Genomic DNA, 72,089 nt, shown 5'->3' with positions numbered 1-72,089 from the left:
AACCTGGAAATCAGCAGCCTGCAAGGCCAGCTCCCTCCTAAGGGAAAAGGACCCCACGTGGTGATCCTAACCACCCACCGTGCCCTGAAGTTGCAGGGGTCGCTCCGTGGACACACTGACCTCGAGAGAGGAGGCCCTCCAACTCCAACCTCCAGAGAGACAAACAGGGGCAATGGGACCCCATGACGACTCGTGTGACCATCACTTGACCTGGAGTTTCTCTCAGAAAACAACAACAGTGTGCCCAGAAAGAGCAGACTACTGCTTGCAGGACTTACTGCACCCAGAGGGGAGCTAATAAGCTTGGCGGGGGAACCGTATATCATGCTTTCACCATAGAAAAGCCTACAGACACCGTGGTGACGGAGGCCAATAAGACCGGCTGGACTCCTGGCTACTTCAAAAGGCCGTTGACTCAGTGGCCGTCATGGTCCTGGATCACCACCGACGCTGGACTGTCTGGGAGTTGAGCGGGCAGGGCTCTGACACCTGGTGCTGTTTGTACGTTAATTCAGGGGCCTAATTGAAGTAAGCGCAGACTACTGGTCAGAGCATCTAGGCTGGCAGAAACCGTCAGCCTAAGGTGGCCGAACAAATGTGGGGCGGGGTAAAACCGGCCCCCCGCCAGTGTCTCTGCGCATCTCTTTCCTGCACCCTTAAAGGTCATTAGAATCTGTAACACTTCCAATGCTGGTGCTCAGGCGGCCGAGCAGTGAGGCAGGAGGCCGGGGGCAATCAACCTCACCTGGAGGCTGCTGGGGAGAAGTTCTGCTCCTCCCCCCTCCCCGAGTATGAGGACTCCCCACTCAGCACGAAGCAGTTACAGAAGAGGGGTCTGCACTCTCAGCGCCCCAAGAATGAGGAACGGGACAAAATGCAGAGGAGGGGTTTGTCACCGGCAAAGCCCATGAAAAATTCCTGGGAGATAAAAATAGAATCTGGGCAATAAAATAAAGTCTAACCTTTTTTTCCTTTGTGCTTTGTCTAATTTCACGTGCTCCTAGGGTTCCTCATTCAGAGGTCCCACACCCGGCACTTCAGACCCGATTTCCTAGTGCAGAATGGCTGGGTCGACACCTCAGCTCGCGGGGCCCCGTGCAGACTCCGCGACATAGAGCCTAAGCTCCACCAACACGGCCCTCGAGAGCTCCACCCACTCCCTCCCGCTGATGTTGCCGGGATCCCTACACAGCAGCCCGGCCCACAGCCCGCGGGGGAGCGCAGGCTCTCACCTCTCCATTCTCTGATCAAAATATAAAGTTTTTCTTTGCTTCTGAACCAAACTCAGTCTCGATCTGTTGGCTCCAATGACACTGGGCAGGGGGACCCTTGTTGGGGCCCATTCTGGAGGATCAGTAACAGAATTTGAGAACATTGTAACTTCAGTGAACAGATGTGTGAAGCAAACTGTAATGAACGTAGAGCAGTGTATAAGGCTCGTGTAAAATAAGATGTTTCTAACACTTCCATTTGATATTTCCATCACTTGATTATAAGCAAGTTCAGTGGAGGGTTTTTGTCTTATTTGCCAGGTCAAGTTTAGAGAAATTAAGTGATTGTTTTCCAAGGATGTACATCTAATGATCTTGGCTGAAGCTTCAATCTTCTTTTGAATGCTTTTCCATTGAAAATTATACCATTCTTTCAGCTCCCCCATTTCTGAGGAATATAAAATCTTGTAACATATTGTTACAAAAGGGGAAAGGTGCAGGGAGGGATAATTTAAGATTTTGGGATTAACACATACACAATACTATGTATAAAATGGATAATCAACAAGGACCTACTGTATAGCACAGGGAACTGCACTCAATATTTTGTAATAACCTATAAGGGGAAAGAATCTGAAAAAATAGATATGTATATCTACATCATCTACCAAGGCCAGATAAAATGTAACTTAAGGGAGGCTGATGGTGACTGCTTCTGACCCTCAATCATCTAATGCTTGGACTCTGTGTACTGCCCAAGGCCCTTCATGAACATACATGCATGTACCCGTAGCTTAAAACTTCCCCAGTTTTGGGGTTCTGGGAGACACTGATTTGGAAAGATCCCTGGTGTTCCCCTTACTTGCAGAGGACCCTTCCTACTGCTGAAACACGCCTGTCACACCCAGAGGATGGTACACCATCTGATCGGGAAGAGTTTGGAAAAGGCACCTCATCTCCTCATCTCCAGGTGCTCGGGTTCCCCCCACCAGCCTCTTTCTGAACAATCTCCCCACTTAACGAAGTCAGCACCTTCAACATCCAGTTTCGCACAGTTTGGAATTTGTCCGGAGGATGAAGGGCCAGGGGGAGAACCATGAGAGACAAGCCCTAGGTGTTTGGACAGGAAAATGCCACTTTAATTTCCATTTAGTAAGAGGAATTAACCAAAGGTTCACCTTGCCCCCGGAACCAGAATAGGGCTTGAAGCAATGCTGCTATTTTGTTGCTAGATCTCAAAGAAACAAGTTGAAAAATGGAGGTCAGGAGCACTGAAATTCACAAACTTGCAGGGTTTTAAATAATACCTATCATTGAAAAATGTCTTGAGGTAAGTCATGGAAAATGATTTTAATGAAAGGCAGAATTGCAGGAAAGGAATTTCAAGAGGTAGATTGAACTAGCCATTAAAGCACATGAAAAAGCGGCTGAACTTCACCAATAACGCAGTTGTCCAAAAAGGGCGTGTGCGTTTTTCCTGAATATATTCAGGAAAAACGCACACGCCCTTTTTGGCCAACAAAACAGCCTGGCAATGCAAAACAACACTACAAAGAGGTATCAGTTCGAATCAGTCAGAAGGGCTATCCTCACAAAATGTAAAAACCAGAAATGCAGGACAGAGCTTGGAGAAAATGGAACCCTGCTACGCTGATGGTGGGAATGTAAATTGCCAACGGACAGGCTGCAGAAGTGTACTGTGTTTCCTAAAAATTTTGAAAAACAGAGATACAGAGCATACCACACTTGCACTCATGGGTGTATATCCTGTGAAAACCAAAAATCTGCAGGACAAAAGCACCCCAAAGTTTAGTGCTTCTCTGTTTACAAAAGCCTCAAATTGGATACAACATAAATGTCCTTGGGGGGGAAAAATGGATGAAGAAGATGTGGTACTTACAGACAATGGAATATACCTCAGCCAGGAAATCAATGAAATAAGGCCAGTTGGAGCAACTCGTGTGGATTTAGGTACTATTATTCTAAGTGACATAAGTCAGACAGAAAAAGAGACTTATCATGAGATATCACTTATAGGTGGAATCTAAAAATGGCTACACATGAACTAAATTACAAAACAGAAACAGAGTCACACATTTAGAAACGATACTTATGGCTGCTAAAGGTGAAAGGTGGGGTGGGGTGAGGCATAAACCATGAGGTTGAAATTAGCACAGATACAGTTCCAAACTAAATAGCTAATTGACAAGACCTACTCTATAGCTCAAAGAACTGGACTCACAATACTCTAGTCACCAGAAAAGAATATATACGACTGGTAAGGATCTAAAAAGGAACTTATTGAGGTCTATCTGTAAGTGAATCAAGAAGATGTACAGTAGCAAGAAACACAACATTGAAAACCAGCTGTACCCCAATATAAAAATAAATTACACACACACAAAAAAAGACTGTGAGAGAGAGAGAAATTCCTACAGAATTCCTTCAGGGTCTCTGATGCAACCTGGATTGACCACATGTAGACCCACAGATAGATGGGACTTAAGGATGGACACTCGTGGAGTGAGAAAATTGGTGAGGATGGGCCAGCAAATGCAGCACCTTTAGAATAATACTGCCTGGCCCCATTCCAAGGGTCCCAAATCTCCAGGTGCAGGGGAACCTTCCTAGAGCTAAAATATGCATGGGACACACAGAGGATGGTACACCATCTGATCGGGAAGAGTTTGGAGAAGGCACCTCCTCTCCTAATCTCCTGGTGCTTGGGTCCCACCTCCAGCCTCTTTTCTAAAAATCTACTCACCAGGGGAAGTCGGCACCTTCAACATCCTGTTTCGCACAGTTTGGAATTTGTTTGGAGGATGAAGGGGAAGAGAGAGAACAATGAGAGACGAGCCCGAGGTGCCTGAACAGGGACATGCCACTCTAATTTCCAACCAGGGAGAGGAATTGACTAAAGACTCAGCTCGCCACCGAAACCAGAATACGGTTGGAAGCAATCCTGGAAAAATGTCTTGAGGTAACTCACGAAAAAGGACAAGAAAACAAGGCAGGATTGCAGGAAGGGGTTTTCAAGAGGTAGAGTGGACTCGCTATGAAAGCAAATGTAAAGGGATAGAACTTCTTCAACGATGCCATTGGCCAAAAAGGGCATATGCGTTTTTCCTGAACATATATCAGGAAAAACACCTATGTGCCTTTTCGCCAACCAAAGAGGCACGCAATACAAATCAACACTACAAAGAGATATCACTTCACATCACTCCGAAGGCCATCCTCACAAAGTGCAAAAAACCAGAAATGCAGCATAGGGCATGGAGAAAAGGGAGCCTTTTTACAGTGATTGTGTGAAGGTAAATTGCCAATGGCACTCTGGAGAAGTGTATTGTGTTTCACAAAAAAATCTCAGAAACAAAGCTACAGAGCATACGGCACTTCCACTCATGAGCATATATCTTGGGAAAAGCAACACTCGACAGGACACAGACACCACAACGTTTAGTGCTGGTCTGTTTACAAGAGCCTTGACTTGGATACAACCGAAATCTCCTTGGAAGGAAAACATGGATAAAGAAGATGTGATACTTATGCACAATGGAATATAACTCAGCCATGAAATCAATGAAATAAGGCCAGTTGCAGCAACTTGGGTGTACTTAGGTACGATCATTCTCAGTGACATAAGTCAGACAGAAAAAGAGACTTATCATAAGATATCAGTTATAGGTGGAATATCAACATTGCTACACATGAACTAAATGACAAAAGAGACACAGAATCACACATTTAGAAAACACACTTATGATTGCTAGACTGCAAAGGTCAATTGAGGTGAGGCATAAACCAGGAGTTTGAAATGAGCTGACACTGTCCCATAGACCAAATAGGGAATCAACAAAAATTATTCTAAAGCTCAAAGGACTGGACTCAGCACAATCTACACACCGGAAAAGATTATATACGACTGGTAAGAATCTGAAAAAGAATTTATCGATGTCTCTCTGTAATGAATCAAGTGGATGTACAGCAGCAAGAAACACAGCACTGAAAATCAGCTACACCCCCTTATAAAAAAAAAAGAAAAAGACACTGAGTAAGAGATAAATTCCTACAGAATTCATTCACGGGCTGGGATGCAAGGTGGATTGAGCATATCTAAACACACAGCTGGGTGAGACCTAAGGCTGGACACTCGTGGGTCTGAGAGGTTTGGTGAGCATGAGTTCGATAATGCAGCCCCTTTAGAGTAATACTGCCTGGTCCTGATTCCATGGGTCCCAAATCTCCAGATGCAGGCCACCCTTTGTACAGCTAAAACATGCATGGGACACCAGAGGACGGTACACCTTCAGATAGGGAAGAGTTTGAGAAAACCACCTCATCTCCTCATCTCCTGGTGCTCGGGTTCCCACCTCCACCTTCTTTCCTAGCAATCGCCCCACTTGGGGAAGTCAGCACCTTCAAAACCCTCTTTTGCACACTTTGGAATTTGTCTGGAGGATGAAATGGAAAGGGGGGGACAATGAGAGACAACGCCTAGGTGTTTGGACAGGCACATGCCACTCTAATTTCCAATGAGGAAGAGGAATTGCCCAAAGGCTCAGCTTGCCCTCAGAACCAGAATAGGGCTTGAAGCAATCCTGCTGTTTGGTGGCCAGTTCCCAAAGAAACAAGTTGAAAAGTGGAGCTCAGGGGCACTGCAATTCACAATCCTGCAGCATTGTAAAACATACCTAACGTGGAAAAATGCCTTGAAGTAAGTTACGATAAAGGACTTGAAAGCAAGGCAGAATTGCAGGAACGGGATTTCAAGAGGAAGATTGGTCTCGCCTCGAAAGCACATGGAAAGGGGCAGAACTTCTTCAACGACTTGGATACAACCGAAATCTCCTTGGAAGGAAAACATGGATAAAGAAGATGTAATACTTATGTAAAATGGAATATAACTCAGCCATGAAATCAATGAAATAAGGCCAGTTGCAGCAACTTGGGTGTACTTAGGTACGATCATTCTCAGTGACATAAGTCAGACAGAAAAATGAGACTTATCATCAGATATCAGTTATAGGTGGAATATCAAAACTGTGACACATGAACTAAATGTCAAAAGAGACACAGAATCACACATTTAGAAAACACACTTATGACTGCTAGAGTGCAAAGATCAGTTGAGGTGAGGCATAAATTAGGAGCTTGAAACGAGCACAGATACTGTTCCATAGACCAAATAGGCAATCAACAAGGCTTACACTAAAGCTCAAAGGACGGGACACAGCACACCACACGCCAGAAAAGATTATATACGACTGGTCAGAATCAGAAAAGGAATTTATTGATGTCTCTCTGTAAGTGAATCAAGTGGATGTACAGCAGCAAGAAACATAGCCCTGAAAATCACCTACACCCCATTATAAAAATAAATTCCAAAAAAAAAGACAGTGAATGAGAGATAAATTCTTACAGAATTCGTTCAGGGGCTGTGATGCAACCTCAACTGAACACATCTAGACCCAGATTTGGATGGGACCTAAGGCTGGATACTCGTGGGGCTGAGAGGCTTGGTGAGGATGGGTCAGCAAATGCAGCCCCTTTACTGTAATATGCTTGGTCCCCCTTCCATAGGTCCCAAATCTCCAGGGGCAGGGGACTCGTCCTACAGCTATAAGATGCATTGGACACCCAGAGTGTGGTACACTGTGTGACCGGGAAGAGTTTGGAAAAGACACTTCATATCCTCATCTCTTGGTGGTCGGCTTCCCGCCTCGAGCCTCTTTCCTAACAATCTCCCCACTTGGGGAAATTAGCACCTTCAACATCCAGTTTCACACAGTTTAGAATTTGTCCAGAGAATGAAGCCGAATGGGGGGAACCAATAAGAGACAAGCCCTAGGTTTTTCAACAGGCACGTGCCACTCTAATTTCCAATAGGAAGAGGATTTGACCAAAGGCTCACATTGCCCCCAGAATCAGAATAGGGTTTTAAGCAATGCTGCTGTTTTGTGGCCTGTTCCCCACAAAATATGAAAAATCCACCTCAGGGCCCTGCAATTTTCAAACCTTCAGGGTTGTAAAGGATATCTATCATCGAAAAATGTTGTGAAGTAAGTCATCGAAAAGGACTTGAAAGCAAGGCAGAATTGCAGAGAGGGATTTCAAGAGGTAGATTGGACTCGCAGTTAAAGCACATGAAAAGTGGTTGAACTATGCCAATGATCCATTTGGCCAAAAAGGGTGTATACGTTTTTTTCTGAATATATTCAGGAAAAATGCATACTCACTTGTTTGCCAACCAAACAGGTGGGCAATGAATATCAACACTTCGCATCAGTCAGATCGGCCATCATCACAAAGTGTAAAAACCAGAAAAGCAGGACAGGGCGTGGAGAAAAGGGAGCCCTGTTTTGCTGACGTTAGGAATGTAAATTGCCAATGGCAGCTCTGGAGAAATGTATTGTGTTTCCTAAAAAATCTAAAAAACAGAGCTGAGCATACGGCACTTCCACTCATGGGCGTATGTCTTGGGAAAAACAAAATTCGACAGGACACAGCGAACTCAACTTTTAGTGCATCTCTGTTTACAAGAGCCTCGACTTGGATACTACCTAAATGTATTTGGAAGGAAAAACGGATAAAGAAGATGTGGTACTTATGTACAGTGGAATGTTAATCAGCCATGAAATCAATGAAATAAAGCCAGTTGCAGCAACTCGGGTGGACTTAGGGACGATCATTCTAAGTAACGTAAGCCAAACAGAAAAAGAGATTTATCATAAGATATCACTTAGTGGTGGAATCTAAAAATGGCTGCACATGAACTAATTAAAGAAGAGAAACGGAGTCACATATTTAGGGCTTCCCTGGTGGCACAGTGGTTAAGAATTCACCAGCCAATCAGGGGAAACAGGTTCGAGCCCTGGTCCGAAAAGATCCCACATGCTGCAGAGCCACTATGCCCGTGCGCCACAAATACTGAGCCAGCATTCTCGAGCTGGGAAGCCACAACTACTGAGCCCACGTGCCACAACTAGTGAAGCCCGCACGCCAGCGCCCGTGTTCCGCAACAAGAGAAGCCACCCAATGAGTAGCCTGCGCACCGCAACCAAGACCCAAAGCAGACAATTAATTAATTAATTGATTGATTAATTAATTAAAAAAAACAAGTTCCCATCTGACTTAGTGCCTGGTGAGGGCCAAATTTCTGGTTCCTAATGTGGGTCTTCTGGTTCTGCAATTAAATGATGTAATGAGCATAGAATCTTTTGTGTGCTACATTTATTAGGTCACTAATTCCATGTTTCAGGTCTCTGGCCTCATGACCTAATCACCTCCCAAAAGCCCCACCTCCTAATACCATCAACAAGGGAGCTGGTTTTCAAAATTTGAAAACTAGAGGCACAAAATGTTTATACGATAACAGGGACCACATGGTTAATTTATTTTTCCTTTCATGTTAAAGGTTTTGCTCATATATATTTATTATATAATCCTGAAACCCTTGTGTTTTTTTAAGATTCTCTTCCTATATAGGCCAGTACAGAGCACTGAGTAGAGTTCCCTGTGCTATACCGCAGGTCCATACCAATGCTTGTCTATTTTATATATAGTCGTGTGTATATGTCAGTCCCATTCTCCCAATTTATCCCTCCCCCACTCATCCCCTGGTAATCGTAAGTTTATGTTCTATATCCATGACTCTATTTCTGTTTTGTAAATATGTTCTTTTCTATGGATTTTTTTTAGATTCCGCATGTAAGCAATATCATATGATATCTGTCTTTCTGTGTCTGACTTGCTTCACCCAGTGTAACAATCTCTAAGTCCATCCAGGTTGCTAAGAAACCCTTAATTGTTAAGGATAACCCTCAATTTTTTCCAGTGTCATCAGCAATTCTTTCTGGCAGACATGTGATAACACTTTTCAAACAGGGATATTGAGACCACGGCTCCTGAATTGCAAACAAACAAAACATCATTCATATAGTGAAAAGTTTGCACATCAAAGGATGAAAGCTTGGTCTAAATCCCTTTGCACCCACTGCTGACAGAGGGCAGAGGAGTTTGACTCACTAATCTTCCTTACGTGCACTTCTTCCTAATGGGGTATTCCATCTAAAACTTATAAGAAGCGGGAATGCATCATGGAACACACCAATCTCTATTACAGATGCTGAAGCAGCAAAAAAACAAAAACAAAAACATGATGAATCCAAAGGGTTCTGTCCACATTGTTACAATAGTTTCCCTCACACTGTGAACCCTTCTCACACCCTATCACTTGAACCTACTTTTATTTTTTTCAATAAAAATAATGTTAATCTGCAGTCACACGCTCCAGTAATATTATACTATCCCTCATGCAAGTATGTAGGGATTCGAGGAGCTATGGGAGGCTATCATGAGAGGGTGCCTAGAGTAATTAGGACATTTCATTTCATGTTGCCTCTTCTCCCGAAGATGTCTGCTGTCCTCTTCTTTTTGTAGCTACTAACATTGAGAAAGTGACCAAGATAAGGCCCTTCGTTTTACTGCCCATGAATGCACCCGTGATGAACCCCACAGACATTGGTGCTTCCAGAATACCCTGAACCTACTGACCCTTCATGCATGGCATGACATAGATAAGGATGGTGACGTGTAGACTTGTATAGAGCATGCTATAAAATTTTCAAGTCTTCCCTTCCTCATAATTCCAAAGAATAGATTTCTTTGGATTTCTGCTTAATGCTGCTGGAGTTGGTACATAAGTTGAGGTAGGTATCAGGGCACACCAAAAGAGAGGGTAACTGCACAGAAAATACAAGCAGGTACATTTCTGTGTAGTTTCAAGCATCTTATTTCCTGTATCAACCATGGTGATATGTTGACCCTTCCTCTTTCTACTAGTAGTACAACAAACAAATATAAAGGATATGTAGGCTGCTTGTTTTATCCCCACCTCTCACAATTGGTCTGCATTCACATATAGGACAATGAGGGGCCCTTACTATCATCTTATCCAATACTGGAGAACTAGAGAATGTCCAAATTTTTCCAGGGATTATTTTCATAGTCTCCAATCAGGTCTATGAAGGAATCTTACCTATTCTGTTTAATGAAGTCATATCTCGTGTGGCGCCCATCATCACCAATACTGGAAAGAAATTTGAAGGGTCTTAGATTTACCATATTTGAAATTCGAATATTTTAGCCTGACACGGTTTTTGATTTTACAAAAAAAATATTTTAAGTGAGACAAAAAATCATTTTTATGACACAGACAGCAATAGTTTTATATTTTTATCTGTTCCACTTGCACACAAAAGTCTCATGGGGTTATGTAAAGCAGTCCTGTTGGGTGCTGTGCATGGTGCAAGTATGGATTAAAGCTTAGGAATCTTAAGCTTCAGTCACCTGAAACTTTTAAAGTAGGATGCAAGCAATACTGTCCAACATTTGAACAGAGCAAGACACTGTCTTTATTTTATTTGTCAGGTAATCAATCTGTCTTTTGCCCCAGGGAGAGAAACAACTGGAATCTTCCATCAATGTGCTGTACAAAAATCTTTGAACAGAGAGTGCAAGCAGAGGCTGATAAAAGATGTGAAAAAAAAAAGAGAGAGAGAGACCCTTGTGGCATTTTCTAACTTACTGCAATCTCCCATTTAAAATGTGGGAATAATCAATCTTCTGAGGAAAAAGGTCCAAGGAAGGTTTTTGCTTTTGTGGAATAATGGGATTGCTAAAGATTTCAGGAGGTAAGAAGAATTGGTGAGAATGACCATGAGACATCAGAGAAAAGTCAGATCCATGGATGAAGTGATGTTTACCTCTGTGAATCAATGAGAGGTAGGAGCAAATGAAAAGAAAGTTGAATACAACATTTTATGAATAAATGTAACCTTTCAGCTGTCCTAGAAAAAATTAATTTTCACTATGATACAACATATTTAGTTTAGAAAGTTAACTTAAATTTAAAGCTTAATAATTAGATTTATTGAGGAAACAAAAACATCTTTGTGGTTTAGAATAAATAATGTGCTCTACTACAGATAAGAAGACTACATAAATAAATAGAAATATGACTAAATAAGTAAATAAAGAGGAAAATAACAAATTAGATGTTATTAACATTAAAAACTGACAATCATCTAAAGAAAGAGAAGGAGAGACAGAAAGAGAGAAGAACTCATATCAAGCACATATAAAAAACTCCTAAATAAGAAGTCTTCAGATGTTTAAAAAAAACAAAGTCTTCAATAAGAAGATAATGTGAGAGCAAAAAGGGGGAAAATATACCAAAAGATATTTCAAGAAAGAGAGTACAGAATGTTAAGTAAACATATCAAAAGATGCTTGGCTTCTTAGTAGTCAATTAAATGAAACAAAAGCAATCCTTGGAATTATCACTCATGAACCACAAAGTTCAAATGAAAACGACAGGTATTATCAAGTTTGACAAGAATGTGTGTAATCCTTGAATCTCATTCACTGCTGCTGAGCATGAAAATTCATACAAATATCTTGAAAATATTTAGAAGTATCTAAAAAGATAAACACATGAAAGCTATGACTCAAAAATTTTACTACTACATGTATACTGAACAATAATTTACACACATACCACCAAAGCTCAAGTTCTAGAATTTATATACCAGTGCTATTCTCAACAGACACAAACTAAAAATCACTCATATTTTAATACACATTGGAATAAATTACTTAGTAGATAAATGTTTATACTATGGAATCCTATGCAACAGTGTCAATACATGATCACAACAGGCAACCATATAGGTATATTCACAAACAACATAAGGAATAAAAAAGCCCTGTCCAAAAGTGGTTATACTGTGTCATAACATTTATATAAAATACAAAATACAGGTAAAATGATCTTTTTGTTACATACTGGAACAATAGTAGACCTTAAGGGGAGACACTAGAATGGGACCAGGGGGCCTCTGAGTGTCTGGAAATTTTCTGTGTTTTTATCTGGAAACTAGGTATAGAGTGTATTCAGATTCTGAATTTTCTGAAATTTGTCATTTTCATACAAACCGTGCATGTTTTTAGTTGTTTTTTATACATAACAAAAAGTAAAAAATATAGACTAGGGAAGGTAATTATAATAGCACTTTAATATCCATGCTTTTCAAGGTGGAAGTGAAAGATATTAAACACTTGACATTGTGATTACTTCTTAAAAGTATGCTGAAAATTTGAGATTAATAAATAAGACATACTTCATATATAATATTCCAAGAGGAGGGGTAAAAAGGAGTATTATTTTTTAAATTTAATACAAAATAGTTAGGATAGAAAATAAAGAAAACAGACTAGGTTTAAAAAGGAGCACACTGGACTTCCTTGGTGGCACAGTGGATAAGAATTTGTCTGCCAATGCAGGGGACAGGGGTCCAAACCCTGGTCTGGGAAGATCCCACATGCCGCAGAGCAACTAAGCCCGTGTGCCACAACTACTGACCCTGTGCTCTAGAGCCTGCAAGCCACAACTATTGAGCCTGAATGACACAACTACTGAAGCCCATGCACCTAGAGCCCATACTCCACAAGAAGAGAAACCACCGCAAGGAGAAGCCCGTGTACCGCAATGATGAATAGTCCCTGCTCAACACAACCAGAGAAAGCCCTGTGCAACAATGATGACCCAACACAATCAACAATAAATAAAATTAAATCTTTTGACTTATGAGATGACTTACTAACTTGGCTTCAGTTGGAGGCCTCAATTTCTTGCCACATGATCTCTCCTTAGGGATGCTTGAGTGTCTTCATGACATGGCAGCTGGCTTACCCCAGGATGAGTGATCTAGTTGGTTTCAATGTACCCAGCACTACAAACATTTCCCAGACAGAGTTCTGTGATGGCCTGGGGGCTACACACTCAGGGGCCAAAACACAAAAAGAATCCTTCTCTATTTTGTATACCCCAGGCTTGTTTCTTAGCCTCTGAAGATCCATACAAAAGAGAATAAAAATGTGATAGATATTTCCCCTGTAGATCTTGTGGAATAATTCTCAACCAATATTTAATTCTTTCACCCCACACCTAGTAGTCTTCACCATCCCTATGTTTATTCAGCGAATTTAAATATAGACATAGCCCCAGTTATCTAAAAGCTGCACACAAAATCTAATCCTGATCAATTTAATAAGAACTGTTCTTGAAGTGCTTTATAAAAATAAACATTTTCTTGAACTCTAGTAAATTATATGCATACTGAAGTATTTAGGGAGTAGTGTACTGATGTCTATAATTTACTTTAAAATACTTCTTAAAAAGATAGATTAATAGGTGGGTAGAGGGATGGATATGTGATTAAATAACTATATTAAAATGTTAATGGTGAATCTCGGTGATAAGTATATATGTATTCTCTGCACCAGAGGCCTGTTAGTGATTTATGTATTGCATGACATTTTCTATTTGAGTTTGACATGTAGAATCATTTTTATTTAGTGGTAACTGACAGTCCTAATAGCCCAGCTAATTTGAAACTAACAATATTGCTGTGTAATAGGAAAAAATGGTGTTTGTGTTTGAATTTTTAAAGTTTTGCTATATGTTTGAAATTTTTAATTTTTTTTTTTCGGTATGCGGGCCTCTCACTGTTGTGAGAGGCCCGCATACCGGAGCACTGTCTGGAGCACAGGCTCCGGACGCGCGGGCTCAGCGGCCATGGCTCAAGGGCCCAGCCGCTCTGTGGCATGTGGGATCCTCCCGGACCGGGGCACGAACCCACGTCCCCTGCATCGGCAGACAGACTCTCAACCACTGCATCACCAGGGAAGCCCAAGTTATATTAAATATATAAAATTCTATGTACATCTTAATTTTTTATAAATATTAAATATATATCCAAGGTTATGCCCTAATTTCACATGCCCTAACTATATATTTTAATAGATATTACATATTAATTATACATCTAATTTTAAAGGTATTTTAGCTGTGTATTCTATTATATAATCCTTCTATATGTACAAATCATATATATTTTAATCACATATGTTACTTAAATATAGGTATATATACATCTAATTATGTATCTTCTAATTTTAAACTCCCGTATTGTATATGCATGTGTGTGTTTGTGTAGATAAAGACATATACAGCAGGATATATGTAAAATTATGATATATTTATATCATTGAGGTTACGTGCGCACTATCACAGCAGATGGAATTCAGTCTGGCCAGTAAGGAAGATCAGGACTAATGTTCACTTTGTTTGCATGGCAGGCGCTTGTGGATTTCTGAGAGCACAGCACCACTGTGTGTCTCCTTGCAGAGCTACATGTGAGTATCAGTGTGTTGTCCTGGGGAGGACTTGGGGTCCCTTGTTTATTCATTTAATAAACATTTATTGACCACCTGCCACGAACCTCACAGTGGGATAGACTCAAAGCAGGGGTTTTCCAGTCTGAAGCCTCCCTGGGACACTCAGGGCACTTTAGCTCCACCCACCCCCAGGCAAAGGATGTCAGTGAGAAGCATGCTGGTTGGAGGACGGGAGTTAGTGCGCGTCCCACAGAGCTGGGGCAGCACGGCTCAGCCCTAGACAGTTGCTCCAAGAAGAGAATATGGGCCTAGAATGTTTTTTCCAAGAAAAACCAGAAATTCAAGTGTTGGTTTGAAAATCCCTGGTTTTTAGATAACAACTAATTCTAATTATTTCTAAATACCATGAGCTGACATCAGGCATCTGTGGACTACATTAAGCTCACACCCTGCTGGGTTTGAACCCTTGGTTTGTGCTTTCTTTAACCCTTCCCATCATTCTAGGGTGTCTCACCAATGAGAGGAGGCAAATGCTGATCCCTGAGATGCAGTGGTGAGCAAGAACAGACACAACCCTCCTCTCATGAGGCTACAAAAATGGCAGTTTTCCCAAACTCCTGATTTGTCCCTTGGGATTAACATATACACATTACTTTGTATAAAATAGATAACCAACAAGGACCTACTGTATAGCACAAGGAACTATACTCAATATCTTGTAATAATCTATAAGGGAAAAGAATCTGAAAAAGAATATATATATATATATATATATATATATATATATATACACACACACACACATATATATACACACACATATATATATATATGGTCACTTTGCTGTACACCTGAAACTAACACAACATTGTAAATCAACTATACTTCAGTAAAAAATAAAATACTAATGATTTACTTAAAGTTATCATCAATAAACAGAACCTTAATGTGAACAGAAAAAAATGGCAGTTTCCTAATATCTACATTAATGAGAGAATTTTCTAGACTTGGAAAAAGCATACTCACTGACCTTGCTCTAGAACTACCTGTCAGTCTGCCAGTCCTGAATTCTTGCAAGCCACAGAACAGAGACTAGGTGATAAAGGGGAGCTAACAAAAGAGTTCTTACAAAAGAGCTAAGCATCTCCTTAATCACATTTAACCATCCCAGGTGAGTGTTAAGTTGATAAAGGAAAAAGTGCACAAAACTAGAGATCAACCATAGCCCACAGTGTTGGTGGCTTGGCTACCCACTCACTGCGACTAGATCAGGAGAACTAAAAAATCTAAATTAGAACCCACTGGAATGACTAAAATTAATAGGCCGACAATATGAAGTGTCGGTGAGAATGTGGAGCAACTGGAACTCACACGTGGCTTATGGGTATGTAAATTACTACAACCACTTGCGAAAAATGTTTTTAAAATTGATCATATGCATTCCTTCTGATTCAGCAATTCCCTTCCCAGGTATATACCCAGGAGAAATAGTGCTTGTGTCCAGTAAAAGCTAGGTAGAAAATGTACCTAGCAACTTTATTCACAATAGCACAAAACTGGAAACAACCAAATGTTCCTCAAGAATGGAATAGATGGGAGTTCCCTGGTGGTCCCTGGTGGTACATTTTACACAAATGTAAAAATTTATTGAGTTATACACAAAAGACTGGTGCACTTTTCTAAATGATTATTATAACTAAATTTTTAAAAGATTAAGTAAATTAGAATCCTTAGGGCATATGTAATTTGGAGCTGGATATACTAGCAAAAGAGTGGCTATTATTAAATGTTATATGAAATTGTTCAGACTATTGACCCTTAGAGCAATCCCTGGAAATTGAGGGAGGGGATCTTGGAAAGTGATACATATATATTTATAGTATATCACTTTCCAAGGGGTTATGAATATTCATTGTATATCACTTGCCAAGGTGTATGTGTGTGTGCATGTTTCATGTTAAAAAAAAACAAAAACAAAACAAAACAGAAAAAAAAAACATAATTTGGCGAACACAGAGATGTTCTGCTCAGAACAGCAAGAAAGAACTCAGTGCCCAGCTGAGAAGTGTGGTTAGCCCCTAGCCTCCAGGTGTTGACCCCGTCACACCGGCTTCAGCTCTCAGTGGAGGTCATGCTCTTCTTGGAAAAGCCCCCAACCAATAACCAAGCAAGGCAGCAATACAAGGCCTGGCCATCTGTGCCCAAAGTGGCACACATCTCCAGAGCAGTATTTGCTCGGTGTCCCCATTAGATTGGAAGAGACTTTGTCAGGTCTACATGGCAGGCTGATGGCTCCCCTTCCCAATCTTTCTTCCTCCCATTCTCTTTCACAAACGTTCCAAGACTCCTTTTCATCCATTTCAACTGATTTCATCTGATTCCCTGAGAACCCAAATGTGACATACGAACAGAATATCACCAAGACGTTGCCTGAAAAGCAAATGTTACAGTCTGAAATGCACTAATGGAATGTCTTAGGATAATGCTGCTAACAGAAATATAATATTAGCCATGTCAATGGAAATAATCAATAAGCAATCTATAATAGGAATAGAAAAGAGTTTTCTTTGAGCCAAACTGAGGACTACAGCCTGGAATACAACCTCTCAAATAACTCTGAGGAACTGCTCCAGAGAAGCACGGTTTTCAGCACAGTTTTATATCTTGTCAGAAAAAGAACATCAAACAAGTCAGGAGTACATTCCTTCAGTGTTGAAAAACAAAACGGACCAGCACATACATAGCAAGTCAGCGTGTCCTTGGCACCTGGGAAGGGAGTCTTATCATCAAAGGAGGACCAGCATTGGAGTCCCAGGAAGGGAGGCATTTAATCTTTATTTTTAACATAGACATTCTTTACTTCTGGTCAATGCACACTTTTCTTTAAAAATTAAAGCAGATGAATAATGTATGTTTGATAGGCGACAAACAGGCTGTTCTAGTTAGCATAAAATGCTAGTTAAATCATGTATAAGCCAGAATGACTTCCCCATACCACAATGTGTGAAAATTTCTTTCATCAGCCACCTGTGTAATTTTAAATTTTCTAGTAGAAATATCGTTCCATAGAACAAATATTTAGAAAGGAAACCAAACAGGTGAAACTGATTTTTAAAACGTATTTTATTGAATCCAATATATTTTAAATATCATTTCAACATGTAATCAACATAAAAGATAATGAGATGTTTTACACTCTCTTTTGTACTAAGTCTTTGAGGTCTGGTATAAGTTTTATACTGCAGCACATCTCAGTTTGGACCAGGCATATTTCAATTGTTCCAAAGAGGAGAGGTCTGCCAAAAATAGAGAAATTGAGGAGCATTGGTGGCAGAGGAAAAGAGTGGAAATGGTGTTTGTATTTATTGCATGAATTAATACGATTGTTTCCTTCCGAGGTTCTGACTAGGTAGCTTCACCCCACCAGCCCTTCTCTTTTTCACTTCTGTGAGGTAGAACACCCCTCCTTTTCATCATTATCAGATCTCAAACCTTAGTTTGTTTCCTCGGATTCGAAGATTTGGACACTGGACACGTTGTTGTCACCAGGCAGAGTCACCGATGACATTACTACCTCTGTGGATACCCCAGCCAGTGTTCTCTGAGGGCAGCCTAATGTTGCCCGGTGGGAGGATGTAGTCATGGGCCTCTTTGGGGATCTTAAAAATTATGGACTATTTTTCAGGGAAAATGTTTATCAACAAAATTTGCATCTGATTTCATGGTATTCACAATACTCCTGAAGCGGTATATGGACCCCAGGTTAAGAGGGTCAGTTCTTTAGTTTATTATTTCTTCCATAGAACAAAGTCCAAGTTCCCTTACATACCATGTGAGGCCTTCTGTGATCCAATACCTGCCACTGGCCTCATCTGCTGCTTCTCATTTGCACTGTTCACAAGGGCTTTGTCCATTCTGAAATTACCTTAGCTCGTTCTGCTGTTTAACTCGTCTGCATGTTTGTACATCCTGTTCTCTCTACTTAGAACCCTCCCTTGCTCCCCAGGTGGACTCCTCTGCAGCTCAAATGTCAATTTGGAAAAACGTTCCCTGATTCACCCTCTTCCTGTCATTAAGTCAATAATTTCTGCTGTGCATTTGCTCGCATGTGATACTTCTAGCCTCGCATTTGGTACTTTGTGATACAACTGTTTGCTTAAATGTCTGTCATCTTCCACAAAACTGTGAAACTACACCTTCAGGGTAGAGTCTCTGTTTTCCACATTGTACCCCTATCACCTTGCATAGTATCTGGAATATAATTAATGCTCAACTGATGTTGATAAAATACTGTTTACAGAGATGGTTTTCTAACCTTTAGAAATAGCTTAAACAGTGAGATGGTGGCAGATACATATGAATTTTATATATTAATTCTTATACTAAGGATATTTGTTTGGGCCTTGAAGTAAACTTGATTTCCCAGAAAGTTTAAATGTGAGAAGAAAAAAACATTTTTCTCTGCCTATACTTTCCCCTTCATTTTACAGGAGAAACATTGACAGTTCTTTTAAAAAAATCAAGTCAACAAATGTTAAAGGAACACCACCTCCCATGAGATCACTTTTTCCTCTACTATCTAGTTCCTTCCTGAAAAGCCTTGTAAAAGTCCACAGCCATGTGACACGCCAGGACACAGGGAGACGGGAGAAAAAAATGGAAACGCTCAGTAAGTCAGGAACTAGCTGATGACTCACTGACATGAAGAATTTTGTTAACATATCAAAGGCAGGTAATTTTGTCCTCATTAGGTTTGTCCTACTTTGATGTTAGTTATAGTGTACAGTGTTGCTATTATATAATTCGAAATTATATTATCCTATAGTTAAAATCTGAAATAAACTGATAAAATTTGTTACTTTTTAAAAATTTATTTTCTTGAAGTATAGTTGATTTACAATGTTGTGTTAATTTCTGCTATACAGCAAAGTGATTCAGTTTTATATATATATATATACATATATATATACACACATATTCTTTTTCATATTCTTTTCCATTATGGTTTATCACAGGATAATGAATACAGTTGCCTGTGCTATACAGTAGGATCTTGTTGTTTATCCATTCTATATATAATAGCTTGTATTTGCTAATCCCAAACTCCCAGTCCATCCCTCTGCCACATGCCCTACCCCTTGGCAACCACAAGTCTGTTCTCTATGTCATGTCTGTGAGTCTGTTTCCGTTTCATAGATAAGTTCATTTGTGTCGCATTTTAGATTCTCCATATAAATGATATCATATGATATTTCTCTTTCTCTGACTTACTTCACTCAGTATGATAATCTCTAGGTCCATCCATGTTGCTGCAAATGACATTATTTCATTCTTTTTAATGGCTGAGTAATATTCCATTGTATATATGTACCACATCTTCTTTATCCATTCCTCTGTTGATGGACATTTAGGTTGCTTCCACATCTTGGCTATTGTAAGTAGTGTTGCTATTGAAATTGCTAGGTAGCATTTCAGGGGGCCTCTAAGGAGTTCCAGTCCTTTGTCTCAGTGCAGAAAGAATTCAGCAAGAGGCAAAGTGATAGATAAGAAATGATTTATTAGAACAGGGTGCTTGTGGGATGTACAAGCGGGCAGGCGAGAGGGTGCCACTTAGAACTTAGTGAGCTACAGTTTTATAATCAAAGGAAAAGAGGGGAGGGGGAAAAGACCACCTTCTTCCTCAGTCTTGAGTAGATGTCACGCTTCCATCATCAGCTTCTCCTCCATATCAGGTAGGGAAGTTTTCTTGTCCTTACATGGTCAAGCCCAGTCTGTCATGGCACAATGGAAATGAGCAAAAGGCGGTAACATATGCTAAAAATGGTAAATCATCTCAGGGTTTAGTATAACATCACCCTTTCCTTACACTTTTGTCATTAGTGCACGCAGAGGAGTGTGTCCTAGGAATCATTAACTTACTGAGCTCACTGGGCAGGATGTGGGTATCATGCCACCATTGTTTTATTGTTTTGGGGCATGTCTCATGCTTCTGTTGCACGGTTTTGTTGCTAAGCAAGCCTGCTTTCTTGTGTGATCATTAACTTATAGGGGACTCCCATACTTTTTTCTTTACTTAAAGTCCCCTAGTGGGATTAACTATTAAATCACCTATTTTGTTCCTTTACTCTGTCCCTGTCACTATGAACATAGGGGTGCATGTATCTTTTTTAATTATAGTTTTGTCCAGATATATGCCCAGGAGTGGGATTGCTGGATCATATGGCAACTCTATTTTTAGTTTTTGAGGAACCTCCATACTGTTCTCCATAGTGGCTGCACCAATTTACATTCCCACCAACAGTGTAGGAGGGTTCCCTTTTCTCCACACCCTGTCCAGCATTTGTTATAAAATTTGTTACTTCTAATACTCTGTAGTATGCATTCCTTCTAGACATGATACATGTTTCTGGCAAACCTGGTATTCTGCAAAATTAAGCACTGAAGCCTTATGGGGAAACACAGGCCTGTGAGTAGGTCACTCAGAACATAAACAACCTTGTCACCAAAGCCCTAAAAAAAGAGATCATTGTTACTTTGAAATAATCATCTTGGCAGGTTTCCCTGGATGTCTAGAGACTGCCTCAGAGGATATTTGTAAATGCACGAAAACACCATGTGGGAATCCTGGATGGCATTCTGAGACAAGCAGGTGGAATCTCCATTCTCTCTGAGCCAGTGGCTTCTCTTACTTAGGGCCAGCACAGGAAGAGGTACAACCCACCAAGTAGTGTGTAAATCCTGCAGGTGTTCATTGTCAATTTGTTTAAAATGGAGCTGAAAAGGCTCCTGGCTGGGTGGTAGCCATCTGAGAGCTTTGCCTTTTGTTTCCTGCTGATGTTTTAAATTCTGCTCATATTACCTGGTCCCCCATGCCTAGGAAAAATTTTGTATAAACCGACACAACTGCGGCCTATTGGATAATAGGAATATCTGCTATAGCAAAACATAATTTCTTTGGAAAGGGGGGGAAACAATCATATTTTCAGTTTCTACTTAATAAACCAGGTTGAGATCATCAGAAAAGTATAAACTTCCTTAATTTGATATCATTACACATTTCACCTGTGGACGAGGAAGGTCGGCTGCCATATCAGTAAGCAAAGGATGTTGCGGCCATCAAGCTGTCAAGCCATCAGCCACTGCAGCCACCCCTGACTGTGCACCCGGAGAGGATTCAGGATGGAGAAAAGCAGGATACTGGTCCCAGGTAGCTGAGGTGCATATCTAAGGAATGATTTCAATGAGCCCAGAATCTTGCCTGTTCCCATACATAGAAAAGCACTAAACTAATAAACTTGAGATGTCTGGTTTTTCTTTAAATAACAGTAAACTTTTGATGTTCCAACTACCTGTGTGTTGTTGCAAAAACACCTATGCATCCTAGCCCCTTCCTTACCTCTGCGGAGCAGTTCCTCAGAGCTATCTGAGAGGCTGTTTCCCAGGCTTAAGTCCTCAAAAAGTCTGTCCAATAAAACATAATTCTCGACTTTTAGGTTGTGCTTTTTTTTTTCAGTCTACACACCTCTGGGAATTTGTAGAGTGGAAGCACTTGTGAGTGGCTCTCCAGAGAGGGATTGTGGATACTATTTTAGACATCAGCCAGATGGATGCTGTAACTACAGAAACAATGAGAATACTGTCTTCCAGTCCCAAGAAACTTTACCTACTTTACTGGAAACAATGTATTCTTTCCTTGTTCCGGATCCTACAATCAGTTGGCAGAGTTAACTACCTTGTATAATAAAAAAACATTTTAATTATGAGATAGAAGTTATTAGGAGATAGAAACCATACAAGTAATTTGAATAGGGAAATTAAATGTGAAGAAACGCTAGCTCTTAAAAGGAGGTAGACTACTAAAAGGGATTATTTTTAAGGGTTCTCAGTCCTATGGAAGTAGTGTTACCCAAAAACTGGGTTCGCCTCTTGATGGGTGTTGAGCCAATAGACACAACCAAGCCAAAGATCCGGAGAAGGAAGGATTTATCATTACTTACAGCAAGTAAGGAGAACACCAGAGATCTTTTCCCCAAGCAGTGGCTCCATGAACAGCAAAACTGAGGAAGTTTTAAGCTCAGGGTACATGCATATTCATGAGGGGGCTTGAGCAGAGGAGAATTCAGCATAGAATTGGGGCAAAGGTCGACAGAGTCCAAGCTTTAGTGGATTGAAGTCAGGAGGGTCAACGTCATCATTCCATCCTCCTCCTGGGTGGGGGCCTGAGTTCCAGCAGGACTCAAAGATATATTATTATGGATATCCCTTGAGAAGGAACTAGGACTCTGCTTTATCACTACACTATTGTTTGACTGCTTTTTTTCTGTTCCTGCATTCCTTTGTTCCCTTAAGATCATTAATTACTGAGACCTGTTCAAGGGCAAGCACTGAGGCCAGGCTTAGGACCCAAAATAGCTTAGGCCAAAAGTGTGTTTTCTTATGTCAAGAAAGCCCTGCTGGTTCTCTTTCTCTGGGGACCCTCTAATCTATCTACTTACAGTAGCAACTGCAGAAAGCCGTTACTGCTTGTAGGGCTGAGAGAACATGAACAAGAAGGAACTGAGAAATTTAGGCAAGGGCCACATGCCCTGGAAGGCTGAGCTGCAGGTCTCTTTGCAGAGGGTGTGGTTGCACGGGGATGTGCATCCTATCAGAGCAACTTGCTGGAGGGCCTGGGTGGAAACTGGTCCATATGAGTAACCTGTCTTCAGCCATGATGGCATCAGCTTGAGCTCACCATCTACATCAGGTTCAGGTGTAGATGAGACTCATTGGGTGCAATTCACTGGGTGCTGCTCCTTTAATAAGAGTCCTTTGTATTGGAGAGCTGTTGATTAAAGAGACAAGTAATCGGCTTCCTTCTCCCTCCCGCATCACATCCAACAGACAAGAACAAGACAGCTGTAGGATGGTCACTACAGAAAATCCCATTCAAAAGCAGGTGGGGAAGCGGGGCACACAGCTGTAGTCCACATTTATTCTGAAATCCAGCTGTGTCTGCGTAAGCAGCATTTTGCCGGAAACCAACCTCAGCAGGAAGCCCCTTTCCTTGTCACTTTAGCAAAGCTAGATTGTCACTAACTTTTAAACGAGGCACCCCCATGCTCTACTCAGCTATGGCCCAAGCACACCTTTCAAATCTTTTCATCACACAATACCTTGCTAACTTGTTGGTTTTTTCCACAGATCAAAGAATTAGGAATGAAGAATAAGTAATTAACATATGACCAGATCTCTTCCCTACCTTCCCCTTCAGTAATCTCACAAACAAACCGTGTGACCAAACTGTGTGAACAAGATAACACCTAGAGGAAGATCCCGAGGAGTTGACAAGCCTGCACGCAGTAGGGGGTGGCAACGACTCTGACCCCTTATCTCAATGGTTAACTGAGATCGATCTCGGGTGGCCTGCAGTGGCTTGAAGCAGGATCTCAGTTCCACAACCAGGGATTGAACCCGGGCTGCGACCATGAAAGTGCCAAATCCTAGCCACTAGACCACCAGGGACTAGTAGCTAGGAGTAGGGCCCTGGCTCTTTGTCTGCTTCGAAGACGGAATTCAGCAAAAAGATGGAAAGCAGCGAAACAAGTAAAGTGTTTATTAGGAGAAGAAATGTATGTGTGGATAGACACACAGGTGGGCTCAGAAAAAGAGCCACGCACTTTTGGGGTGGATTAAATCACTTATATCAGGGCAGTTCTTCTGGGTTTCCTCTGGTCAATCATCTTGCTTTGTCTGGCTTTGAGTTCATATTTGGTCTGGCTCAGGGTCCTCCCCTGTGTGCACACACATCTTGTAGCCAAGATGGATTCCAGCATGAGGGTCTCTCGGAAGTTGACAGAATGTATTATGGCCTGGCGCCCCCTCCCTTCTCTGACCCCTGAGGAACCTTTCTGCGCACATGTAGGGTGGGAGGTCTCCTTGACCTCAAGAATGAGAAATATGTGCTCTCTTTATCTTGTATCAAAGCAGGACTCAGATCCTCCTTGATCCTGTCATTAAGTATCCTGTCTTGAAGTATCTGTCCACAAGAGACAGATTCCAGCTGCTCAGCCTGGGCCCCATCTATCTCCTGCCTCAAGATTACTTCCCTTTTTCCCTTTAAAACTTTCATGTTCGAACAAACTCTTCAGAGGTGGTTTTTGGGGACACTGAGTCCACCGTCTCCCCAGATTGCTGGCACTCTGCTTAAAAGCATTTTTCCTTTCTACCAACATCTGTCACTCTCTTGAGTATTGATTTTTGAGTGGTGAGCAGGCAGACCTGATTCAGTAACATCTGGGCTTCCAATTCCTTATCAGAACTCTCAGGGGGTTGTGTCCTGTGAATTCCAAATTCTGAAACACATCTGGCTCCAAGGATGTGATAAAGGATGGTAGACCTGCACTCATAGACTATAAGAAAAGGACCTGATAAACACTCACATTGCCTGTTAACAATGGAGCTCTTCAGATGATGCTGTTGTTGCTTCTGTTTCCCCACAGTGATCAGTCCGCAGGAAGTGGGATTCCAAGCAGCTCAGAGGCAAGACGGTTCCAGGACCACACGTTCTGCCCCTGAACTGACAGACCATTTCCTGAAACAGCCAGAAGAATGAGTACAGTCAAGTGGAGCAGGACAGAGCTTGGTCAAATATCTCATATTCGCCAGTCGCTGTGCTAAAGGCTTTATCTCATGCAATCTTCCAGAAACTTAGCGAGGGAGGTACTAACATCCCCATCTATGTCAGCTCATTTGTCCCCATTTAGATGAGGAAATTGAGGCTTAGAGATGTTAAGCAGTGTGCTCAGGTTTGCAAACTAGAAAATCATAACAAAAATTGTGACGCAACTTTCTCTGTCAATTTTCTTATCTTTGCTATTCTGGTGGAAATTTAAAATTCTGACTTCTCGACTTTGTTCCATGAAAACTGAAAGCGTAAGGCTGCTGTTTTGTTACAATGCCAATTTCCTGTTCAGATATTGTACAATAGATTTGCAAGATGTTACCATTGGGAGAAAATGGGTAAAGGCTACATGGGATTTTTCTGTATTATTTCTTACAACAGCATAGTAATTTAAAATTATCTCAAAATAAAAGTTTAATTACAAAAAAAAAAACTAAAACTGCCCTACAAAGATGGCTTCTCCTGACTTCTTTTATACCTTTTTGAGAGATGATGCAGTACTTTGGCAATGCAATGAGAAAACTGAAGGGTGATGTAATAGTGAGGATTTATTTCATTATTACTTCATTGATTTATGCATTCCATCCTTCTTCTGTTTTCCTGTTATCTTAGTATTTCTTAAGCATAGATTGGAATTATTAATAATGAAGTAATTTATAGAATGACAAAATAGCAAAATATTATAACACACAGAAAAAGATCCCCAAAGGTTGCTTAGATACTAAAAGGTAGCTGTGATCTCTAAAAAGATCCAATAGACCCATATGATAACTGCTAAGTAGAATAATAGATTTTAGATAGATGGATGAATAGATAGATAGACAGGTAGATAGATAGTAGATAGGAAATTTTTTCTTGGTTCCTTGGAACAACTTTAATGAAGAATAGAAGTCATTGAAATATCCATCCCTACAAATAATTAAAATTCCTCCAGAAAGCAACTCAGAAACTAAAATTGGGTCTAGTGGTCCTTATGGTGTACTGAGGGTTAAGACAGAATCCAAACCCTTAGCTTGGCCAACAAGGCCCTGCATGGTCAGTGCCTGCCCCCCGACCTCCCTGGCCTCTTAGTGCTCCTTGACCCTCTCACGCTCTCTGCACCAGCCACACCAGCCTTCTGCCCAGTCTTGTCACAGGGCCACTGTACAAGCAGGTCCCTCCATCTGGAGGGACGTCTTTGCTGACCGCCTAGTTAAGGTCAGTTTCTTTTTCATAAGCTCTTACAGGATGGGGTTAATTACCTTTGGAGCACTCCATCTGTAACTATTCATTCACTAGTGGATTTTTTTTTAATTGAGGTCTGTGTCCCCTGGGAGACCAAAAGCCTGTGAGAGGAGGGCTGTTCCCGTTTCCACACACTACTGCATCCACAGCTGTCAGCAGTCACCCACATCCTCCCTGAGATCCCTCTACAATTATGAAGGGAAATAAAGTACAAGCCACAGGATCAAAATGGCAAGATGTGGGCCCAAGGTAGCCTGCAGATCTGCACTGTTGGGTCATAGTGTTTAGAAAAACACTGGAATCTGTGTTCATTTAAAAACCAGAGATTTTCACACTAAAATTTGAATTTCTGGCTTCTCTTGATTAAAAAAAAAAATTCTGGGCCCACATTCCCTTGAACTTTCTAGAGCTGAGCAGTGGCTGCCCCAGTTAGCAGGGCATCTCTCTTCAATTCAGCTGTCTACCACCAGCCTGCTTCCCTTGTACTTATTTCTTGCCTCAGGGATGGAGCTATAAACCCCATAGAGCCCCAGGGAAGCTTGGGACTGGGAATCACTGTGCTCTTTAAGGATCATGGGAGGTGTTTTAAATAACTGTTCATTGAAAGAATAAATCAGTGACCATAAACACCTGTGTGGTAACCTGCCACTATGCCTTACAGGTGCAGTGTCACATGGAAACACATGGTGACAGTGTGCTCTCAGAAATTCACAGCTGGTAATGCTTTGCAGTAAACAGGATGAACTGTCCTACAAACCCTTTTTGTTTGTTTTTGTTTGGTTTTCAGTTCTTGATATGCTTGTTTGTTTGTTTGGTGAGATGGCAATGTAATCCTGTGTCCAAACAAGCACTTTCTCAATTTTTATTGCCAGCCAGACTTCAAATTCAGGACCATGTGAGTGTGTGTGTATGTAATTAGGATGCGTAAAGTATTAGGATTATATAAAATTAGGAGATATGTAAAATTAGGATTATGAAATTTGTATATTAAATATATACAAATAAATTTACAATGTGTATAAATAAAATGAAGATATGTATATATAGTTAGGATATATTTAAAAATTAGAATAGAGAGACAGAATTAGGGTATCTGTATACACGTGTATATATGATATATATACATACACATTCTAATTTTGTATATCTTCTAATAGTGTGTGTGTATATATTTATATATATATATTCTAATTTTAGGTATATATTTGATTAATTGAACATATGTAATTTACATATTATATATACTTAAGCTATATATAATATAAGCTACTATATATAATATGTAAATTACATATATATTCAATTAATATATTATTTATATATAGTTAAGACATGTATAAAATTAAGATACATGTATATAATTGAAATATATATTTAATTTAAGATATATAATTGGAATATATAGAAGTAAATAGTATATATATACATTTTGGGATATAAAAATAATTAGGAGATATATATGTATATCAGGTTGAACCATAGGAAATTGAAGATTGCAGCAGATATTCAACTGTTTTTGACCTACAAAAATGGCAATTTCATAGAGTCAAACCTAATATTTCAAATGGGCCAAAATAATCATATCTGTTGGAAAATAAAACTCATTTTGTACAACCTTCCCTCGGAATACTCTGTTGTCTGTTTCTAGTTCCAGTGTCCCCAATCTGTCAATGATTTGAAAAGCTGGTCCCTGATCATACTCGTGAGCAACTCTAACAAGAAACCAGGATCCAATGATGGTTTTGCTCTTCCCATGTGGGAGGTCACAGAGTGCTGTTTGTGGGAAAGAATATTATTTCATTTTTCCATTATAGCAGACCTCATTACAGATAGTGTGTTTTTTACTAATTGAAGGTTTGTGGCAACCCTGCGTCGAGCAAGTCTATTTTTCTAACAGTATTTTCTCACTTGGTGTCTCTGCCACATTTTGGTAATTCTCACAATATTGCAAATTTTTCATTATTATATTTGTTACAGTGATCTTTTTAATGAATTAATTAATTAATTAATTAATGGCTGTGTTGGGTATTCATTTCTGTGCGAGGGCTTTCTCTAGTTGCGGTGAGCGGGGGCCACTCTTCATCACAGTGCGCAGGCCCCTCACTATCGCGGCCTCTCCTGTTGCAGAGCACAGGCTCCAGATGCGCAGGCTCAGTAATTGTGGCTCACAGGCCTAGCTGCTCTGCGGCATGCGGGATCTTCCCAGACCAGGGCTCGAACCTGTGTCCCCTGCATTGGCAGGCGGACTCTCAACCACTGCGCCACCAGGGAAGCCCTGTGATTAGTGATCTTTGATGTTACTATTGTTATTGTTTGGGGGCATCACACACTGTGCCATATCAGATGGCGAACTTAATCCATAAATGTTGTGTGTGTTCTGACTGCTCTCTCTCCCTCTCCCAGAGCCTCCTTATTCCCTGAGACACAACAATACTGAAATTCAGCCAATTAATAGCCCTGCAATGGCCTCTAAGTGTTCAAGTAAAAGGAAGAGTCACACATCTTCATTTTAAGTCCAAGCTAGACATGATTAAGCTTAGTGAGGAAGGCAAGTCATAAGCCCAAATAGGCTGAAAACTAAGCCTCCTGCGCCAAACAGTTAGCTAAATTGGTGAAAGCAAAGGAGTTCTTGAAGGAACTTGAAAGTGCTGCTCCAGTGACCACACCAATGATAAGAAGGTGAAAGAGCCTTATTGCTGATATGGAGAGAGTCTGAGTGGCCTGGATAGAAGATCAGACCAGCCACGACATTCCCTTAAGACAAAGCCTAATCCAGAGCAAGGCCCCAACTCTCTTCATTTCTATGAAGGCTGAGAGAGGTGAGGAAGCTGCAGAAGAAAAGGTTGAAGCTTAGCAGAGGTTGGTTCATGAGGTTTAAGGCAAGAAGCCATCTCCATAACATGAAAGTGCAAAGTGAAGCAGCAAGTGCTGATGTAGAAGCTGTAGCAAGTTATCTAGAGGATCCAGCTAAGACATTCATGAAGGTGGCTACACTAAACAAGACCCCAGATATATTCTTCGTATTCACAGCTTGCTGCATTAATTTTTCGGTTGACAAATTCAAGCATTCTTTCCTCTGGGACACGATGTGAGCATCCACTGGGCTGATTTGGATGCTGCTCCTCTGGCCCTCCCAGCCCCTGACTTACCCCTCTCTCAGCAATTATTAAAGGCTGTTTGAACTGTTGGCTTATGCATGTCTTACTCACTACAGAGTGAGCTGTTTTGGTGATTTTGTTTTGATCCCCACTGGCCAACAGAATTACTATTTGTTGACTGAAGTAATAAATTACCATTACTGGGTTAGCAGCTTTAAAAACGAGTAATAGTACTACTACTAGTAGTAGTATTACACTATTGCTACTATTACTATTACTACTACTACAACTCTGTTTTCTACTTACAGTGGCTCAGATGGTGCTATTTCCATTAGCCTCTGCAAGGCTGGATTTCACAAGGATGCTTTGCTGCTTCCTCCTGTGAAGCCATGTGTAAGAAGGGAGCCACAGATTCAACAACAACAGCGTGGGCTTCCTGAACAGAGGTGTGGCCAGTCTTCTTGAACTCACCCCTCTCCCTAAGTCTCTCCCAGCTCTCTGGAGGGTGGGGGCCCCCATACTGCAGGATGAGGGCATTTTGACCAAGCACCTCTGAGTGCTTAATGTTGGGCAAATTCTGCCCTGGTAAGCATCACAGACCTGGCAGAGCAGGTGGCAGTGCTACTGGACATACTGGCATACATTCCCCAGAGGCAGCTGTCATGAGGCTCCACCACCTCACTCCAGGGTTTTCTGGATAATCCGTGATTGCAGAATATAATGTCAATATATAAATATCAACTCTATCCCTATATACTAGCAAAAGCAATTGGAAATTGAAACTAGATAAACAACACCATTTAAAATAGCATCAGAAATACGAAATGCTTGGAGATAAATCTGTCAAAAGATGGATGTATAAGACCTGTGCCCTACAGAACATTGCTGAGAGCAATGAGAGAAGGCCTGAATATGTGGAGAGGTTTACCATGTTCATGGATTGGAAGTCTCAATGTTGTTAAAGACTGCAGATACTTTAAAGCTTCGACTTGCTTTTACCCAGCTTTATCTCACTCTCTCTCATTTGTCTTTGTATCTTCAATGTGTCACTCTGTGCCTGGCACCAAGCAGGCATCCAGTGTTCAGAGAATAAGTGAACAAGGAGTAAGGGAATAAATGAGCAGGTACCAGGAGGGGTCACAACTGCCTGGGAGAGTTAGAAAAGCCCCCTTCGAGGTGGGCTAGGAATTCTATAAGCTGAGATGAGAGGGGAACATTAGACACAGAAGTCTTCTTATGAGCGAGTAAAACTGCATTCATCTGCTGTAACTTGGGGATCAGTTCCTGCCAGACAGTGGCTGCAGACACCTTGGGAACACACCCTGAGCTCCTGTTCTGAAGGACCTTCTACTCTGTGTTAAGGAATTTCTATTTCATTCTTTAGAATAAAGATGGGGGAGGGCACATTGAGTATATTTAGTTGGGGAGTTCACTCACTCAGCATTTTGAAATATTTATCCAACACCTGCTCTGGGCCAAAGCTTGAGCTTAATTCTGGGATAAAACTGGTGAAGACAGAAACCATCCCTGCTTCAGTTATAAAACTGTTGTAGCTAATGATGGGAACCATCTTTGTGCCAGGCAGAGTCAAATTCTCCACCTATGCTCTTTACAACAGTCCAATGAGATAGTTATTACAATTAACTTCACAAAATGTGAAGAAATGGTTAAATTAATTAAGAAATGAGTCCCATTTAAATGCAGGCCAACTTACTAAAACAATTTTATTGAGGTGTAATTAAGAAAAATTAGAAGCATGCATTTATCTTTTTTTGCTGTGCAGCAGTGATTCAGTTATATATACATATATTTTTTCATATTCTTTTCCATATGGTTTCTATATACAGTAGGACCTTGTTGCTTACCCATTCTATAATAATAGTTTGCATCTACTAATCCCAAACTCCCAATGCTTCCCTCCCCCACCCCCCCTCACCCTTGGCAACCACAAGTTTGTTCTCTATGTCTGTGAGTCTGTTTCTGTTCCGTAGATATGTTCATTTGTGTTGTGTTTTAAATTCCACATATAAGTGATATCATATGGTGTATGTCATTCTCTTTCTGACTTCACCTAGTATGATAATCTCTAGATCCATCCATGTTGCTGCAAATGGCATTATTTCATTCCTTTTTATGGCTGAGTATTATTCCGTTATATATATGTACCACCTCTTCTTTAACCATTCATCTATCGATGGACATTTAGGTTGTTTCCACGTCTTGGCTATTGTAAATAGGGTAGTAGCACACATTTAAAATGTACAGTGTGATGGTTTTTAACAAATGGATGTACATTTTGACATCACCCACCAACAAGATACAAAACATTTCCATCACCTCCAAAGGTTCCCTTATCCCTTCCCAACCATTGATGTGATTTTGTCACTGGATGGGATCTCTTTGAGGGCGAGAGAGTGGGCTCTTGTCCAACACTCGGAAATGAACTGTCGGAGGAGACACAGCACTGACAAAGCAAAAGACTTCATTGGAAAGGGTCCCTCAGGCGGACAGCAGCAGGGTAAGGGAACCCAGGAGAACTGCTCTGCCTCATGGCTCACAGTCTCAGGTTTTATGGTGGTGCAGTTAGCTTTCTGGGTTGTGGTTGTCTCTGGCCAATTATCTTGCTTTTGCCTTCCTTTGGTCCAACGCAGAGCCCTTCCTGGTGCATCCTTCAGTCAAGATGGTTTCCAGCGCGAGGATTTCTGGGGAGATTGGCAAGACATCTTATGGACTGGTGTCTCCTCCGCTTCTTGGCCCCTCCTGGATTTTCCCTGGGTTGGTTGTGGGCCCTTCACTGGTTCTGTGTTCTTTTGAAGCATCCTGAGGTGGGAGACTGAAGCAAAGGTGTTACGGTGCCCCGCCAAAGCAGGCAGTTTTAGTCGATGGCTTCCTTACGATTTCTTACGTTATTGATTAGATTCCTCTTTGCTAGTGTTCCTTGTAAACAAAGTCGCTCAGTCTGTATTCTTGTGTCTTGCTTCTTTGACTTAGTGTGAATTTTGAGTTTTATCCGTATTGTGGAGCCTCTCACTAATTTATTTTTATTATTTCTGAATTCAGAGTTTTAAGGGAGAGAGAGAGACATTAATCAAATAATCACCTAATTGAGTATTTAATAACAACAGCATTAAGTTAACCTAAGGAGAAGTACACGGGAAAATGCACTACATTGTTTGTTGACAATTCAATCAATACCATACGCTGGGGCATGCATCTGTTAATTAAGACTCAGCTTGTGGATATAAATGTTATTTAAAAGTATCACATTAGAATCGTATATCCTTACTTCACTTCCCTAATTTAAAAAAAATGTCATCTCAGTTGATGTTGGGAAGCATTGCTCACCTTCTCTTTACACTCAAGAGGGGAGAAATGTTCCGGGAGGCGCATGCGCCCCTCCTCCCAGCCTGGCCAGCAACAGGCTCCACAGTCACTGCCCGGACAGGCAGACTGCGAAACCGGCAGCCTCTCAGACGTGGCACCTCTTTTGCCTGCCCAATCCCGAGCGCCCCGCCAGTCACGTGCACACGGCACCGCGCAGGCCGGGCCCTGCCCACCGCCCGTGCCTTTCCGCACCCTTCGGTGAGCCCGGCAGCCCAGGCTACCGAAACACCTGCGCCGGCCCGGCTGCGCCTGCGCAGTGTGGCCGGTGGGCGGGACAGGGAATGCGGCGGCCGCGGAGCGAGGCTGCCCGCGGGCTAGGAGTCGGAGTTTTGCCGAGGGGCCGGTCGCCGGCCTCTCTCAGCCGCCGGAAGTGAGCTTCGCCGCTCCTTCCGTGCGGCCGGGGTCCTCGCCCGGCCCTCGGGCGCGCGGCGGTCGGCGGGGGTCCTCGGCGCGTGGCAGCCATGGACTCGGCGGCGCTGGAGCGGGACGCGGTGCAGTTCGCGCGGCTGGCGGTGCAGCGCGACCACGAGGGCCGCTACTCGGAGGCCGTGTTTTACTACAAGGTGGGCCGGGGACGGGTCCAGGTGCCGAGGGGACGGGCGCGCTCGGCGTGGCTGTCCCCCGTCCCGCTGTCCCTCTCGGGGCGGTGGCCGGGCTGAGGGGTCAGGCCTGCCCCCGCCCCAGGGTCCGGCCCGCGGCGGGCTTGGTCGCCGCTTTGGGGTCGGTCCTGGCCGGCGAGTCCCCAGCTGACCGCTCCTGAGGGCGGCGGCGGAGCTGGACTGTCAGCTCGCAGCTTCTCACCGTCACGGATGTACACGGAAACAGTGCTCACGGAAGAACGCAGAAAGTCAATCAAAAAAGAATAAAACATCACGTATCCTAGTATTTGACATCTACGTATCTTTGTTTTTCTACGCATGTGTGTGTACACACCTTTTTAAAAAAACAAACTTGGATCAGACTGTTGATACTTTTTAAAATCTGTTCTTTTCATTTGAACTTTTTAAAAATTTTGAATTTTTTTTAAAGTTTCATAGTATAAACTTGTTAATGATAGATGTACAGTATTCCATTATGTGGGTGTGCCATAGTTTATTTACAAACTCTTCTGGCCATTTTATGTTCATAATGGATCTTCAGCATCATAATACCCTTATAGCTAATGCTTTACACGTTTCTTTGATATTTCTTTTGGATAAATTACTGGGGCCAGAAATATTAAATCAGAGTAGGAGCTCACAGTCCACCGCCTGCTCCCCAATCCAGAGCATTTGCAAACACACCCCTCCGGTTCCCCGTGCAGATAGCTGTATCCTCTTGACATTGCCATCTTTTCTTTTAGAAAGGATTTGATAATACAGTAGTCGTAATTTTTCCCCATAGACCTATATGCTGTCAATAATGCGTGGTTTGCTTTTCTCAGATTAATATTTGATTGCCTTCATTTTATAATCTGTATTTAGAGACTTTGGGTATGTTTCAGAATCATTCTTTTTGGACTTTTTTTTGACATTTCATGACGGCGGTATTTCTTTAAAAGTAAAACTGTTTTATTAGTTTTCTGAAACAACTGACAAATGTTCATAGGTAAAAATAGTACCATATAAAATAGCTTTTTTAAAGCGAAAGAAAGTACTGTACAGTGCCTCTTGTTTTGCTGTAGGATTACATGCATGTTGTTATGAAGAATTTCTTTTCTTTGAGAGAATCAGAAAGTGGTTGCGTTTCTAGGAGCTATTTATGTAAACTGTATCAGATATTTAGTGTTTTCTGCCTTCATGCTGTTCTATTAGGGATTCCTTAATTGTTAATCACTTTCAGGTGTAAGCAAAATGAGCAAAATAAAGTTGATACCAACAATTTAAAAAATTAGTTTTAATATTTACATGTACAGTTACATTTTCCTCCCCTGAAATATCTGAATTGCAGAATATGAGGAAAACATATCTTTTCTACCCCCAATTTCCATTTGGATCAGAACTGTACTCTTCTTACTGATTTTGTAGGTTCAGGGAAACAAGTCCTGCTCCAATAACTGGATTCAAAAAGTGATGCTCAGTAGATGGGTTCTTTGGATCCAGATAACAAGGCGTGAGGTTCCTTGAAGTGCACACGCTTAGATTACTGCAGGGGAGGTGGTGGTACTTGGGAAAGTCTCTCTGTGGTTCTTGTGTGTGGTAGCGTTGGTCACCCTCCTGGAATGGTGATGGCGAAAATGGAGGATTTTCCTCGCCAGCACAGCCTAACTGGCTGAGGAAGTCATGGAATAACTGGAAGGCAAATCCAGGTTTTCTTAATTAAAATAAGTTTATTTCATACAACTGAAATCTGCCTTAAAATGTGTCCCCCTTTGACAATATTTTCTGTGGAGAAAAAGATTTTCTTTCCACTGTGAGATATTTAACCTTTATAATTTCTTATAATCTTTTATTGATATTTAATTTAATTGTATCGGATATTATCTGTTCTAATGCTTTCTAGACTCAATTCACCTTTTCACAGTACATAATTTCAAGTCTGACCTATTGCATAAAGAAAAAGGAAAACGGAGAACATATAAATCACAGTTATTCTAAGAAAATACTTATAATCAGCCCCTTCTATTTGACTTCATACATTTTCAACAGTAGGAGAAAGAGAGCATTGAGAACTGAAAAAAAGTAGTAAAGGAATATATAACTCATTTACTTTACGAAAAAAATTACTGGTATCATAAAGACATTCTTGTTTTCTCATTCATAGAAACCAATAGTTAGGAAGTGGTAAAGAAAATTCAAATTGTAATTGATCTGTTAGATTCCTTTGAATTCTTTTTTTTATTTTTAGGAAGCTGCACAAGCTTTAATTTATGCTGAGATGGCAGGATCAAGCCTAGAACATATTCAAGAAAAAATAAATGAGTATCTGGAAAGAGTGCAGGCTTTACATTCAGCAGGTTGGTAAAGGACCACTAACCATGTCACTGTATTTTTTTTTCTTCTGTCCCATCACATCTTACTTTTCCCCTGTGTTTCTCTTTCCTTTTCGTTTTCATCTTTGATTCTTGATCCTCACTTGGTTGCTGCTCATTTCTTTTTTGGTAATCACATCTTTGAAAATCATAATGTGGAAATATGTGATAAATCTGTGAAGAGGAACCTTAGAGGTGATATAGTCTGATATCCTAATTTCCCAGAGGATAGAGATGAACTATCTACATTCGAACAGTGTATCATTGGCAGAGCCAGTATTAGGACCCTGTTAAAATCTGCTTTTAAACATCTGTCACATGCCCTCTCCTGCTATTAAAATTAAATGACTCCTCCTCTTCAGTGTCTGAAGACTTCAACAGTGGGTTCACAGTCTTTACTATATCGATATCCTCAACCTCAAGACCTTAGCTAAACTCTTGTTTTAAACCATATCTTGGAAAAGAGACACGTAAACAGAGACCTGGAACAACCTGTAGTTATTTTTGCAAACGCTGTGAAACAAGTTCACAGGCTTAATGATCGCAGTTCTGTTAGAGGTAAGTGGTTCCTGGCGAAACCTGGTGTTCATGTGGTAGGAAAGAAAATGATCATCTATTGACATTTTGTTTTAGGAATGCATTCATGCCACTGAGGACTCTTTTTAACCCCTTTTTATCTGTGGCTGTGTAATAAAGCCACAAGCTTAGAGGAGTCTTATTCAGCATTCTCTGATGGACTTTGTGCTACTTTCTACCACTCATTCTGAATAGATATGAGCAGTTACAAGCTCATAGTTAGGATAAAGTAGATTTGATTGTTGGATTTCTCGTTATGACAGTCCCCTTACAGACATGACACTTTCCTTTAAGACAGTGCCCAGAAATTGCATGCATTGAAAAGTGGACTGCCTGTGTGTCAGGGCCTCACTTAATAGAAAGTTATACTGTTTCATGTATTCAAAATACCATGGAATTCAGAGGTACTTCATTTTCCCAGCTAAGTAAATGAAGTTTTTAAATTTATAAATGTGATGTTTATATGATACTCAGGCACAGAATGAGACAGCCCTAATCTCTTGAAGAATGAAAACTTGTCAGTGAAACAGAAGTAAAGTTCAAAAAGGATTTTTAAAGCATGATATACATTAAATGTTTTGCCGGTTTTTCGACCTACTTTGTTCAATAAATGGCATGTAATCTGTAGAGAATTAAATGGTTTACTTAATGATTATTTCAAGCAGGAGAGTCCTTTATCAAATAAAAATCTTGTTCAGAATCCCAATTTTTAAAACAGATAAAGTCTGCTGACAGTCAAGAGACTTTGAGAGATGGCTTGACTTTAGGGTTGGGGAAAGGTAACCCAGTTTGAAATTCAAGACTTGGAATGAAAAGATCTAAGTTGAGTCCCTACCCTTCCATTGTAGCTGTGAAACCTTAGGCTCGATAGTTATTCTCAAGTAGAATCGGTTTTGCCCCTCAGGAGACATTTGACATTGTCTGGAGAGATGTCTGGTGTTTATGCCGGGGTAGGGATGCAGTATACTACTAGCATCTGGTTGGGTAGAGGGCAGGGATAGTGCTGCAGGGAAAATCCTATAATGCATAGCACCATCCACAGCAAAGAATTATCCAGTCGAAAATGTCAGTAGTGCCAAGGCTGAGAATCCTTGAGCTAAATATGTTAACATTCATTTAATAAAAGGGATTAATACATACTTTAGAGAGGTGTTACCGAGGGTTACAGTTTTTAAAAGATCAGACACAATTTTGAGACAAACAAAATATAAAACTTTTTTAAAAAAAACAGTTTTATTGAGATGTAATTCACTACCATAACATTCAACTTTTTACAGTGTACAGTTCAGTGGTTTTTAGTGTATTCCCAGAGTTGTGCAACCATCACCGCTATCTAACTTCAGAACATTTTTGTCACCCTTAAAGAAACCTCTTAGCCATTAGTAGTCACTCCCCATTCCACACCCTAGGCCCTAGCAACCACTAATCTATTTTCTGTCTCCACTGATTTGCCTATTCTAGACATTTCATGTAAATGGAGTCATCAGTATGTGGTCTTTTGTGTCTGGCTTCTTTTATTTAGCATAATGTTTTCAGGGTTTATCCATTTTGTAGCATGTATCAGTGCTTCATTTCTTTTTATGGTTAATACACCATTGTATTAATATACCACATTTTATTTATCCATTCATCAGTTGGTGGATATTGGCTTGGTTCCACCTTTTGTCTATTATTAGTAATGCTGTCATGACCACTTGTGTCTAAGTTTTTGTGTGGACATATGTTTTCAGTTCTCTTGGATATATACCCACAAGTAGAACTGCTAGGTCATGTGGTAGCTTTTTTTTTTTTTTTTTTTTTTGTGGTACGCGGGCCTCTTACTGTTGTGGCCTCTCCCATTGCGGAGCACAGGCTCCGGACGCACAGGCTCAGTGACCATGGCTCATGGGCCCAGCCGCTCCACGGCATGTGGGATCTTCCCGGACCGGGGCACGAACCCGTGTCCCCTGCATCGGCAGGCGGACTCCAATGACTGCGCCACCAGGGAAGCCCCCATGTGGTAGCTTTATGTCTAACTTTTTGAGGAACTGCTAAAGTTTCCACAGTGGCTATACCGCTTTACAATTCTACCAGCAATATTCTATTTCCTTCACATCCTTATCAATACTTGTTATTTTCTGTCTTTTTTTATTTTAGCCATCCAGTGGGTATAAAATGGTATCTTATCGTGGATTTGATATGCACTTCCCTGATGGCAAATGATGTTGAGCATCTTTTCACGTGCCATTTGGCCATTGAATATCTGCTTTGGAGAAATGGCTATACAGATCCTTTGCCCATGGTATAAGTCAGGGTTCTCCAGAGAAATAGAACCAGTAGGATGTACATAAAGAGATTTATTATCAGGAATTGGTTCATGCAATTACGGAGACTAAGAGGTCCCACTATTTGCCCTCTGCAAGCTAGAGACTCACGAAAGCCAGTGGTGTGGTTCAGTCCAAGTCCAAAGGCCTGAGAAGCAGGGGACCTGATGGTGTGAGTTACAGTCCAAGGTCAGGAGAAGACCAATGTGTCAGCTCAAGCAGTCCTGCAGTGAGGGCAGATTCTCCCCCTCTGCCTTTTGTTCTCTTCAGGCCCACAGTGGATTAGATGATGCCCACCCAGACTGGGGAGGGCAGTCTGCTTTCAGTGTCAATGCAAATGCTACTTTCATTCAGAAACATCCTCACAGGCTACCCAGAAATCTTGTTTAGCCAAATAGCTGGGTAACCTGTGATCCAGTCAAGTTGACACAAGTTGATGACATCATCATCACACACATTTTAAATTGGGTTTGTCCTTTTATTGTTGAGTTGTAAGAGATCTTTATATATTCTAGATGCAGGTCTCTTATGGATACATATCTTTATATTAAAAACAAACAGAAGCACTTATTTCAAAGAGCAGTAAAAGTATAGCTTATTCTGGACCCAGATGAATAGGAAACAGCATGCATTTTATCATCAAGGCCTAGTATATAATTATTGTCTATACTGAATAAAAATTTAAATTACCTTAAAACATAATTGAGTTTCTTTCGATTTAGTCTTTTCCAAGTTTCAGTTTTGTTTTTTGTGCAGAGAACTCCTATGTTTTATTTTTTAAATGAAGAAAGTACTGGTAGGGACAGAGAAATTCAGGGGAAATTTTTTTAAGGATTTTTTTTGACCTTGCTAAGCTTTTTAAATGAAGGATTATAGAGTTTTGGTAAAGAATGTATTAAAATGGTATGTTGTTCCCTGGATACATATATAGGTATGTGGCTTTCTTCCTATGCTAGTTCTTCTGTGTGGCTTTTTTTTCCTATCCTAGTTCAGTCAAAGACTGCGGATCCTTTGAAATCAAAACATCAGTTGGACTTAGAGCGTGCCCATTTCCTTGTTACACAAGCTTTTGATGAAGATGAAAAAGGGAATGTTGAAGATGCTATAGAACTGTATACAGAAGCTGTAGATCTCTGTCTGAAAACCGTATGTATAATAGCTACAAGTTAAGTTTGGTGGAATTATGCTAAGAAATTTCTCCCCTTACTAGTGAGTTTTACTTAACAATTCCTTAAAGAAAAAAAATTATCCTGTTATTATACATGTAACTAAGTTACTCATTAAAAGATAGTGAAGAATAGAAAATTAATAATGGACTTTAACATCTTGTTAAAAATTTGACAGTATTGAGATTGAGTCCCTTGGCAATTGTTTTTTAAATTATAGGTACCATTTTTGACCTTTTTATACCCCTATAACTAAAATTAACTTATTATAGGAAGAATTCACCATCACAATCTGTGAATTTAAAATAAACTTCCTGGGGGAGGGATAAATTAGGAGTTTGGGATTAATAAATACACACTACTGTATTTAAAATAGATAAACAACAGAGATGTACTGTATAGCACAGGGAACTATACCCAATATCTTGTAATAACCTATAATGGGAAGGAATCTGAAAAAGAATAGATATATATGTATAAGTGAATCACTTTTTTGTATACCTGAAACTAACACAACATTGTACATACTTCAATTTTAAAAAAAAAGGGAAAAAACGACTTTGGTTCATCACACAAAAAAATAAAACTTCCCCCTTTTTTTCAGTTTCATACACTAAGAAATAAGTTAGTGGTTTGGGAGAGCTTTATTAATTTGCAGTGTAGAGTCTACATGTTGAGCGGTTTTTACTGCTTCCCAAGGAGCCCGGTGGGCCTGTTAGCTCTCCGGCGCATCTAGTGCGTAAGAGCAGCACATTGACAGGAGGATGTGACGTGGTAGAGAGTGGTGTTCTCAGCATTGTTCAGAGGGCTGGCTCTTTGTCCAAGGTCTTTTATTCAGAGGAACTATTTAGCCTCATTTCTGTAGTTACCTGAGACTACGGGTAAGTGCTGGGTTTTTTGTTTTTAATTATGTAAGTTTCAGTGCACAGTACAGCATTATAATTTGACATCTGTATGCACAGCAAAGTGATCACCACTGCAGGTCTGGTTACCTTCCATCCCCATACAGTTGACCCCCTTGGCCCATTTCACCCGTCCCCCAACCCCCTTCCCCTCTGGAAACCACTAATCTGTTCTCTGTACCTATAAGTTTGTTTTATTTTGTTTGTTTATTTGTTTTGTCTTTTAGACTCCACATATGAATGGAGGCATAAGGTGGTTGTCTTTCTCCTGCTGACTTATTTCACTTAGTACAGTAGCCCTGGTCTTCTGGGGTTCCTGCTGCCAGGCCTTCTGTGGCACTGTGATTATACGGTTGTGTTCCACTTACCACCTGTCCAAATTAAGTGGTGTTAGGGTTTACCTCAGTGACGAGTTTTCAACACAATTTAAATGATACCTTTAAGGACAAAAATAAAGTGTCTTGGTTTATTCTCTCATAATTTTAAGAAGTGTAATGTGCGTTGTAATTTTTTTTTTTTGCTTAGAAATATGGATCAGGCAAATTAATAATTATGCTTTGGAACATCTGTCTCTCTTTCTCTTTAAGTCTTATGAAACCGCTGATAAAACTCTGCAGAACAAACTGAAGCAGTTGGCACGACAGGCACTAGACAGGTGAGTTTTGGTCCCTTGAGTTCTTATCCGTGGATGGCAGCGTACTGTGTTACTTCAGTGCGACAGGTTTATCTGAATGTGTGGTGGAGCTCGTGGTAACAAACCTGAGATCCAGAGCAAAGTTGCCTTCTTCCTCTGAGAGAATTTACCTCTCTCTAGTTCCCTGCTGCTTTTTTCTACATGTCATTTTGGCTCATTAGATGGTGAACTCCTTAGGGGAACAGAGAGCATCTTATTCATCTCTGTGTCTTCACCCCTGCTTTAAACTCAAAAAATAACAACTCAGTCAAAAATATTTTATTTAGTTTTTGCTGTGTCTAAAACAAAAATGATTATGGTATTTGAAATGGTAGACTCCCTTCTGTTGTTGAATATCAGACTTCCAAAGAGAGAACTTGCAGAGCTACTACTAGAAATGGAGAAACTGAGAGTGAGCCAGCCATGCAGATGCCTCAAATGATACATGTGTGTAGCTCCCTGAAGTCTTTGCTCCAATGTCAACTTTTCAATAAGGCCTGCCATCACCATTCTGTTTAAAATTTAATCTCCTCCAGTCCTTTCATCCGGCTTCGTCTGTTCTAATATTCTTTCCTGTAACTCTTACTGTTTTCTAAGGTATATGAAATTTCCCAGTTTATCATATTTGTTATCAGTGTCTGTGTCCCTTCTAACCTCTGTCCCCCAAATATAAGCTCTTTGAGGACAGAGAATTTTGTCTTTGTTCAATGCTGAAACCAAGCACCTAGCAGAGGGCAGACATACAATATGTGCTCAGTAGATATTTGTTGAGAAATAATGAACGTATTTGCACAAAAGAATTATACCTCTTGTATAGACAAAGCATTATAGGCAAAGGAAAAGGGTGGAATGGCATTTATAGTTATAGCGTGAATTAATAAAATATCTCCTTTTGAGGCTCAGACTAGGTAGCTGTGCTACCCCCAGCCCTTCTTTTTTATTGAGGTGTAGCGGTTATCCCCCTTTTCATTACCATCAGCTAACATTTAGTCTGTTTCTCCAAATTCATGCAGTTATGGGCACTCGACACATAGCTATCTTCTCCATTTTTACTTCTTTCCCCAGTCAGAATCATAGATGGCTTTTATTACCTATGTGAGTAACCCATCTAGTACTCTCTGAGTGCATCCTCAGTGCAGGGGCATGGGTCAGTCACAGGCTCTTTTGAGGATCTCTTCTAAAGAATGGACACACTGTACGGAAAAGATAACTTAACATTTTATTTGCATATAATTTCAGAGTGTTAACAAGACTCCTAAATCTCATATAAGGACCTTAGATTAAGAACTTCTGTTTTTTAGATTGTTAGTTCTTTGACAGAATAAAGTCAAAATTCCCTTAAATACCATGTGAGGCCTTCCGTGATCCAGTCCCTGCCACTGGTCTCATCTCCTGCTGCCTCTCATTTGTACTGTTCACAGGGGCCCCGTCTATTCTTTTGAAATTACCTTAGCTTGTTACACGTTTGCTCATGCTGTTCTCCCTGCTTAGAACCCTTCCTTGCTCCCCAGGTGGATTCTTCTGCAGCTCAAATGTCAATTTGGAAAAATGTTCCCTGACTCACCCGCTTCCCATCAAGTCAGTAATTTCTACTGTGCATTCACTTGCATAGAGTACTTCCAGCCTCGCATCTCACTTTTGATGCAATTGTCTCTCTCCCCACAATACTAGGAGCACCTTGAGAGTAGGGTTTGTGTTTCATACATTATTGTATCCCCCTTACTTAGCGTAGGATCTGACATGCAATAAGTGCTCAATTAATGTTGTCAATAAAATGTTGTTTGCAAAAATACTTACCTTTGGGAGTAGCTTAAGTAGTGAACTGTTGACTAGTATGTAGGAATTTTATATACTAATTTTACATTAGGGATGCTTGACTGGTTCTTGAAGTAAATTTTATGTTCTGGAAAGCTTAAATGTGAGAAGAAAAACTAGAACGGTTTTTCTGTACCTCTCTCTATTGTAGAGCAGAAGCATTGAGTGAGCCTTTAACAAAGCCATCATGCAAAATCAAGGCAACGAATATTAAACCGAAGCCACCTCCAGTGAGAGCACATTTTCCACTAGGAACTAATCCCTTCCTTGAAAGACCTCAGCCATTTATAAGTCCACAGTCATGTGATGCACAAGGACAGAGATACACAGCAGAAGAAATAGAAGTTCTCAGGTAAATCAGTTTATGATTGGTTGTAATGAACAGTTTTGTTAACATAATCAATGCAGGTAATGTTACTCTCATTAGGTTTGCTGAGTCGTAGTCACATCTAATGTGTCGTGCTGTTATTATGTAATTATAAATTATGTTGTCACATAGTCACAACTTGAAATGGTTAAAATTTCTTCAATATATTTTAGTATTCTCATTTCCGCTAGATGTATTTTTTTCTGAAAATCTTAGCATTCTTCAAAATTGAATAATAACGGTTATGGGGCAAAGTAGAGCTACGGCAGACCATTCATCATCTCTTCCACCTTGTGACCAGAGCCCTAATTGTTACCTTGAAATAGCAGTCTAGGCCAGAGTCAGCAAAGGGCAGCCTTAAGCTATGAATGGTTTTTTTACATTTCCTTAAAGGGTTGCAAAAAAGAAAACAAAAAACCCCAGAATATGTGACAGAGACCTCACTGCAAAGCCAAAACTAGATACTGTCTGACCCTTTACCGAAAAAGTTTGCCAACACCTGGGCTGGGAAGCCCGCTCAGTGTCTGGAAGCAGCCTCAGGGGATATTAAAAATACAAAAGAACAGGCTGTGGAAATCCTTGATCGCTTTCTGAGCCAGTGCAGCTGCTCTTCACTTGGGCTTTGAAGGAGATCAGCCTGCTTGGAGCTGCGCGCATCATGAGGTTGCTCTTTCTAGTTTGCTGAAGTTGCGCTAGAAGGGCTCCTTCCTCTTTAGCAGCCACCTGAGGGCATTTTTCTCTCTTCCTGCTAAAGATTTTAATTCTCCTCCTACTAATCTGGCTCTCTTTGCCTAGAAAAAATGCATATGAACCAGCACAACACAAAGGAGGACAAGAAGAGTGGTTTTGGACCTGAGAGACAAGTTAGTGACAGTCCAGAACTTTGGCTACTCAGCATCCACATGCTCCCTTCTGCACACATTTGAAATTCGGCACTACTACAGAACCGCTCTATGTTTCTACCTAACAAGATGCAGCTGTCCTTCATACAAGTGAACAGCTCTCACCATCTCAAGATGAGGATACACAGATGTTGTGTTCATCACCCGCTGTATTAATTAGTCCTCCAATTCAGTCATTGTTGCATTGTATATTGTTACCTAGAGACTAAATTGTGAAGTTACCCTGCAACTCCTTCTAAATGAAAGGAGGGAAAGAAACAGAAGGAAATAGCTAATATATGCAAGTAAACATATAAACAAAACTGGAAGAGAACATGCAAAACTACTACAAGTCACATTTCTTAAATTTGTCAAGAGGCCATAACTGTTATCTGTGCCACTACCTTCTTCACTACCCATTCCTTAGTCTCATAACCAGAAAATATAAAGAACATATTTCCCAGAATTGTAAATGTTATGTTTTTTAAATCCCCAAATAACTAAGCAATTGCTTTCTCTCTTTGGGCTTAGGAAACAATTTGCATTGTGTCCTGGTGACACTTTCAGTACCTCTAGTGTAGCCCTATCTTGAGACAGTTGTTTTGTTGTAAAGGATGTTAGTCTTAAAAGAATAACTCTGGGGGCTTCCCTGGTGGCGCAGTGGTTAAGAATCTGCCTGCCAATGCAGGGGACACGGGTTCGAGCCCTGGTCTGGGAAGATCCCACATGCCGCGGAGCAACTAAGCCCGTGCGCCACAACTACTGAGCCTGCGCATCTGGAGCCTGTGCTCCGCAACAGGAGAGGCCGCGGCAGTGAGAGGCCCGCGCACCACAATGAAGAGTGGGCCCCGCTCGCCGCAACTGGAGAAAGCCCTCGCACAGAAACGAAGACCCAACACAACCATAAATAAATCAATCAATAAATAATAAATTTATAAAAAAAAAAAAGAATAACTCTGATTGAATTTAATTGGATTAGTTATTTTCTGGTATTCAACTATTTCGTGAAAATTTTGTTCAAATAAACTTATCAACATTACATGAGGTGGTGAGTTTAATTTTATTACAGTACCATAACTTGTCATTTGAATTTTAAGAAGTTTAAATAAAATTGGTAATTAAGGTAGACTTGAACACCTACTTTATATTTTTTCTTGTATTTTTTAGGACAACGTCAAAAATAAATGGTATGGAATACGTTCCTTTCATGAACATTGATCTGAGGGAACGTTTTGCTTACCCAATGCCTTTCTGGTAAGTAAGCACTACTGCAATGTTTACTTTCAAAATTATTTTGATTTTTCAGTACTTTTCCCATCCTCTGGAGTCCTATTAAATCCATAGCCTTGAAATTAAAATGCGTAATAAAAAAATTCGATTGGGAAAGAGGTGTGGCCGTGGGAAGGAGGTGTGGCAGCATCGTGAGAGTGTCTCCGACCCTTCCCTGGTGACGGGACGCGCGCGCACCTACTTTTGCCTAAGGTTATACTCATAGTGTCTGACACGGTACCTGGCACAAGGTAAGTAGTGGGTATATATCTGCCCAGTTGGTGTTGGATCACAGCAGAAAGGCAAGTGAGCAGAGATGTTGAATGGAAAGGTGGAATAGAATGACGGGGTTGTTGTTTACTAAGAAGATCCAATTCAAGAAAAGGGTTCATTATGAAAGTGTTAGCACAGCCTGCCAGGACAGTGGCAGCTTATGTCAAGAACCTTAAAACCATTGTTTGTTTCAGGACTCCCAGCTTCTAGCCTTCCCAAAGAAACTAAAATTCGGTCAAAGATGTATATAATAAGAGCATTTACCAAAGTGTCTGTTACAGCAGAAAATTATTGAAACAAAGTTGGTATCCAGAGATATGGGAATGATTAAATAATGGCATGGCCATATTATTATATTACATATTATGCTCTCCACAAAAAATAAGTCTGTAGAATATAGGGAAAACGCTTGCGATATATGAATTTTAAAAGATAGAAAATTATATATAACATCCAAATTTTATTTTTCTTTTCTTGTGTTTATAGATATATAGAAAAACGTGATGTTAAGTTATACATCAAAATGTTCACAGTGGTTATCTCTGAGCAGCAAAATTAGGTGATTTACTTTTTTAAACATTTTTATTTTTCAAAATTTCTGCAGTGAGCATGTTATATTGTATTTACTATCAGAAAGCATCAGGGAGTTGAATGCTTATTGTGTACAGAACATATAAAGACTATAAAGAACAAAAGAGCTGCTCTCTCATTTCTAGTGTTTTGCTCTTCTTGGATGGGCAGAAGTTAAACATCTCAAAGCCAGTAAGTTATCAGCATAACGTTTTCCTCAGGCACCCATGTGATGCTAGTGACTGATTTGGATCTAGGAATTGTTTATATCCAAGAAGCTTACAGCACTGAAGTTAAGGGCACAGAATCCAGACCCACGCTCTCCAGTGTCATATCCTGTGTGACACTGCAAGTTTTTTAATCTGTCTCAGATTTTAAAGTAATAATAGAATCCACCTCATGGTGTTACTGTGATGGTTAAATGAGTTAATAAAATATAAAGCACTTACAATGGTGCTTGTTCTGTAGCAAGCACTATATAATAAGGATTAACTATTAGAACATAATTATTGTGTTAAATACTAAGTTATATTACATAATTTGGCTATACATTTCACATACTTTAAAAATGTTTATACCCCTGTGCCCAGTGATTTCAGTTCAAGAAACCAATTCTAAAAAGTATTTACAGATCTAGTCGAATATTTATATAAAAGATACTCATCAATATTATAATGTGAATAATTCACATAATTATAATTCATATAATTATAATATGAAAATGTGAATCAGTTATTCTAGAATGTTCTTAAATGGTTATATCGAAGTAGAGATATAAACTTATAGTCTTTGTGTAACAGATTGAGATAAATCATATTATTAGTGCTCATACAACAGAATGTCCCTAAGAAGAATTTTGTACAATCATGAACAATCAAGTTTTCAAGAAATTAAGTAATGTGGGAAAATGCTTACAATGTAATGGAAACAAAAATATAACTGTACCAACTCCCTTAATTTAGGCATGGCACTTGTCAGAGTTGGGATTTTACATTGTGTGTGTGACCCCTTGCTCTGTGCTTGTCCCCCACACGGGACCATAAGCTGCATGAGGACAGAGAACGTGTGCCTGCACAGTGTCTGGCATGTGGCAGGTGCTCAGTGAATACTTACTGAGTTAATTAAATTTTAAGAAAAATCAAGTAAAATTAAATGCTCTAACTGGCAAGATTTTTCCTTTCTTGTTTTCTGGATTATTTTACAGTAAGAATAATCAGAAGAAAAAGTAACAGTAAACATTTTAAAATTCAGAGATAGCAGACTGATGGCTAAAAGCTCCGCAGTGTATGAATCTTTGGTTAGAAAGATTGGGTGACTAAATTTTTTTCTTTTCTGCTCATGTATTATAATAAACATTATATTTATAAAATATTTTTAAAGTTCTAAGAAATAAGCATTGAATTTGTTGATTTAGTGGTGACTTGAGAGAACAGATACTTAGGAGTCTTGGATTTACTGAATTCTGGTTTATATGGCAGGTTAGATTTGACTCAGCCTTATTTTTTCTCCTAAAAGTTTTATGCTAGCTGTCTTTAAATTCTTCTCAATTCACCCAGCTCACTGTCTGTTTAGTCAGGTCCTGATATTACACAGGTACCAAAATGTTGCCTAGAACACCAGTGGCTCTATGAAATGTGTGAGATGATCATCAAAAACGTTTGAGAAGTGTTATATACCATATTCTGCTCTAAGAGAGTTCCAGTAAACATTGGCTTATTAAAGGTTTAGAGATGTCCTTCCAATGAGAAAAACCAATACTTTAACGAGGAGTTTTCAGATCCCATCTGACCGCAAAACTCTCTTTCTCCTAATGTCTATCAACAGACTTAAAAAAAAAAAGTTATATTTTTTCAGTTTGCATATCATACAACTTATATTATCCCAGAAATCTTTTGAAACCCAAAGATTTGTTGCCCTTGCTCTAGAAGCAGTTTGAAGAAAGGTAGATTTTTAAAATTTTGTGCTGTACGTCAATTTTGCAGAAATATTACACAGTATATTCCTTACACAGTGTGAGTAGAGGGTAATGGGTAAGATGGTGGATTTGGCACCAGGGACCTGGATTCACATACCCTTTCTTCTACTTCTTAGCTCTTCGACATTGCAAGTCATTTAATCACTTAAAGCTTTTTTCAGAAAATTTGCTTTAATAGAATTGTTTTGAAGATTAAATGAATTATGTATGTAAAATACTTTTGTGTGATGCCTGGCACATGTTTATTACTCAGTAATTAGATACTCTCATTATTAGCCTTACAGAGAAGACTTTGTCAAGAGCCAGCATAAAAATCTGTAGCTTCCTCGGTCTTTTTGAATGAATCAAATTGTATTGTTGTTAATGGCTCCATTTTACTGAAACTGAATTTCTTGAATATAACCATGCTAAATTAAGCTCTTAAAGTATATTCTTAAAATAAATATAAAAGAGTTTAGGGGGCTTCCCTGGTGGCGCAGTGGTTGAGAGTCTGCCTGCCGAGGCAGGGGACACGGGTTCGTGCCCCGGTGTGGGAAGATCCCACATGCCGCGGAGTAGCTGGGCCCGTGAGCCATGGCTGCTGAGCCTGCGCGTCCGGAGCCTGTGCTCCGCAACGGGAGAGGCCACAACAGTGAGAGGCCCGCGTACCGCAAAAAAAAAAAAAAAAAAAGAGTTTAGGTTGCTCTTCTGTTTTCAGTTATCTATGTACATTTTTTTTTAATTGAAAAGGATAATCAGATTGGATTCAAGGTTAAATGTAAAGAGCCAGATTTGACCAGGGGGCTTTTTAGGATTATATAGTTTAGCTGTGATCACTGTACCAAAAAAAATTCTCTAGGAAATTTAATTTTGCTCGAGTCATCTTTTAAGATTAATTTTATCATTATTATTTAATTTTTGTTATCACCTCAGTGATCGATGTGGCAAGCTACCGTTATCACCTAAACAAAAAGCTACATTTTCTAAATGGGTACGACCAGAAGACCTCACCAACAATCCTACAATGATTTATACTGTGTCTAGTTTCAGCATAAAGCAGGTAAACTTTTACTTTGTATTCGTTTATATGAAAAGCCAACATTTTAAAGTAATTTTAATATGCATTTGCCGTTTTTTCTTAGATTTTTATTATATATTTAGATGCATTAGTATAATTGGAAAAATTATTCATCCTGCATACTTTGACTTAGACATACTGAGATGTGATTACTGTTGAACAATTACAGATTTTTATATACATCCTATTTATTGATATGTGCTTGTGGATGAGAAAGTTGAGAATCTGAATTTCACCTTTGATAAGAGAATAGATAGGAAAGATAGAAAGGTATTGGGCTTATTTAAAACACTTCAGTGGTAGAACAACTCTGTGACTTTATTGTAAAGTTTATTAATGACATTTGAGCATTGAAGTCACAGATGTTTTCCACATGAGTATAAAAATAATGGTCCTGAAATACTCTGATTCAAGTCTTTTGATGTGCATATTCATTTTAATTGGTCATATTATAGTAAACCAACTTTTTAAAAATGCCCGTAATTTTTTGTCATTAAAAAGAGTGTGATTCAGTTGAGTATGCTTTTTATCCATATTTAATTATTCTAAATTAACTTAATTGAAATACTTTGTTTTTCCTAGGACTTGTTGGAACAAAACATGTGTTAGTTGGTGCTATGGCATTTCTATTTATTATTTTCCTGTTCAAGCAACAGTCAAGATATTTAGTGTAAAAAGTTAGGCTCTAGATGCAATGCTTAAATATTGCGGTAATGTTGAAATTGCATGAATAAATGAATGTATTAATAAATTCTTATTAACAGACAATAGTATCAGATTGTTCGTTTGTGGCATCACTGGCTATCAGTGCAGCTTATGAAAGACGATTTAATAAGAAGTTGATTACCAGGTAAAATTTTATATTTGTCCCTTTAGCCCTTTTCATAGGATTGTCTCTTAACTAGAAATTAAAAGCTTGGGCTTTATCTGCACAGAAAGTGAGGAGGGCATATCACTTAGAATATTATGGCCCTTGTGTGTCAAGCAGATGGTTTGTGAGTATGGAAAGATTTGTTAAGACAGTCTAAGAACATATGCACATATAGTTAGAATAATATAAATGAAATAAATATGTTTTGAAATAAATGAAATTGGTCAAATTAAAATCATATTATATTTATAATTGTACTGTACTATATAGTAGCCATAAGCCATATGTGGATATTACATACTTAAAATGGGCTAGTCTGAATTCAGATAGGCTATAAGTGTAAAATGGATCAGATTTTGAAAACTTAGCGCCAAAAAATGTCTCTTGGGAAATATCTCAAATTTTTATATTTATTATTTATTGAAATCATAACATTTTTGATATATTGGGTTAAATAAGACTTTAAAATATAACGTATGAAATATAAAATAACATTTTTGTTGGCTAAAACTGCTTTAGAATGTACTGAAATGGTACTGGGAAATACTTTTTCTTTCAATTTTTAAGTTTTATTACCTTAAAATTATTCATTGTAAAAATTAAGCATTATAATTTTTTTGTACAACTCTTCCCGAGTGGTTTTTGTTAAGCCCTGAAAGTACAAAGATGAATTAGATACAGACCTTAGTTTCAAGCCGTTTGCCATTGGTTAAACAGACCGTGTAAGTAAATAATGTTCAGTTTGTGAAAGAAAATTGATACTGATAGTTTCTACAGGTTTCTTACTAGATAATTTTGTGTACTTTATCAGAGTTCTGCTAACTTTATCTCTGTCAGAGTTATAATTTCCTTAGTTGTGGTTAATTGAAATGGTCTTCTCTTTATGTCTTGGGGACAAAAGTAGATTACTTTAACTGGCTTAAAATATATCCACTTAATAGAAATTTATTATATAATTAAAAACTGAGCATTTTTCAGAATATTGTAAAATGTATGCTCTGTATGATTGCATAAGGTATTTTCTTCATTTATTTATATTGAATAAGCACTTTGACTAGGGTAAAATTCTTTTTCTGTTACAGGCCTATTATAGACAAATATTCTTATTTTTTTTAATAAAATCTCTAAGACAATAGCATATGTTTAAATAAAATGTAATATTCTACATAGTAGTTTATATTGAAAATTAATGTTGGTATTTCACTCTTTCTTTTCCTTATTAAAGCATAATTTACCCTCAGAATAAGGATGGTGAGCCAGAGTACAACCCATGTGGAAAGTATATGGTAAAACTTCACCTCAATGGTGTCCCTAGAAAGGTGAATGTTTCTCCCATATCAGCCCCTTCTCTCTTCCCCACCTTTGGCTCTTGAGTAGAATCATTAAGAAATGTTATTTGTATAAACATTTTAAAAGTCAGTTTAGTTGATTTTGACTCTGTGATATTATACATATTTCTACAATAAGATCATCAGTAGTAATTAAAAATAAAAATCATGACAAGCATAAAGTCTTTTAAAAAAATGGGTTTGGGAAAATTTACAGAAAGTTCCCAGAAGTGACATTGAGCTAATGATTGCTAATGCTTAAAATGAATTTAAATCTGATGGTTGTTAATTATCTTTTTGATTAAAAGGATATCAGACATACTAAGTCTGTTAGGTCAGAACAATTTAAGTGTATAGTCATAAATTGAGATGTAAGATACCTTTAATATTGTTTTCCTTTGTGAAATATATACATAGTTTTTAATTGCACATCTTGGGACTTCCCTGGTGGCGCGGTGATTAAGAATCCACCTGCCAGTGCAGGGGACACAGGTTCGATCCCTGGTCCGGGAAGATCCCACATGCTGTGGAGCACCTGGGCCCCTGTGCCACAACTACTGAGCCTGTGCTTTAGAGCCCGCAAGCCACAACTACTGAGCCCGTGTGCCACAACTACTGAAGCCCGCGCGCCTTGAGCCTGTGCTGCACAACAAGAGGAGCCACAGCGATGAGAAGCCCATGCACCGCAACAAGAGTAGCCCCCGCTCGCTGCAACTAGAGAAAGCCCACACACAACAATGGAGACCCAATGCAGCCCAAAATAAATAAATAAATAAATAAATAAATTTCACATCTTTAATTTCTTTAAGGATTCCGAACCATGTTGTAAGGGCCTTGTGTTGTTAGGATTCTCTAGCACCTGTCGACTCATGGAAGTCCAGGGATCAACATTAGCATCACCTGGGAATTTGTTAGAATCGCAGAATTTAGGCCTCATCCTGGACCTGCTGAATCAGAATATGCATTTAAACAAGATCCCCTAGTGATTCCCGTGTGAGAAGCCGAGAAGTTGCTCTGTAGTTGAATGATAATCAGACTGTATTGTGCACAGGATCACCTGGAGAGCTTGTTAAAAAAGATTGCTGGGCCCCATCCCTGAAGTGTCTGATTCAGTAGGTCTGCGGAGGAGGCCAGAATTTGAATATCTGACGGGTTCCTAGGCAATGATGATGCTGATACTGTTGTCTGAGAACACCCTTTCAGAACCACTGCTCTAGCTGATTTCTTAAAAACTAAACAAAATGATTGTGGATGTGGTTTTTCTGAACTATAATTTTAAGATAACCTCTTGTTTAAAGAATCTTTCAAAATGCAGTTGCATAGTTCTTCTGTTAATATTAGATCAAAATTCTTCTTACCCTCTTGTTTCCCAAATCACTATAATGTGAATTAGAAGCCGTATCTTTGTGGTGATTACTTCTATATTTCTGTATTATTTAAATGTATTTTTTAGCCATAATATTTTACAACTAAACACAGCATGAATCTTTCTGCAGGTTTAGGTTAATATTGTTATTTAGCTTAATAGTGAGGAGCCCTTTTGTAATTATTTTAGATATAGTATACATTTCTAGAATTTCTAACAATTTTGCTGGTGGATCCATAACATTTAACCAACCAATTGGCTCCAAGTTAATACCTGACAGGGAGATGAACTTGTCAACCTGAAGAAAGACATCACAAAACATTTTATAATTGATCAGATTCTAGAAATATGAAACTATCATTACCTTAACAATAGGCATAGCATGCCTTTTATTTTATCAGTATGAAAGGTGTGGAGGGGTTTTTTTTTTTCTTTTTCTTTTTTTATTAGTTTCTGCTTTATAACAAAGTGAATCAGTCATACATATACATCTGTTCCCACGTCCCTTCCCTCATGCATCTCCCTCCCTCCCACCCTCCCCATCCCACCCCTCCAGGCGGTCACAAAGCACCGAGCTGATCTCCCTGTGCTCTGCGGCTGCTTCCCACTATCTATCTACCTTACGTTTCGTACTGTATATATGTCCATGCCTCTCTTTCGCTTTGTCACAGCTTACCCTTCCCCCTCCCCATATCCTCAAGTCCATTCTCAAGTAGGTCTGTGTCTTTATTCCCGTTTTACCCCTAGGTTCTTCATGACTATTTTTTTTTTAATTCCATATGTATGTGTTAGCATACGGTATTTGTCTTTCTCTTTCTGACTTACTTCACTCTGTATGACAGACTCTAGGTCTATCCACCTCATTACAAATAGCTCAGTTTCGTTTCTTTTTATGGCTGAGTAATATTCCATTGTATATATGTGCCACATCTTCTTTATCCATTCATCCGATGATGGACACTTAGGTTGTTTCCAGCTCTGGGCTATTGTGAATAGAGCTGCAATGAACATTTTGGTACATGTCTCTTTTTGAATTATGGTTTTCTCAGGGTATATGCCTAGTAGTGGGATTGCTGGGTCATATGGTAGTTCTATTTTTAGTTTTTTAAGGAACCTGTGGAGGTTTTTTGATAGGAAGGATTTTAAGATATTTTGTACCACCTAAGGAAATTAATGTTCTCTTTCTCTAGGTGATAATTGATGACCAGTTACCTGTGGATCATAAGGGAGAATTACTCTGTTCTTATTCTAACAACAAAAGTGAATTATGGGTTTCTCTCATAGAAAAAGCATACATGAAAGTCATGGGAGGATATGATTTCCCAGGATCCAATTCAGTAAGTAATAAGATGATCCAGGCACAGACTTTTGCTATCTGATAAGACTATTTTAAGTTCGAAAGATTGTAGATGATATATTTGGTTTAAATGAAAACATTATCAACCCCTGAAAAATGTTGATCAATCACCTTATCATGGGAGTACATATTTTCTTTTGTAAAGTTATTTGCACATTGTATAGATTGGGTGTTCAGGAAAGCCTAAAGTGTATGTGTCTACTGTTCTGGTGGGATATATGGCCAGTTAAATACAGTGTACCTTTCCAGAGAAGCCTCTGCAGATCAAAGGGATATATCATATTGTCATCCTTGTTTTTTTGTTTTGTTTTTTGTGGTACGCGGGCCTCTCACTGCTGTGGCCTCTCTCGTTGCGGAGCACAGGCTCCGGATGCGCAGGCCCAGCGGCCATGGCCCACGGGCCCAGCCGCTCCGCGGCACGTGGGATCCTCCCAGACCGGGGCACGAACCCCCGTCCCCTGCATCGGCAGGCGGACTCCCAACCACTGCGCCACCAGGGAAGCCCCCATATTGTCATCCTTGTATTTTTTTTTGATTTGTAAATTCAGGTTCAAGGAGTTTGGAGTTAGTTTTTCCCAACCTTAACACAACTTAACCTGTAAAATCAAGGTATGTGCCAGTGTCCTTTAGTTGTAAACCACCGGCCTTATGCCAGAAATTATTCAGACTAGCATGACTTTGAATTGTAACACTAATCAGCCTGTTGCCTTAGAAAGGTATTTACCCTTTCTTAGCCTCTTTGCTTGTCTGTGATATGAGGATAATACTCACCTCTCAAGAACTGTAAAGATTAAATGAAGTAATATATGCAAATCACCCATTATTCATACCTGGTTAGTATCCTTGCCTAGTACCCAGCCTCCTTCATCCTTCTGGTTCTTATAATGCTAGTCAAAGAATGTATAGTTCATAGTTAAAGGTAATAGGATGTTAAAATTTCTTCCCAGCCTCCATGTTCAGTTGCTCTGTCCTTCAAATATTTTTAGTTTAGCTTTTTAATCCATTGCCTGTTGATTTACCCAGTCTGCTTAAAGAGAGAAGGAATGAGCATATATGTAAAATGTTAGGAAAGGTGACTGCCATATTGTAAAAACTCAGTAAATGGTGAGCGACTGTCATCATCATCATCAAAGCAGGTTTTTCTGTTAAACGTTTTGAGTTTTCATCATATTTATCAGTAAAGCAATTCTTTGAATTCAGGAAAAGCAGCACAGATTGTAAGAAGAGAGGCTTGTGCTTAAATCCAGGTAGGAATTTGAGTTAAATTTGAGTTAAATAAGAGATTTAGATTTAGGTAGAGAACAACTTAACTACCTTCTGATTTATTTCTATCAGAATCATCAGATCAATGAGATTTAATAGCTACCCTGGGGATTCATTTATGAGCTTGAAAACCACGTTGACAGTCCTGTGTTTATGTTGCAGAATATTGATCTTCACGCACTGACTGGATGGATACCAGAAAGGATCGCCATGCATTCAGACAGCCAGACTTTCAGTAAGGATAATTCTTTCCGAATGCTTTATCAAAGGTAAACATTTCTCTGTCTCTGTCTTTTGTACTAAAAGAGGCTATTTAGAAACTTCATGTTGGGACTTCCCTGGAGGTGCAGTGGTTAAGAATCTGCCTGCCAATGCAGGGGGCACGGGTTCGAGCCCTGGTCCGGGAATATTCCACATGCCTCAGAGCAACTAAGCCCGTGCGTCACAACTGCTGAGCCTGCGCTCTAGAGCCCACAAGCCACAACTACTGAAGCCCGCACGCCTAGAGCCCGTGCTCCGCAAAAGAAAAGCCACCGCAATGAGAAGCCCACACACCGCAACCAAGGGTAGCCCCCGCTCACCGCAACTAGAAAAACTCTGCACGCAGCAACAAAGACCCAACGCAGCCAAAAATAAAAAAAAAATAAATAAATTTATTAAAAAGTTAAAAAAAATAAAACCTTCATGTCTTATTTAGAATGGATATTGCAGAGGCTGTCATTTTCAGTTATTAGGGAAGTTGTGTTTTTAAAATAGACTTCACTTTATGCACTCGCTCCAGCCAGCCTTCAAGTCATCCTCACTGATACTTAACAGTTAATCCAGATGGTAGATAATCCAAACATTTGAATCTAGAATATGTAATTTTGTACTTCCTGAGTACTTACCAATTTGAGGGAAGGTGGGAAGAGAGAAGGGTGAGAACATAAAGAGGAAGATAGCTTAAGCCTTAAATGGATAATCCACATGAAGAACTGGAAAACTGTCTGTACAATAATACACATTCAGTACTGAAACCAGAAATCTCACTGATTTGATAAATAAAAGGATGTGGCTTTGGGAAAAATACATTTGGTATTTCACATCTTCACCTTTATTTGTAAATCATTTGAAAATGTAGCATTTATTTGCCTTCATTGATAGGTTTCTACCTGAGAATTAAGTTGTCTAAAACTGGGAGGGAAAAGAAAGAAATGTGATAGTTTTTCTGATTTGCTGTAAAATAGAAATGTACTTGTTACAAGTTCTCTGGGGGCTGTTGGGAATAGCCCATTTTAGAAAAGTTTTCCAGTTTGTGGAGATTTTCATGTAAACCCTGAGGCTAAAGGAAAGATGGTGTGATCTGAGAGTACAGATGTGTTTTCCTTTGATCATTGGTCTGTTGGGTCCATTCCAGGTTTCACAAAGGGGACGTCCTCATCACCGCATCCACTGGAGTGATGACTGAAGCTGAAGGCGAGAGGTGGGGCCTGGTTCCCACACACGCATACGCCGTGTTGGACATCAGAGAGTTCAAGGTTTTGCCTTACATTTGTTTCCCTTGTTTTTCTTGTGTGCTAGTAAGACATTGCAAGGACTCCAAGTGATACATGAGCCTTTTAAATACTGACAAATCAAGGTTTAGGCCAAGTTTTAAAATCATTCCACCTACTACATTAAACAGCTTGACCTCTACCATTGGAAATTATGAATAAAAAGATGGGAAATGTAATGACAGTAGCAGCACAGATATTGATGACAGAACAGGAACATTGTATGCCTCTTTTTTTCCCCCATGAAAGTAGCAGGGTCAAAGTGAAAACATGTCCCTCAAGGTTCTGGGCTGTCTGTTGGCATTGGGGGTCAATCGCAGTGTCAGGCTATAGCGCATAGTAGACATTCAGCGAAGAGCTGTGCACGGACGAAAAATAAGAGGATACCTATGAATAGGAAACATGCCCGTGGGTTTGCAGGTGTTTTCCTAACAGTCCTTGCATGCTGTGAGGCTTTTTTCAGACCCTTTTTCTGTGTGGGGGTATTGGCATGGTTGACTTCATTACTTCTCATGTTATTGATTAGTTATTTTTCACTGAAAAATCTGTTCTATGGATTAGAAGATACAAAAATTATTAAGGAAGGACTCTTTTTCCTTGATGGTATAGAAACTAAGCTGTCTAGTTACTGGAAAGTTTAACTAGCAGTGTATTCCAGTTTCTTCTGTTTAAACTTATAGAAAGAAGTAGTGATTAATCAGCAAGAACAGAGTACTACTGTGTATTAATTCGTCTGATTTTCTTATGTGGCACATGGAACTGTATGAATTACAAAGGCAATTGGGACCTGCTGCAACATTTAAAAATTTATAGTCTTGGGCTTCCCTGGTGGCGCAGTGGTTGAGAGTCCGCCTGCCAGTGCAGGGGATGCGAGTTCGTGCCCTGGTCCGGGAAGATCCCACATGCCGTGGAGCGGCTGGGCCGGTGAGCCATGGCCGCTGGGCCTGCGCATCCGGAGCCTGTGCTCCGCAACGGGAGAGGCCATGATGGTGGGAGGCCCGTGTACTGCAAAAAAAAAAAAAAAAAAAATTTATAGTCTCCAAGCTTTCTAAATCTGCCCCTATTGTGGTGCCTCCAAACATTCTGTGTAGAATTGTCTCTTCCTTTTATTTATTTATTTATTTATTTATTTATTTAATTTAAGTATTTTTTTTATTAGTTTCTGCTTTATAACAAAGTGAATCAGTCATACATATACATCTGTTCCCACATCCTTTCCCTCTTGCGTCTCCCTCCCTCCCACCCTCCCTATCCCACCCCTCCAGGCGGTCACAAAGCACCGAGCTGATCTCCCTGTGCTATGCGGCTGCTTCCCACTATCTATCTACCTTAAGTTTGGTACTGTATATATGTCCATGCCTCTCTTTCGCAAAAAAAAAAAAAAAAAAAAAAAAAAAATTTATAGTCTCCAAGCTTTCTAAATCTGCCCCCATTGTGGTGCCTCCAAACATTCTGTGTAGAATTGTCTCTTCCTTTTAAAGTGGCATAAATATTGACTACATAAAGCAAAAAATATAAAAATTTATATGGAATTGAATAAGCTGAGAGGTTTGTGTTTGTTTCAGGATTGTAGTTTGCCACAAACACCAATTAAAACATTGGGAATAACAGTTGCTATTATTTAGTAACAATTTTATTGTTAGAACATCCTTTGAGATAGGTGTTAATGAATGTGTCTGGTAAGAGATTTAAATTTAGATAATGAAACAGTCAATATGAAAGTAAGCTTGAATGTGAGGAAAATTTCTGTAAAGATGTATCATTTACTTCAAGTAATAAGACTATTATGATTGTTCAAGGGAAACTAGAAAAACAACATATTTAAAAGAAAAATAGGTACCTGTGGTTTGACTTGAAAACAAAACATTAAAAAGTTGTTAAATTTCAGTAAAGTAAACATTTCAAATAATAGCCTTGTTAAAAATCAGTTAACATTGTTTACACAGTATCAATCCCATGTGTCAGTTATTCTGTAATGATTAAGGCTGCTTGTTTTTTATTTTTTTATACATTTTATTTTTTATTTTAAATTGAGGTATGATAGATGTACAATACTGCATTAGATCCAGGTGCACAGAATAGTGATGCGATATTTCTACGTGTTATAAAATAATCACCACAATAAGTCACCATCTGTCACCATACAAAGTTATTACAATATTATTGACTGTATTCCCAGTGCTGAACATTTCATCCCCATGACTCATTTATTTTGTAGCTGGAAGTTTCTGCCTCTTAATCTCCCTCGCTTATTTTACTCATCCCCCTCAGCCCATTCCCTTCTGGCAACCGCCTGTTTTTTCTCTGTATCTATGAGTCTGTTTCTGTTTTGTTATGTTTGTTCATTTGTTTTGTTGTTTAGATTCCACACATAAGTGAAATCATATGGTATTTATCTTTCTCTAACATTGCACTTAGCATAATACCCTTTAGGTCCATCCATGTAGTTGCAAATGGCAAGAATTCATTCTTTTTTATGGCTAACATTCCACTGTATATATGTATACCAAATTTCTTTATCCATTCATCCATCAATGGACACGTAAGTTGTTTCCATATCTTGGCTCTTGTATATGATGATGCGGTGAATATTGGTGTGGGTATGTCTTTTTTGGATTAGTGTTTTTGTTTTCTGTGGACAGATACCCAGAAGTGAAATTACTTGATCATATGACAGTTCTATTTTTAATTTTTTGAAGAATCTCCATACTGTTTTCATAATGGCTGGACCCAATTTACATTCCAACCAAAAGTGCCCTTGAATGTCAGTGATACCTGGGACCTGCCTCTGAAAAGCTTAGCAGCAATTTCCTCTCCTTTATATGTATACTCCTTCCGTTAAGAAGTGATAGAGTCCTGAAATAAGGAGATTTCCTGCTCATGTAGAAATAGGTTTTATGAAAAGAAAGGAGTTAAGAGTTCAATGTTTGTTGGCTGATGTGTGGCGGGGGCAGGGTGAGGCACAAGTGGTGTAGAAGAGATTGAGAACAGAAATTGTATTAATGAGCTTCTAGGGAATATGGCCTGAGAGTAATTAGTCTGGCTTACGTCCAGAAACCACATCTTCCCCAGGCCATGATTTGGCACATTTGAAATAGCAAAGGAATGTGTTTTTTTTTTTCAAATGTCTTCCAAATATTTTGATTTGTGACATCATTAGAAAAAGAGCACAGTTTTCTAAGTTGACTCCTTGAAATAAGACAAATCTTTTGGATTTACAGGCTCTTTTGTTTTTCTGAATTAATGTAATCAACTCTGTAGACATGCCCAGTATTTACTGAGCGCATACTGTGTTCCATAAACTCAGTGGAGACGTCTGAAAAAGGATAACAGTGTTACCATTTCAAGGAGTTTATAGTCACATTGGGGAGACAAGACTCCTGCATTTGCACAAGTAGGAAACGATATAAGATAGGATATTATTTGTTGTAAACTAACGTAATACAGATTGTTTGCACTGTGAACTTTAAAGGAGAGGTAGTAATTAAAATGAGAAGGAAGTTGCTAAGTGCTAGAAACTTTGCATATGTTACTCCATTTAATCTTCACAACAGCTCAGAGAGAGTAATGACCAACCAAGGCCCCTAAAGCTGCTAAATAGTAGAGCTGGAATTTGGTCCCATTTCATTATGACTCCAGAGTTCGTGTTCTTTTCATTGCTTCAGTCTTCACTGAGAGACAGTAGAGAACGAAGCTAAAGAGGATCTGAAAAGAAGAGTAGTTAAAAGGGATCAGAGAGCGCCTTCCAGAAACAGGAGCAGTATGAGCAAAAGCATTTAGAGGTGAAATTGAATAAGGATCATTTGTGGGGTTGTGAGAGGAAGGACTCGATTCTCTAAGGCAGGGCAGCCCCGTAGAACCTCCTGTGATGATGGCAGTGTTCTGTATCTGTGCTGTGCGATGCATTAGTACACTTGGTCCTCGAACTCTTGAAATGTGGCTACTGTGACTAAGGAACTGATTTGTAAACTGAATTAAATGATACCAATTTTTTTTTTCTTTTTTTGGCTGCGCCATGAGGCATGAGGGATCTTAGTTCCCCAGCCAGGGATCAAATTTGTGCCCCCTGCATTGAGAACTCAGATTCTTAACCACTGGACTACCGGGGAAGTCCCAGCTTAATTATAATATAACTAATCACGTGTGATTAGTGGCTACATATGGACAGCATAGCTCTAGGGATAGGTAGCCATTTATAGTTTTTGATCAGATATGGGATTCGGGGAAGTATCGATTAAAGGATAGTAATTTCAAATTTATTTGTAGGGAAAAGAATGGGTAAGTATTCAAATTGCATCCTCGCTTGGAGAATGATATAACTAATAAAAATATGGTAAAACTGTTTTGCAACTTCGTTATCTCCTGGTTTTTTAAATAGGGGCTGCGATTTATCCAACTGAAAAATCCTTGGAGTCATTTACGTTGGAAAGGAAGATATAGCGAAAACGATATAAAAAACTGGACCCCAGAGTTGCAAAAGTGTTTAAACTTTGATCCTCGAACAGCTCAGAAAATAGACAATGGTAAATATCTTTTTAATTTAATAATATTTGATCTTTAAATAAATAACATGCTTTAACAGTGTGAAATGTACTTAACTAACAAGTCATTAAGATTTTTTTTTAGACTAACAAAGACATCTGATTTTCAGGAATATTTTGGATCTCATGGGATGATCTCTGCCAGTATTATGATGTGATTTATTTGAGTTGGAATCCAAGTCTTTTTAAAGAATCAACATGTATTCACAGGTAACTTTTTTTGCACATTTCAGAATATACTTTATAGTAGTCTTCCTTTTTTCATTTAAAATGAAATTATTTGGGAAGACTAGTATTCTCTCTCTTTCTGTCATGCCCACAGATGACTATTGTGTAATAGTTATTCTCTTTATATGCTTCTTGGTTATGCCAAAAATTTAAAAAACAAGAAAACCCGATAACCTAATTGTATTTGAAACACAAAACAAAAATAGAATTTCAGTTTTGCTCTATGAGAAATTTAATTACTACTTTCTTTGTTGATTTTGTCCTTTAGCACTTGGGATGCTAAGCAAGGACCTGTGAAAGATGCCTATAGCTTGGCCAACAATCCCCAGTACAAGTTGGAGGTGCAGTGTCCACAAGGGGGCGCTGCGGTTTGGGTTTTGCTTAGTAGGCACATAACAGACAAGGTACTGATACCCTTCTTATATCCCATACAAAAATTCTTTTAAATATAATTAGACCATTGTGAGCAAGATATGTAACTTGATCACCAGCCTGTTTCATTTATATAGGTGGCTTGAAAATAGTGTTTACTTAGATAAATGCATATTTTCCTCAAAGGAAATTGGTCATTTATAATTATACACTTAAAATTTCATTCAAAAATCATCTGTGAAGAAAAATATGAGGGAGTTTATGCTTTCTAGAGAGGGTTTTAAGTGTTGATTCTATATGCTTAGAGCTTAACAATATTAACATAAAAATATGCTAAAGAGGGTTTGGAAATGTTGATTCATTGGACCTGATTTTATAAAAGGTAACCATAATTTTAATGGCTTTAGAGTGGTTTTTTAGTATCTTGCTTCATACAATATGGTCATCTATTGAAATGACAATTTAATTCAGAAAAATGACATTTTTTAATAACACTAAATAGAAATGCTCTTAAACATAGAAATAATCTCCTTCCCCTCCCCTCCCCACCTCCATACACAAACACACACACACACACACACAGGAGCATTTTGAGCCCATTTTCCTAACCATATTGGATTCTTTGTGCTTTCAGGATGATTTTGCAAATAATCGAGAATTTATCACAATGGTTGTATACAAGACTGATGGGAAAAAAGTTTATTACCCAGGTATGTTTAGTAAACAGACATTCAAACAAACATTAAAATTCTATTTGTGTGATTAATTTGAAAATGACAAATTTTATGTAGATAATATGCAGAAATTAATAATTATACTGATAGACTAATAGAAACTACTTAAAACAGATGGGTAGGTATTTATGCTACTTGTGTGTTTTGTTTTGATTTATTTTTAATTTAGAGACCTCTGGAATTTGGGATTTCTACACTCTTGCACATTGCTGTCAGAGCTTTATTTCTAAAATTTAAATCCTATCTTTTTTCCCTGATCAAAAATTCTGTGGTTTTCCATGGACTCTTGGATAAAATCCAAGCTCTTCAGGTTGATGTCTAAGGCTTTTTATATTCCGGCCTTCACCTCATTGTCCCTGTCCCCCTTTATCTCATGCCCCAGCATTTCACAGTGGGTCTGGCTTCTCCTGAACACACCATGCTGTTGTTGCCCCTGTTTTCACACAGTTTCTTCTGCCGAGAATCTCTTCTACCTGCCCTCTGCCCACATATTTCTTTTACCCTATTCTGTGTAATGAATGTGGTTAAGATCCAGTTTATGTTATTTTCTCTGTGATAACCTTCCTGCCAGGCAAAGTAAATCTTTCCCTAAGGCATTAACATACTGTGTTGAGACCATTTTGCTTTCACATTAAAAAAAAAAATTTTATCACTTCATGATAGGAGCTGTTAGTTGATATTCTAGTTTGGGAGACAAACAATAAGAAAAAAAAGACCTGATAGTGACACATATTTGTAAAGAAATGCATAGGGTCACACTGGTTACTTTGGTTGGGTGGCCATGGAAGGCCTCTTTGAGAAGAGATAAGAGGATCTCCGAATCACGAACAGGAGTCACTCATGCAAAGAAGTAGAGGAAAAAGCATTAGAAGTAGAGGTAAAGGCATTATAAGCAGAGGGAACAGCAAGTGCAAGGACCCTAAAATGAGGGAAAGATAGGTGTTTTCTGGGAACAGAAGAAAGGCCAGGAGGCCTGGGCAGTGTGGTATCACAGAAATGGTCAGAGGTTTGCAGGCTTAGATCACAGGAGGTCTATCAGCCCAGGAAAGGGTTTGGATTTTGCTCTAAGTGCGATGGGAAATCTTTGGAGGGTCTTAATCAGGAAAATGGCATTATCTGATTTTTTTTTAAGAAAATTCTTTGTAGAATATATTGGAGGGGACAAAAAATGGAAGCAGAGAACCCAGTTAGGTGATTTTATTTATGTGAGAAGTGACGGTGGTTTGAACTGAGGGTGCTGAAGTGGAGATGGGGAGTGGACAGATTTGGGTTTGGTTAGGGTTGTCAGGACTTGGGTTAATGTGTGGTCAAAGAGGAGTCAAGGATGATTCCTGTGTTTTGGGCTTGAGCCGTAGAAAGGTGTAACATTGACTGAGGTGTAAATGTTGGTGAGAGCAGGGGAGGGAGCAGAATTGTGGAGTAAAATCAAAAGTTAATTTTTGGTTTTGTTAAATTTGAAGTCCCTGTTAGCTCTCCAAGTGAAGGTGCCAAGTAGGCAGTTGGGGTTTTGAGCAGAATTCTGGGACAAGGGTAGGGCCACAGGTACAGACGGAGGAGTCGGGATAAGGAAGGCATTTGAAGGTAGGACTGTATATAAATCACCTACAGAGAGAGTTGTAGGTTCAGAGACAAACACCCAGCACCTGGCCCTTGGACTCTTCCATCTTACGGTTGAGCAGAGGGCAAGTTACCACAGAAGAATTTGAACAGAGTACCTGACGAGACAGAGTAAGGTTTCACATAACCCAAGGGAAGAAAATACTCCATGCAGGAAAGAGTGGACAGCTCCACCCATTGCTGTTTCTGAGGTCCAGTGAGATTAGGGTAGAGAAGAGACCTAGAGCCCTGGCAGCATCGTTGGCCTTGACAAGAACAGAGTTGGCAAGAGGTGGGCTGGAAGCCCAGGTGGAGTGGATTGAGGAGGGCCTGAGGTAAGGAAGCAATCACTGACCATTCTTTCAAGAAGGCTGTGCAGGGCTTCCCTGGTGGCACAGTGGTTGGGGGTCCGCCTGCCAATGCGGGGGGCGCGGGTTTGTGCCCTGGTCTGGGAGGATCCCGCGTGCCGCGGAGCGGCTGGGCCCATGGGCCATGGCCGCTGGGCCTGCGCGTCCAGTGCCTGTGCTCCGCAGCAGGGGAGGCTGCGGCGGTGAGAGGCCCGTGTACCGCAAAAAAAAAAAAAAAAAAAAAAAAAAAAAAGAAGAAGGCTGTGCAGAGAAATGGGCACTGATGGGGGAGATGGGATCAAAAGTGGTTTTGTCCAGTTTCGTTTTGCTTGATCATAGGAAAACATGGCCTTCTTCCCCATTATGCTGCATTGAGGGTATCCCAAGGTTTTCTGGGATGTGCATGGCACACGGTAGGTCCAATGATAAATGTCAAGTTAAACTAGCTAAATTTTCCATTTTTCATGTTGGTCATTATATAACCAAAAAAGCACAAATTTTGTGAGTATATTCCTAGCATTAACATGTTACATGGCTTTTGAATTTCAAACACCTTGTTACTCTTTGTACTTGGATTTTTTTAAAAACAATGCTTCCTCTCTTACACATAGTGACTTTGCCATTTCAGGATACTTTCTGGTTTCTAGTTTTATTTTCATCACAATACTCTGAGGTAAATCAGACTGTTCTCCATCTGACAGGAGAGTAAACTGAGACGTAGGTCACACCTTTCAGGACCACAGACGTGCCCATTCTTTTCCCCTTCACACTAGATCGCACCACCTCTAAGCTTGAGAGACTTATTACCTATTTGAGATACTAAAATTTTTTCTACAAATTACATTATAAATATTCAGCGTTCCTAAATAACCTCAGTGATATAGCATTGATCTTAAATGACTTAATTGACATGCATGAAATGATTTTATTGTATCAGCCTTAATTCATGAGACTGTGAAAGAATATGACAGGCAGCATTGTGTGTGATAGCAAAATATTGGAAATAATCCAAATCTCCACATTGTCTGAATAACTAGATGGAGGAGTATAAGTAAAGTATGTCCTATTCATATGATGACATACAATACTGTACACATGAATTTAAAAGGAATAAACTGTATCTATGTAGATCAACATGGATCTCAAAACTTGAGTGAAAAATTAAAGATAAGACATATACTGTCTGTTTTTTTAGATACATGCTCGTGTGTGTGTGTGTGTGTGTGTGTGTGTGTGTGTGAGAGAGAGAGAGAGAGAGAGAGAAAGAGAGAGAGAGAGAGAAAGTCTGAAAGGATGCCCATCAAGTCCATCAGAGTGGAATGTAATATTAAGGGTGGTAGTTAAAAGGAACTTTGTTTTATAAAGAAGCTAGTATGACAAAAAATATGTTAATTTAGTTCTGAGTGGTGGGAAATAGATATATGTTTATATATATAAACATATATATGTTTACTTATATATATATATATATACACATATATATATGTTTACTTCTTTGTATCTTTTCTAAAAATTTCCTTAAAAGAAAAAAAGTTAATCTTGATTTTAAAATCCTCTACCAGGAGAGAAAAATAAAACATAGGGCAAATAGCAGGGATTATCATATACCTCATTGGATGTATTCCAAAAGATCTCTTTTTACTTATTAGAAACTATTTCATTTTAAAGTTTTAAATTGCTTAATTGTAAAGTTTTAAATTGAAATTGTAATTCTTTAGCACAATATATTTTAAAGATGAATTAATTAAGGGGATGTCCATCCATTTAATTATTTTTCCTACATCAACCATAAAACTTAAAAACTAAAGAAAATAAAGTCCTGTCTTCTGTAAAGCTACTTGTTTATTTGCAGCTGACCCACCTCCGTACATTGATGGGATTCGAATTAACAGCCCTCATTATTTGACTAAGATAAAGCTAACCACACCTGGGACCCATACCTTTACATTAGTGGTTTCTCAGTATGAAAAACAGAACACAATCCATTACACAGTCCGGGTAAGTAAACCAACATGACAGAACAATAATAGAAAGTACATAACGTCTCTGCTTTGTAAGTGGGATTATCTACAAAAAAGGTTTATTTATAAAGATTGATCTGTATATTGTTGAGTGTGTGTTTATCTGTATAACAATTCAGTATTATGATGATGCTTCATGCAGAAAATAATGCTTTTGAATGGTAAAATTTTTATTTTGAATAACATTTTGAATGAACATTTTAGTTTTAAGAGCAGTAGTTTAGTCCTGAGGTAATTTGGTATGTTGGACTAATAAATTCACAGAGCAATAAAAGTTCCTTTAGTCTACATAATACTTTTATTGAATTAAAAAAGAAGACCTTGAACTTAGTGAAAGGAAATCGATTGCCTATAAACATGGCTCTCAGGTAGCTGGGAAGGTCATTGTAATTTTGTTCTGCATAGATTTGTTTGTGGTAGATCAGTCAAGAAGCTCAATTTGAATAGATTTTTAGTGACGAAAGGGACTTTGGGAGCTGCTTTCACCCCTTCATTCTTCACATGCAGAAGCCAAGGCCTAGGGAGATTGTGGTATGTCCTGAGTCATACAGTTAGCAGCAGACAGAGCCTTAGCTGCCCAACCCGCAGTTGTTTATTCCTGCCCTGATGCCAGGCTGCCTACAGAATCAGGACTATTATATATGCCAACTAATTTCTTAGTCTTCCAAAACATTCTTTCATCACTTTAGTGTTTTTATAAGCATAAATTTTATCACTATAATAATTTTTTTTTTTTTTTTTTTTTTACTCTAGGTATACTCAGCATGCAGCTTTACTTTTTCAAAGATTCCTTCACCATATACCGTATCAAAGCAGGTAAGAGAATTTTTTTCTCTGGGTCATAATCTCATTGAAATCTTAGAATTCCCTTTCCTTTTTCTCCTTTTCTCATTTTTTTTTTTTCATGTTTAACAATTTCTTACAAAGTAAAACATTCTGGGACTTGACAGGACTACAAGGGAAATGTAAATAGTCTCCAGTCTGGGTTGGAATACAAGCTCTTCAGTGAGCACCGTTAAGTGATTCTGTGGGAAAAAATTAATTCAGAGAAAGAAGACTAATACAAACCTTGGTCAGTAGGGAAGGCCAGTAGGGAAGGCCTTAAGCAGAATTTGAGATTGACTCTGCAGGGCGGTCTGGATGTGTGGAAGAGGATTTTAGGGAGAATTCTTGGCAGGGCAGACTTGAAGGCTGAGAGTTGGAGACAGGACTGAGAGTAGCAAAGTAGCCGGGCTGACTTGGAGAGGGATGCTGGCTGCCTGTGGCAATAAAGCCTGGAGAGAGAGGATGCAGCCACGGTGGAGAATTGCTTTTTTTCTTTTTTTTTTTTTTTAAGGTGCAAAGGAATTTTGTCTTTAAAGTAGAATTACAGAATGTGAAGTTTTGTTAATACAAAAGCTTTGTTTTATTAGATTAATGGAAAGTGGAGTGGTCAGAGTGCCGGAGGATGTGGAAATTTCCAAGAGACTCACAAAAATAACCCCATTTACCAATTCCATATAGAGAAGACTGGGCCACTACTGATCGAGCTAAGAGGACCAAGGTTTGTGATAAATAACTTTCTTAAATTAATAATGTTATATTAAAAATGAGTTTAGTGGAACAGAATACGGTTTTGAAATATATATATGTGTGGACACTTAATTTATGATTAAAGAGGAGTGAGGAAAGGGCACCATTCAATAATGGTGCTAGAATAATTAATATCCACATACCAAAAAGGTGATTAGACCCATGTCTCACATCCAATCTAAAAATCAATTCCAGGTGGATTACTAATACAGGAGATAAGAACCTCAGGATAAGGAAAGACTTAAGACACAAAGAGCACATAAAAAGATTTGTAAATATCCTACATTAGTAAGAAAAAAGTCTGCAGTTTTTTTGTTTTTTGTTTGTTTTTTTTTTTTTGGCTATGTCCGGTCTTAGTTGCGGCACACGGGATCTTCGTTGAGGCATGTGGGATCTTTCGTTGCGGCGCATGGGCTTCTCTGTAGTTGTGGCATGCAGGTTTTCTCTTCTCTAGTTGTGGCGCGCAGGCTCCAGGGCACATGGGCTCTGTGGTTTGCAGCACGCAGGCCCTATAGTTGAGGCGCACGAGCTCAGTAGTTGTGGCATGTGGCCTTAGTTGCCCCGCAGCATGTGGGATCTTAGTTCCCTGACCAGGGATCAAACCCGTGTCCCCTGCATTGTAAGGCGGATTCTTTACCATTGGACCACCAGGGAAGTCCCAAGTCTGCAGTTTTTAAAAAATAAAAATAAACAAAAACTTGAATAGGCATGCCATAAGAGAAATAATCCAAATGGCCAATAAATTGTGTAAGAGCCAAAAATTAGAAAAGCCAGTGTTCATCAGTGGCATTTAAGATTATAAAACAGTCATACAGTAATAGAGTCCGCCATAACAATGAAAATAAATTACAGCTCCCCACAGCATGGGTAAGTCTTGGGAGCAAGGCTGAGCGACAGAAGCCACATAACAGGATATGTGACTGTTTACTTGTTCTTGACTTCCACTTGTATGAAGTCAAGAACAGGTGAAACTAAACTATTGCTGAAGGATGCACACTTAGGTAGTCAGACTATAGACAAAGCAGGAAAGTGATCACCAGGCAAGTTAGCTCTGGGGGACAGAGGCGGTGATCAGAAGGGAGCACACAGGGACTTTGGCGGTGCAGAGAGGGTTTTGTTGACTGAGGTGGGGGTAACCCAGGTGTTTGTTCACTTTATGAATTATTTGTTAAGCTGCATATGTGTTTTATGTGCACTGTGTTATATTTCACAATTTTAAAAGGTTTAAAAAATACAGAGAATACAAATAAAAATAGTACTAGCTTCTAAATAAAACTAGGCTTAATTTTGCCTTCCTGTAATTAAAGACTATTTCGAAAGAAGCTAATAATCCTTTAGATAAGACTAAGCTATTTTTCCACATCATTTTAAAAGCCTTTACCAGTTTGATAAGTGAAATAAGGTACCTAATTGCCCTTTTGTATTTCATTACCATGTAGCTTGAATATGGAAAAATGTTTATTGACAATGTGTATTTTTTCCTTTATTCATATATTTATTCATGTCTTTTGACCATTTTTCTGTTGGACTCGTCACGTTTTTCTTAATTGTAAGCGTGAATAAGGGTACGTATGTAAAGGTATTAACTCCTTCACATATTTGCAGGTATTTTTCCCAGATTAATTTTTTTTATCACATAGAAAAAAATTTTTCTTTATAATCAGATCTGTTTCTTTTGGTTTATTTTGCTGTGGGCAGGAACTGTCACCCTAATATCAAATAAATTTTTACCGTATTTTCTTCTAGTTCTTTTATGGTTTTATTTTTTACATTATTTTTTTTAAGTCCATATGGAATGTATTTTATATTTGGTGTGAAATACAGTTTAACAATTTGTTTTCTAAGCTTTTGTCACCTTATCACCACCTACATAAGTAATCCTTTCCCTACTGATTTGGAATGCCATGTGTACCATACGCTAATTATTTCTGTAAATTTAGATCTTATTTCAGGGTCCTCTCCTGTTCTACATTTTCTGCCTAATACACTATTTTATCATTTAAATTTAACATTATTCTCTGAGAGCCTGTGGTAAAAATAGTCTCTTCTAAAGTAAGTTTAATAGAATATTAATCTTTATGGCATCAATTTAAAAACATAAATGGTGTTTTCTGTAATTAAGAGTAAAAATAGTATGCATGTGTCTCAGAGTGTTGTTTCCTCCTACTGAAGCTTTAGAAGCATGTACTTGATTTAATGGTCCATCTGCACTTTAGGTATAGTTATTTTGGGTATGTGTTTGAGATGACTTAATAACAGCAATAATTTGTTCTTTTTTACTGCTAGGCAATATAGTGTTGGATTTGAAGTTGTAACAGTTTCTGTGGTGGGAGACCCTGGTCCCCATGGCTTTCAGAGGAAATCTAGTGGTGACTACAGGTAATGTTGGCATTTTGATTGCTATCTAATTTACACTTTACTTTCTGTGGCATCATCATCTGAAAACCTTGTTCTCATTTTCCCTGATTATAGGTGTGGGTTTTGCTACCTGGAACTAGAAAATATACCTGCTGGGATCTACAATATCATTCCCAGTACTTTTTTGCCTAAACAAGAAGGACCGTTTTTCTTGGACTTCAATAGTATTATCCCCATCAAGACAACACAACTTCAGTGACAGAGAAACCTCAGCAATAGCTGGATCTTATACTCACCAAACATCATCTCTTCAAGTGAGGACACAGATCTCCAGGACACTGAACACAATCAGAGCAGAATTAAATCTCTAAAAACGTTCCTGTGGAGTCTGGTGCTGAAGTCAGGGTGTGTGGTGAGAATTGTATGTAGTCAGAATTACCCTGTGTCACTTGGAAGTACCATTTACATGGTTTTGTGTATATATGGAGTGGGCTTGCATTTAGGGGCCACATTGTACAAAAAAGTGTAGATGCTTAAAGATTAGGCTCAGTCAAGCACTGAGATAGATGCCCTTGCTAAGAGGGAACCGAGACCAGACGAGGAAAATGAGGGGTGTAGACTCACTCACTGAGTGGAACAGTAGGCTGGGATAATATTCTGAAGTATTTATGTTATGTTGTCTTCTTGGCAGAGCATGTTGTTAAGGTAGACCTGATTGTGTCCTGAGTCTCCTGTACATCCTGGGCACCTAATTATCAAATGAATCATGTTACCATGAGATTTTTAATTCTGCATTATTTATGGCTTTAAATGTTTACTGTTGCCCATAGGTTACGAAAGGATAAAGTTTTAATACTAATTAACTTAGCATGAAGATGCTCATGCTTAAGAATGAAGGTTGTTGAAGTTAGATACCTGTCTCCCATTGACTCATGTAAAGAGAACTGAGATATATTCATCAGTGTAGTTTTTATCAGGTTGATGAAAGTAGTAGTCTGAGACAC

General features: G+C 39.3%; 1 protein-coding gene across 6 annotated transcripts; it reads left to right on the top strand.

The window, feature by feature from the left end:
* Positions 1 to 33,283: 33,283 nt before the first annotated feature.
* On the top strand, positions 33,284 to 71,344 carry CAPN7 (calpain 7; the record flags this gene model as incomplete). 6 transcript variants are annotated; one of them, XM_079705123.1, is made up of 21 exons in its annotated part: positions 33,284 to 33,385; positions 35,649 to 35,757; positions 39,640 to 39,797; positions 41,307 to 41,374; positions 43,359 to 43,559; positions 45,623 to 45,709; positions 49,455 to 49,581; positions 50,364 to 50,449; positions 51,696 to 51,789; positions 54,355 to 54,501; positions 55,947 to 56,053; positions 57,181 to 57,301; positions 61,695 to 61,839; positions 61,968 to 62,067; positions 62,354 to 62,489; positions 63,092 to 63,167; positions 66,987 to 67,132; positions 67,909 to 67,971; positions 68,568 to 68,698; positions 71,014 to 71,106; positions 71,200 to 71,344. In XM_079705123.1, 21 exons carry the CDS (start codon positions 33,284 to 33,286, stop codon positions 71,342 to 71,344), a joined length of 2,442 nt encoding a protein of 813 aa, XP_079561249.1. The 6 variants fall into 6 exon arrangements, with proteins under 6 accessions (XP_079561249.1, XP_079561251.1, XP_079561250.1 ...); XM_079705125.1 differs by lacking the exon at positions 43,359 to 43,559; XM_079705124.1 differs by lacking the exon at positions 71,014 to 71,106.
* Between the last annotated feature and the right edge of the window lie 745 nt (positions 71,345 to 72,089).

The sequence above is a fragment of the Hyperoodon ampullatus genome (assembly GCF_949752795.1).
Source record: "Hyperoodon ampullatus genome assembly, chromosome: 5".
NCBI classification, from domain to species: Eukaryota; Metazoa; Chordata; class Mammalia; order Artiodactyla; family Ziphiidae; genus Hyperoodon; species Hyperoodon ampullatus.
This window is presented reverse-complemented; position numbering and strand designations above follow the sequence as displayed.